The sequence below is a fragment of the Ceratotherium simum genome, chromosome 24 (genome assembly GCF_057802395.1).
Source record: "Ceratotherium simum simum isolate JZ-2026a chromosome 24, ASM5780239v1, whole genome shotgun sequence".
Lineage (NCBI taxonomy): Eukaryota > Metazoa > Chordata > Mammalia > Perissodactyla > Rhinocerotidae > Ceratotherium > Ceratotherium simum.
Window position 1 is genome coordinate 45844076 of NC_141923.1, and position 60948 is coordinate 45905023.

The following is a 60948-nucleotide window of genomic DNA, read 5'->3' on the forward strand; positions in this document are numbered from 1 at the left end:
CACATTTATGGATTGAAAGACTCAACAAAGTAAAGATGTTAATTCCACCCAGATTGATCTAGAGATTTAATACCATTACAAACAAAATACCAACAGGATTTTTTATAGAAAAGCTAATACTCAAATTTATATGGAAAGGCAAAGCAACTAGAATAGTCAAAACAACTGTTAAAAATGAGAATAAAGTTAGAAGAACCACACTACCTAAACTTAAGATTTACTAAAAGCTACAGTAATCAAGATAATATAGTATTATTGGTCAAAGAGTAGACACATAGATCAATGGAACAAAATAGATGGTCAATAAATAAATTCTTACAAATATAGTCAACTGATTTTTGACAAAGGTAAAAGCGATTCAATGGAGAAAGAATAGTCTTTTCAACAATGGGGTTGGAACAATTGGACATCCTTATGTAAAAATATGAATCTTAACCTAAACTTCATAACTTATTAAAAAATTATAATGGATCACAATTTTAAATGTAAAAATAAAACCCTCAAACTTTTAGGAGAAAACCTTTGTGACCTGGGGTTAGACAAAGAGTTATTAGACACAAACCAAAAGCACAACCCACAAAAGAAAAAATTAATAAATTAGACTTCACCAAAGTATCACCTTTTGGGGCTGGCCCAGTGGCACAGTGATTAAGTTCGTGCACTCCGCTTTGACAGCCGGGGGTTAGCGGGTTCGGCTCCCAAGTGCAGACCTACGCACTGCTCACCAAGCCATGCTGTGGCAGCATCCCACATACAAAAAAAAATAGAGGAAGATGAGCACAGATGTTAGCTCAGGGCCAATCTTCCTCAGCAAAAAAAAAACCTATCACCTTTTGCTCTGTGAAAGATACTATTTGAAAAATTAAAAGATAAGCCGCAGATTGGGAGAAAATATTTGCAAGTCACATATCCAGCAAAAGACTTATATTCTGAGTATATAAAGAACTCTCAAAATTCAACAGTAAGAAAATGAAACAATTTAAAAATGGGCAAAAGACTTGAATAGACACTTCACTTAAAAAGGATATACAGTTATCAAACGAATATATGTTCAACATCATTAGGCATCACAAAAACGCAAATTAATACTACAATTAGATATCTCTACACACACATTAGAGTGACTAAAATTAAAAATACTGACAATACTAAGTGCTGACAAGGATGTGGATCAATGAAAGCACTCACACATTTCTGTGAGAATGCAAAATGGTAGAGCTCTTCTAGAAAACATTTTGGCAGTTTCTTATAAAGTTATTTACCATATGATCCAGAAATCCCAGCCCTAGGTGTGCACTACAGTGAAATGAAAACTTATGTTCAGACAAAAACCTGTACACAAATGTTAATGTTTATTCTATTCATAATTGCTCAAAACCGGAAACAACCCAACCATCCCTCAGCAGGTGAAAAGATAAACTGTGATACATCTATCCAATAGCATACTACTCAGCAATAAGGAGGAACAAACTGCTGATGTGTACAACAAATTGGATGAATCTCAAAGGCATTATGCTAAGTGAAAGAAGCCAGTGTCACCAGGTTATGTTCTGTACAACTCCATTTAAATGACATTCTCAAAAAGACAGAACTATACTGATGGAGAACACATCAGAGGTTGTCAGGGCTGGGGTGAGGGAGGCTGTGACCAACAAGGAGGAGCACAGCAGAATGTTTTTGGGTGGTGCAACCAACTGTACCTTGACTGTGGTACATAAATTTTTACATGTATTAAAATCCATAGAACGATACACCCAAAAAAGTCGATTTTACTGTCTAGTAATCGAAGAAATAATTTTTTAAAAACAGAAGTAAGAACATTAAATTGGTAGCATCCTTTTGACCAAAACCCTTTGGGTGTGGTGACTGTATTACATGGCACTGCAGCGAGTGTCCAGAATCAACCCGCAGACGTGGATACAGCATGACAACGTGGACATAGATCTGACTGAGCTGTATGTACCGGGTAGGGTGAAAAACAGATCACAATCATTACTTGATACTTGATTACCTTAGAGAGTTTTATAGCAGAAGTCTAATTTATCATAAGTAAGATTGGCTATCTAGAGACATTTACAAGGCTATTCTTTGATGATATGACTGGCCCAATCAAATTGGATTTTATGATCAATATTCTTCATAATAAAGAGACTGAAGCCAGCTTGGCTAAAAGAGTCAGTCTTCTTCCATCTACTAAATTTTATTTGCTATGTCTTATTCTCCAAGAACTGCCCGTTTATTAATAGACATCTATAACACAAATGGTCAGAAACTCCCTGTCCGGATATCAACAACAGCCCACTGTCTCCATTAGTACTTTTACTATGCCAGTATTTAATTGTAATTGAGAGCTTATGTTTGCCAGTTTTTTCTAAATATGGTGCTTTCAAGCTTTATACAGAATATAATACTTGGACACTTAATACTTTGCTTTTTCTTCCTTGAAAATCAGTGACAGGTATGGGAAAAAAAATCTTTGATCAGGGTGAAAGCAAATGGATGTTGAAGAGGCTCTATAGTAGTATCATTTCCAGAGACATTCACTCATTCGTTTCTCATTCATTCATTCAACAAATATTCACAGAGTGCCACTGTGTGATAGGCACTATGCTGATGAACACAACACACAAGGCCCCTGCTCATAGAGCTTGCAATCCAATAAGGGGAGAAGGAGACAAAAATATCAAGTAAATAGCTAAATAAATAAGGTATTCACAGATTATGACAGGCAGTAGGAAGGAAAGTCCAGGCGAGGTGATAGAGAATAACTGAGAGAGCCCACCTAAGAGGGGATGGTCAGAAAAGACCCACTAGCATGGTAAGATTTGAGCCAAGACCTGAAGGGTGAGAATGAGGTGGCTGTGAGGAAGTGAAGGAATGGGATTCCTAACTGGTGAATGAGATGCCTGGAGGCAGGAGAGGGTTCAGAGCAACTGAGTACCAGAAAGGCCAGTGTGGCCAGGGGCAGTGAGTGAGAGGGAAGCAAGGTGTGGGAGGATGCCCGAAAAATGCAGTGGCCAAACCAGGCATAACCCTATAGATCAAGGTTAAGAGTTCAAAGTTTATTCTAAGAGAAATAGAAAGCTACTAACAAATTTTAAGCAGCAGGGCCAGCCTGATGGCGTAGTGGTTAAGTCTGCATGTCTGCCTTGGCAGCCCGGGGTTCACGGGTTCAGATCCCGGGCGTGGACATACGCCACTCATCAAGGCATTCTGTGGCAGCGTCCCATATAAAGTAGAGGAAGATGGGCACAGATGTTAGCCCAGGGCCAGTCTTCCTCAACAAAAACAGGAGGATGGGCAACAGATGTTAGCTCAGGTCTAATCCCCCTGACCGGGAAAAAAAAAAAAAAAAAAAAGAATTTTAAGTAAGAAAGTGACATATATGATTTATGGGTTTTTTTTTAAATCTCTCTAGTTGTTATCTAAAGAATGGGTTGAAAGGGAGGAAGAGTGGACCCAAAGACACCAGTTAGGAGGCAACTGTAGAAATTCAGATAAAAGATAATGATGACTTGGGCATAGGTGGTAATAATGCAGACAGGGAGAAGTGGAGAGACTTTAAACCTATTTTGGACATAGAATCAACAAGATTTGTTGATTGATTGGACATGGAGAGGGTTGAAGGAAAGGGGAAAATCCAGCATAACTCCTACACATTTGGCTTGAGCAGCTGAGAGTTTGGTGGTGCCATTTATTGAGAGGATGATACTGGAGGAAGATTAAGTTTGTGAGAGAACACAAACTATTTTGAACACATTAAGTCTGAGAGTTCAGTTAGATATTCAAATGGGAAGAAACGGTAGATAACTGGATATATGAGTAAGGAGTTCAGGAGATAGGTCTAAGTTAGACTTAGCCAGGAAATATATTAAAACCTTGGGGAAGAGTTCAGGACTGAACTCCAAGCTGTGCCAACATTTGGAAATTAGGTAGAGGAGGAGTAACCAGGAAACGAGGTTGAGAAAGAATGGCCAGTGATGTTGAAGGAAAACCAGGAGAGTTCAGTGCTTCAGAAGTCGAGAGATGGAAGTGTGGTAGATGGAGAGGATGGTCAACCAGCCAACAACTGGGATGGTTCATGCTGCTCAAAGGTCAAATCGGATGAGGGTAGAGAACAGCCCTTAAGACTGGCTACATGGAAGACACTGACACCCTCAAGGAGAGCAGTTTTAGTGGAGTGCTCAGGCAGAAACTGGACTAGAGTTAAAGTACAAATGAGAAGTAAAGGTACAGAGACAGTGTGTTCAGGTAATGCATTCAAAAAGTTCAGCTATTCAGGGGGCAGATAAGTGGGGTCAAGGGAAAGTTTTTCAATATGGCAGATCTTAGAAACTATTTATATGCTGATGAAAATTGTCAGCCAAGAGAAACTGGTGGCGTAGGAAAGGGTAGATGCAAAGGAAAGAGCAGAGTCGTGGAGAAAGAGGCAGGTGATCTCTGACAGGAGGGAAAGCAGAGATGGGTACCTGTGCCTAGTTAATCCTGGTAAGGTCATCATTAGGATACGGTGCCCGTAACTGGGCTCCCCAGATTAAAGATTGTGTGCAAGACCCAGCGCAGAGAGCCTTAGCTCTTCCACCGCAGGGCTCGCCGGCCACTGTGCGATCGTGAGGGCAGCTGGCCCAACAAGCCCAGCGTGCCTCCCCCACAGGGAACTGGGTGAGGAGAGAAGCCACATTCAGGAAAATCTGTAACTGTTGTTGTCCCACTGTGTTTCCTGTGTCAAGCAATGGATGAGTAAACTGATTTTATGTTATTAATCATGTAGTGCCGTCCAAGTTATTGTCTCTCGACCTAAAATTGTTCATGGAAACTTACAGGAGACCACAATTTAGCCTGTAAAAATATACGCCACCAATGAAATCTATCAGCAATACAAGAAGACTTATGAGAGTAAGAGTGCCCTATTTCAAATATGTTGGTAGTATATCACAGGCTGGCTTGGCTATGAGGTACGCTGAGACCACTGTGATGGACACACTGAAACTGGGACAGAAGTCTCCCAACACAGACAGAATAACCAGGAAAAGAGGCCACAGCTTCCTGGGCACCCGGTGCCCCGTAGATAACTAAAGGATTATCCCTTCAGGTAGCGGGTTAAACCCAGGCATCACTTTCTGGTGGGCATTCGCTCTGACAGACCGCAAAGTCAGCTCTCCTCGCCTATGCTCAACTCCAGGGCGGGACTACACACGCAGGGTGAAAGCCGCAGTGTCCTCAGCTGAGCAAGGGCACAGCAGGCAGGAGCTGACATAAGCTGAGAGCACAGGGGCCAGGATCCAGGGCTATAGGAACCAATCACTTCCACCAAATCCTGTGAGATCTGGGTAGTGAACACTGGCAATGAATGTAAGCTTGCTGGGCAATCCTGCTGACTCCAGAGACTTCTTTTTACTCTTCACCCTTCAGCCACAAGTAAGCTCTCATAAGAATGTGTGTTTGTTTTTTGTGTGTTTTTTGAGGAAGATCAGCCCTGAGCTAACATCCGATACCAATCTTCCTCTTTTTGCTGAGGAAGATCTGTCCTGGGCTAACATCTGTGCCCATCTTCCTCTACTTTACATGGGACGCTGCCACAGCATGGCCTGACAAGCGGTGTGTATGTCCGTGGCCAGGATCCGAACTTGTGAACCCCCAGCCGCAGAAGTGGAGCATGTGAACTTAACCGCTGCGCCACCAGGCAGCCCCAAGAATATGCTTTTACTACGTGAATTTGGAGGGGTTTTCTTTTTTTTTTTTTTTTTTGGAGACCTGGGTGGCCTTTTCTATCAAACTGCAAATAAGCGTTCTTACTTTACCATAAAAATTTATACACACACACACACTCAAACTGGCAAATGTCCTAAAACTAGGCCAGATTATTCTAATTTAGGGTGTAGGAATAGAGCAGGAAGCTATCATGTAATCATATCTTTTGACTCATAAACCTTACCAAATCTCTTAGAGAGAGTCATCAAGAAATTTCTGTAATCACACAAGGATGCCTCCAGAGGCACAGCCATGATGGCACGCACACAATTATGAATCACTTAGCAGAGTCAGCTCTCTATGAACACAAACATGAAACCCAAGATTAAACACTGTTCTGCATCCGGGAAATCCTAAATGCCGCTGGACATCTTCCACTAGCTTCAGAGCTGAAGCTACCACTGAACGCGTCCTCTAAGGCACCACACAGCTCACACTTGAACTTCTAAATGCTCTTGGGGACCTCAGTGTGACATCAAGCTCCATCCCTAACTGCGAGGAGCTAAGAACAACTCTCTCTCTTTGCAGAACCTGCTACAGATCTCACATTTTCCGTCTTGAGTGTTTTCTCAATTTCCCTTAGGGTTATTTTCATATTTCATTAGTGGGTGGTATATGGTTCTTTCTTGGTAAATCACTCATTTGGAATTGATGTCCCAAAAGCTTTTTTTCCTTCCTTGGCAATTTCTCAATGGCTATTCCTCTCCAAGAGTTCTTGTCAATTTCTCTCTCACGTAAACTGAAGACCTACTGAGAGATGAAGAACCATTTTCTCTTGGCTAAATCTTGAACTTATCACATGGGTTACATATGTGTCCTTAAACAAAGTTTGCTCAATTTCACCTGTCATTTTACTGTACTAGGGGTAACTTCTGTTCAACTTTCCTGGACTTTTGATGCAGGTGAAGGAAGATATGAAGATGAGATAAGAACGGGAGAGAAAACTTTGAGAAACAGTTTATCCACTGTTCATTTCCCCGAGGAAGGCAGAAACAATGACTGAGACCAGGAGCTGAAGACAGAGACTCACAGGTCATAGCAAAGCAATGATTAAATTCAAGGGGAGGAGTGGAAATCGGGACGTGTGCTGCTGACCATGGTCCTGAGAAATATTTGCCTAGTAGGGCCTTGTTGCTTCTTCTAATTCTGAGATACTGGTGACTCTTGTACAACTGTCTTCAGGACTTCTGAACAAGGTGAGGCAAGAAGTGGTGGTGGGAGAGAATGGAGGGAGGCAAGAGAAAAAGATTGAACAGAGGCTTTTGGAGAGGCATAGTTATTAACTGATTCCCAGGGAGAAAAAAAGACTCTCTGGACAATATTTTCAGTTAATTGTAATTACCAAGAAAGAAACCACCAACCACACTTAAAAATCAAACATTTGAGGGTGACTAAGAAATTTTGTACCAGAAGATGCAAAGCTGTGAAGGGAAGATATAAACAAATGAGAATGATCAGGAGATGAGCAGAACATCAGCAGGGTAGAATTGCAATGTCCTTGTGCATTGAGTTATACCAACATTCTCCTCTCATCCCTCTACGTTATCTCCTTGGGGGATCTTACCCATTCTCGTGGCTTCAATACCATCTAATGCTGATGACTCCAACTTTATATTTCCACCTGTGATCTCTCCTTTGAGCTCCAAAACTTAATATCTAACTTCCTATTTCCTATCTCTACTTGCATGATTCATAAGATTGAATCCCCCTATCAATGTGTCCATGGGGAGAGAGAAATTGGCAGTACAGAAAAAAAATGCTTCAATAGGATAAATACAGTATCAGACAGTGTAAACCACACACTAACATTCACAACAAAGGAAAAAATCTAACTGGGTAGGAAACTTGGAAATAAGCCCCCTAATAAACATGGGGGCTTATTAGGAGAAGATAGTGACTGAGGAGATGGAACCTCAAACAGAGGCATTTCCTGCTCATGGCAACTATAAATAGAAGCAACTCTTTTCTGAATACTCTGCAGAAAGAATCGTTGGCCAGGCATCTGTCTTCCCAGTGTTATCTGCACCCACGAGTAGGAACATTGTCAAACAATGATAATAAATAAGATTCTCAAATCCAGAAACTCCAAGACTGAAGGAAACCCACATTTACTTATAAATCTGGAAAAGTAATGATCATGGAGTCGTCAGGGTCCAGAGCCTCAGAATTCCAGAACCAAAGCTTGAAGGATGATATCTTAGAGGAAGGAAAAGTAAATATGACTTTACGCAGTGGGTAGTAAACTTATGAAATTCTTAGCTCTAGAGGGAACAGAGGCCAAAAACATAAATCAGATTGAGAGTTATTTGGATCCTTTCCTTGGTAGGGACACCATAGCATATTAGCAAGAGACTCTTATTTTAGGGGAATATAACTAGCTTTGTAAGCCTGAAGCCCTGGAAAGATATGTAAATACCATCTTGGTGTCACTTTCTGCCTAAAGTCACCTCCCAGAAAAGCCAGGACCTCCCAATCCTCAGATAAATGCAGAGGTAAGACAAGACTGCCCACAGGTTACAGAACATGGAGCTGATAGAGATCTGAATGTTAACATCTTAGACTAAAATTAGAACTGAGATAACCCAAATGCCACATATGCAATAACAGAATGGCATTTAGTGGCAAAATCAGAACAAGTAAGTTCAGAAAAGAAGAAGGAGGGGGAGACTGGGGAGATGTCTCAAGACACAAACATAGGAGTTTGTCTAGGGGCAAGGACTTGGCCATGGGTGAGGAGCAGGCTGTTATGGGCACAAAGCCATGGTATATTCCTTCAGAGACAGTACCTGCAAATGGACCAGTAACCTTTCCATGTACTTTTGGGACCTTGGAACATGAAATGCAACACACACACACACACACCTTATGACATCCTCTAGAAACATATTCTAGTATGAAGAGTGGAGTAGGGCATGAGAGGACACATACACACACACACATACACACACACACACACACACACACATACATTCCCATAAAGTTTTTATTAGGGCCAAAAGCCAAGAAAGGAGGAGGGAAAGGATCCTTTGAAGCAAGGGCTGAACAAAGTTTTTCACAATATGTCATGCACATGAGAATTTAATGAGTCACAAATTCCAGTGGGTACTTTTTCCCTCAATTTTCCAGTTTGTTCTATTTTGCAAATATTTGTACTCAAATGATAATCTGACTTTTGTTGTACAGCCACACTGACTGCCTCATGAAGAGCTTTGAGTCAGAAGACATCTGCTAAATTGAGATTTACAAAGAACTTAATAAATACAAACACAAATGGACGAGCTCTGAATATTATATTCTGAGCATTCTCTTGCTTATGTTCTTGCAAATTATACACCAGCATGCAAAACATCTCAAAAGAGCGATGCGTAAATCCCCTTAGAATCTCTTCCCTCTGAGCACCTTGGAGATGTTCTTTCATCCAGAGCCGTTAATTAGGGAGGTTCAACACTGCCTTCCTCATATGCAGGCTTTGTCTCTACAGGCTATTGATGCGGAATGTGGGGAAAGACTAAGCCAGTGCATTTGAGGGTTATGACAATTGATGACCAACATCAAAGAGCCATAATATATTCCAGACACGGACTTCAGTCAAGTCTAGCAGTGGACAGGATACACTACAGTACAAGCCAAAAACCTTGAGAACATCATATTCCTGGGGAGCAGGCTGTTCTATGATGTTCAGGCTCATAAGTGAATCAGATTTGGCCTCATTGCTTTGCTTTTGAAACCGTTACTTGGCACGGTCACAGTGACAAACCAATGGCCTGAAATGCAATTAGCTTTATGCATCCTTGTTAAGCAACAGCCTGCTGGCCCCTGGCGCCGCATGTGCGATGCAGTTAACAGGGCACGCCTAGCTGTCAAGCAGGTCCCGGCTCAGATGAGATAAGGTACTCACTTTAAATAAGGCATTGCTTTGCAGACTCCAAAAACTATATATACATATATATTTAAAAAACACATTTCCTGCCAAATTAAAGAGAAGTTTTATAACATGATACAAACACAGTGTTGAAGAGGTTATGGGCTTCCTCTGGAATTGTGTCATACTTTAATATTATTTATTATTTACCTCCTGCAATTAGAAAGGCAGAGAGGGTCAGAAAGGCATAGCCTGTAAATTGGTTTCTGTAGCCTTTGATAAAAAACTGTTTGCATTACATCATTTTAGTGGCTCTTGAATTCTGACTGAGGGCATTATTTGGCTCTCCAAAACTGACGGCATCTCCTTAGGGGATAAAGCCATAATATGGAAAACTTTGCACTCCCTGCCCTTCCCTTGTAAATTCAAGTCCTAGCAACAGGAGAGATGTCAGTCTTGCCATCTGTCTGCAAATGCATGACTGTAATAATGACAATGACCAATTCCTCAACAAGAGTGCTTTACTGATTCAGAGGAGCCAGGGTCCACTTATTTCAAATGAAATAAGTGTCCAGTGGTCCCACGCTCCGCCCTGAGTCCTACTTCTCCCAGCTGGCTCCCAGTCACCCACAGTGAAATCCTAGTAGTTTCCTGGATGTGCAGCAACGGCATATAAATTTCTTTCCACAATAAACTGGCCTCTGAGATAGTGGGTGCTGATCATTGTAGGGCTTTGGTTTTGCAGTGTGGGATATGCATGTTTGGGGCCTGTGGTAGATCAGTTGCGTTAATGGCCCCAATTAAAGGCCTCCCTATATCCACACTCTTTGTTTGTAACTTCCTTGGCCTGTCCACTGTTATTCTGGACTGGACCATCTGACTTCCTTTGGCCAGTGGGACAGTAGCAAACCTGACACTTACAGAGGCTTTATGAAGTGTTTGAGTATTTCTGCTTCCTCTCTTGTTTCTCTGCGATTGTCATGAGAACATGTGCAGGCTAGCCTGAGAACATGCCTGAGCTAGCCTGCCCAGGGGTACATGGGACATGTGCCCGTGACGGACCTGTGGAGGAGACCTCAGCAATCCCAGCTGCAGCCACCTAGACCAGGCAGTCTTCCTCTGACTCACCAGCTGAATGGATGCGTGAATGAGCCTGGCTAACCATAGACTCATGGGAAATAACAAACGGCTGTTGTTTTAAGCCAGCAAGTCTGGGATATCTTGTTACACAGTATTATGTTGGCCATGGGGAACTGACACAGGGCCAGAGCTGAATCTTTTAGGCAACAGAGGAGAATTTGAGTGCTACCGTCAGTCATCTCGCTTCTCTATTCTTCCCCATGCAGCCCCTCCTTCACATACGCATTGAACCAAACTTGAAGAGTCAGTTTGAAAGAGCACTGAATGATTAGTCTGTCAGGGGGACCCACCATTTTGGGAGGCATCACAGACAAGAGATGAAGTGAGAGCTTGGGAGCAGGGTGCTTATGAACAGGCCTAGGTGGCTGGGCACAAGGACAGAGGGGGCTCAAGAGCCCAAAATACAGACTAGTCATAAAGCTGGGCGCCCAACTGCTGGCTGGCCCTGGGGCTCAGCGAGCGTGACAGTGCAGGCTCCACCTCACCACCATCCTCCCTGAAGGAAACCTTAAAGAATCTCAGACGGCATCTCAAAGCTCATCTTGTCTAGGCACTCCTTCTGATATGCGATACATGGGAGTCGTCACCTGCCTAGTTTGTCATAAGCTGAACAAATGACTGTGTCTGGGAGTGATGTTAAACGACTGATGAGCACTGGGGATACTTAGACAGGCCTGAGAATTAGAAAAGGCCTCAGCAAGTTCAAGGTTCCTGCCTGGAACCCCCTCACTTTGCTCTGCTAGCAAGTCACAAAACCCAAGGCAGACCTTAGATTTCTCTAAAGCTTCAATCCACACGTTAAAGCCAGAATCTGAAGAAAACACAAACTGGATTTAATTAAACAGGACTTCACAAAGTCTCAAGTCAAATATCAACTAGGTGCTTGGTTTTATGCCCTCTGCTGGACGCTATGGTTTTACGAAATAAAAGGCACACAAGTCCTCCACCTTCAAAATTCTTATAATTTGGTAAAGATGAACATACTGGAAATACTAGCATATTAATAAGGAGCATACAATTGTGGTAATCATTTTTGTGTCCACAAGTGTCCAGATTCTCCTCCTTCCATACACAAGGAAGGACTGTACCCCCGGAAGGGAAGTGCAGCCATGTCACTTGTTTTGGGCAATGGAAAGTGATGTGTCATTTCTTCAGTGAAGGCATTTAATTACTGGTGCTTAACTCCAACCTCCCTTCCCTGTGGCATTCATCATGGAAGGACACGTCGGGATAGAGCCTCTGCCAGCCTGGATCCCTCAGTGACCGTGGCAGACAAAGTCTCCCTGTTAACCTACACAGGAGATTTAGCATGAATGAGAAAGACACTTTGTTATGCAAAACCACAGAGATTCAGAGGTTGTTTGTTACTCAAGTGTAACTTTGCCTATCCTGACTGATACAATAATCAACGTTTAAAATTTTGACACCTCAACTGTAAGCATAACAGAGACACAAAAGGGTAGAAATCAATGTAGACTAGAGTAGTCTGGAAAGCTAGTTATGTCATAAAGGGTAATGCAAGGGACAGAAAGGAGTGGGAAGAGAAGTAAAGACAGGGAAAAAAACTCAAAAGCATAAAAATAAGAATGTACCTATTTTTGTCTTTGTTATGGGACTTAATGTCATCACTGTGAACTTGTTGGGTTCCTTGAGGGGAAAGACCTGGGCTCCACGTCTTGGTGCCCTCAGAGCCTGGCAACAATGGGTTCCCAAGTAATGTTTGTTGAATGAATTAGCAGAGTGTGTTGAGGTCAATGGGATAACAAAGCCAAGTCAATCAGGAGGTGAAAGAAAATTAGATCTGACCAGCAAATAGCACCACTTTAAATACCAGGGACAATAAATGTAGCAGGAGGGTCAGTGTTGAGAAAATCATCTTGTAAAGACTTCAGTTTCCTCATCCATAAAATGGGGCAGATGACCCCAAAGGCTTGCTCCAGTCCTCACCGCCAGGATGTTATTGTTTGGGTCTTTTTGATCTAAGAGTTGGATTGCTTTCCCCTTTTAAACTTTAGTCATTTTAGTGGTCTCTCAGGCCACTGGACTTTTCATAACATTACTGTTCTTTTAAAAGCTTCAAGTCCCTATAAAATGTTACGCCAGCATTAAGCCAGGGGTTCTTTAAAATGGAATAACATGACGTTTTTGAAAAAAATATTCAGCATGTGGAAAGTTCAAACCAGGCCCAAATTGCTTCAATGCATGTGTAATGTACAAACAATTTCATTTTTGCTCATAAATTCTATTCTTAGTGAAGTTATTGGGCAGGCATGGGGGATGAGGAGTGAATGATGACCTCTATTTTGGCAGTGGATGCAAATAATTAGCTACATCTGTGGTGATTAAAATTTTTATAACTATGATGTATTCAAGCGTGTCTTTGGTAATTAAAAAAATTTAAAGAAAGAAAAAATATATTTCCTCAGAAATTTTCCAAAGATGTGCTTTGAAAATCCCTCTCCTATCATTTTTTTTCTTAAATATATTTATGTTTCACTGCTGATTTCTGGTTTGTTTCATTGTATAACCCTTTCCACACCTCACACCACTTTTTAAATACACATGAGGACTGAACTCAGGAGCACCCTGCCACTTACTTTTCAGACCACCCGAGGCAGGGGCCAGGGTCCTTGGGAGCACAGCCCTTGGGCCAAAAGCTAAGTGCTTTACAGGCAGGGCAGGCCCGGGGAGCTTGAGACACATGTCCCCTCAACATTCCATTCCCTGGAGTGTCATGCTGCTCTGGTGGCCAGCTCTGCCGACGGGAAAACTCAGACTAGGGTTTACTGTCTGCAGTGTCTTTGACTAGGCCTGGGACAGCCTTCATCCTAGGTAATATAATTAAGCTATAATTAAGCAATAACGATGGAGACTATGCTTATTAGGTACTTGTACACTCAGGATGGCATTAGCAGTAAGGCCCACCAAGAGGGCCTTCAGTCTCCCAGGAAGGAGATTAATTCACGATAAAAACACTCACTGGGACCTTCCTTGCTTTGGAAATTTTTTTAAAACAATAATCTTTATTATGAAGAAGATGATAAGATAGGGAGGGGGAGGAGGAATTTTGAACAACAATTTCAGATGTGATGCATTCAGATTAATGGGCTCTGCTAGACTGTTCCATGGCCAGTCAATGCCCCACTAATCTGACTATCTTTACAACAAAAACAGGAGATACTCAAGACAAGGTTCTCCTATTGTGGAAACGATCTAAATACATATCCCAAAAGCTAATCTTGGAGGGGCTCAATATGGGGATGAGGGAGGCAGGGAATTCATCTGGTCTAGCTACACGTGGTCAGGTTGAACGATCTCCCTGTTATTTGTACTTTCTTGAGAGCGCTCAGGGAAAACACGTCATAGATTCTTCCCCCTGGTTTCAACAAGCTTATTGACTCATCTGTCCAATTGCACAGACAGCGCATGCTGTCAGCCTGCTAGGGGACATGCGATGGGCGCGTGTGGGATGTGCTCACCCAGGTCTGATGGGTGTCTCTGATACCGCTGCTCCTCACTTCCAGAGAGGCCTCTCAGACACAATAAGGTGGTAGGAAAGCGACCAATACACAAGCTCCCAGATATTTTCTCCCACACGAAGCCCAAAATTCTCCACAAAGGCATCTCCACACAACTGCCACAGCCCCCCATATAGCATATTTTACTGTATGTGCGCGTATAAAATCAAGGAGTTTTAGGTACGTAAAGCAAGGAATTCAGCTGGAACACCCCAGGGAAGAATTCCTCCATTTCCCTCTTTATTTTAACACCACATTGGGGCTCCCGTGATGTGAGGGTTGGTTATTAGTCTTTTACAATTATCTCTAAATATCTCATGGATCCATCTGCTCCTTTCCACCTTTATAGCCACCAGCTTACTCTAAGCTATCATAACTTCTCACCTGGACTATTGCAATAGCCTGAAATCTGCCCTTCTAGCAGCCTCCACATTGCATTCAGAGCAATCTGGTTTTCTTTTTTACTGAGATGAAGTTCACATAACATAAAATTAACTATTTTAAAGTCTACAATACATTGGCATTTAGTTTATTCACAATGTTGTGTATGCACCACCTACATCGAGTTCCAAAACGTTTTCATCATCCCAACAGGAAATTCCATACCCATTAAGCAATCACTCCCCATCCCCCTTCCTTCCCCAACTCCTAACGATCACTAATCTGCTTTCTGTCTCTATGGATTTACCTATTCTGGACATTTCATATAGACAGAATCATGAAATATTTTTGTGTCTACAAAATTTCCTTTTGTGTCTATTTCTTTCACTTAGCATAATGTTTTCGATCTTCATCCATGTTGTAGCATGTATCAGTACCTCATTCCTGTTTATGGCTGAGTAAAATTCCATTGTGTGGAACAAAATTCCATGATTTGTTTATCCAGTCATCTGTTGATGAACTTTTGGTTGGTTTGTACTTTGGATTAGTGTGAATAGAGCTGCTATAAACACTCATGTACAAATCCGGAGTAATCTTACACACATACACATATGCACGTCTGATCATGACCTTACCACCTTAACAGAAGATGGGGAAAAAATTGTAAGGGCCAAAGGGACCTGAGGCTGAAACAACCTGTCAATTCTGGTGGTGGGCACAAGTCCATCAAAGCAGCTCGGTGGCATTAGGAAAAGAAACTTTTAGTTTTCTAAACAGTTCTGTGAAGCAGATAGAAGTGTGGCCAGCCTAGAGCTGTTGAGCCTCCACATTTCAAGGGGGAGGGAGGAGAGAAACTTAGCCCTCCCCAAACCAGGATCTTCCAGCCCAGACCATTAGGAGCTGCCACTTCGCAGACATGGGGGATTTCCCTTCTCACTCTTCAGGGCTCTCACCCATCAAATGAACACAAACCAACCAGTAGGACAGGGTCAGACATTCATCTTGACTCAGGTTCCAGTTCCTGCTTTCAGACCTGTCGTAATAGCTACAAGCGGTATAGAAACCAAAAGTGGAGAGAGGCCTCCGCTCCAGTGAATTTTTAGAGGCAAATTTGCCCAGCGTCCTAACTATATGCCAATGTGATGAACACTCTTATGCTAATATCAAGCCAGACCAGTTGCAGGCATTTTGTTAATTAGAAAGCCTCATTTTTCAACTCTTATCAGTATGTAAATTAGATTTTGACTCTCTGGCCACCTGTTCCAAAGGCACAAGGCCCCCCAAATTCAATTAACATAATTCTCATTCCAGTGTGACACTTCAGGTGGTGAGGGCTGAGCATCCAGCTGGGGTCCTCCACTCCTGGCAGAACCAGAAAATGCTAGGTATCCCTAAGGTAAAAGCCACCAGAAACCAAACCACAGGGATATGAACCAGAGGATGAAAGTATTTCCTTGCTGGAAGTTCTTTAGAAATCCCTAATGCCAACCCCCTTCTTTGACAAATCAGGAAACCGAAGCTCCAACTGCAGAGGCAGGAGGGTTCTGATGAGGATGTTCAGCATGGGCTATCTGAACAGCAGGTGAAAGCCTGGAGTCCATGTTGGAGGCAGCTTCTGACATAGGTCCAACTGTAAAATCAGAGAAATGATCTTTTTTCCACCCTTTTCCTCTCCCTGGCACCTCACCCCCCAGCTACCTGGAAATCTACACCATCGTGTCCCATCTCTACCTACTCTCTCAAATACTGCCTTAGAACCCAAATTTCTCTTTTCCTTCCTTTTCCCTCTTCTCTCTATGTTATTGATTTTTTACTTTGATGATCTGTTGAATGCAATGGACTCTCTCAGAAAAAAAAAAATGCGTGTATGCACACAATTTTGCATTAAATTTAAGAGAGTTTTCAGACCTCCAGAAGCCTGATCCACCTATCCCAATTTAAGAATTCTTGTTTTCCACCTTTCTCCCACTAAGCAATCATGGGGGGAAGCAGTCATAAAATTTACATTTTGCACTGAAAAGAATTGCCCAACCCAGTTCCCCCCAAGCAGAGCCTGACACCAAGACTTAAAAGCAAGAACTTGATTTGGAAGTGTGGTCCCAGGCAGACGGATGGGGGAGGCATGCAGAACGCATTATGGAGTCTGCCAGCCTGAAAGGGGTGGGGTATGAACTGCCCTGGACAGCACAACCTGCAAGCCTACCAGACAGCTGAGGGGCCCCAAGCTGAGGCATCAGTAAAGAAGCGCTGGGGCGGGTGCAGGAGGCGGGCCTGAGGTGAGGCCCTCATTGTACCTGCATGAAGCTGGTCTGAGCTCTCTCTGAGCTGTCCCCACGGCAGTGGCCAGAATAAGACGCGGGTGAGGCTAAGAGGATCTTAAGTGATGTTTACAAGGTATCTGCAATAAGGATCTTAGAGATTGTCTAAATCACCTTTCTCATTTATCTGGTAAACTAATGCACACTTATCTGTCAGTGACTGATAAGAATTCTGGTTTCGCAGAAAGTTCCTGAAACAATCTAAATATTCAAAACTACTAAATTGATTAAATATACTAAGGTAGTGGCCTTCAAAGTGTAGTCCCCTATTTGCAGCATCAGCATCACCTGGGAACTTGTTAGAAATGCATATTCTTAGGAAGTGCCTCAGGCCCACTCAATCAGAAACTCTGGGGTGGGTCCAGTAACATGCTTTAACAAGCCCTCCAGGTGATTCTGATGCAGGCTAAAATTTGAGAACCACTGTACTAAGGTATATCCATATATATTTCGCAGAATACTATGAAACCACTAAAACTGTTCTTGTAGATGAGCATTTAATGATAGGGAAAACTGTGCCCTATACATAGTGGGGGTTCTATAAGTATTGGTTAAATGAATAATAGCTAACACATATAATCCTTATTATCTGCCAGGCTCTATTTCACAGCCTTACATATATTAACTTATTTAATCCTCAGATCAATGCTATGAGGTGTAAACTAGTATTATTCCAATTTTATAGAGAAGGAAACTTCATGAAGAGGTTAAGGGACATGCTCAAGGTCATACAGCTATTAAGTAGTGGATGTGAAATTCAGAAGTCTGAGCTACAGTCTCTGCTCTTAATCATTATGGATGGATGGATGGATGGATGGATGGATGGATGGATGGATGGATGGTTGGATGGATGGATAGATGGGTGGGTGAATGGGTGAGTGAGTGAAAGGATGGATGGATGGCTAGATGGTGGGTGAATGGGTGAATGGGTGAAAGGATGGATGGATGGACGGATGTTGATTCTCCTTGGCAACTTATAGTTTTTTCTGTAAAACCACACTACAACTGGGCATTTTGTGCCACAGGTATTTCATAAATACACAAAACTCTACAATCACTAGGTTTTATCTTCAATCACAGAAGCAGCTCTTTGGAAGTCAATCATTACCTCCCATGTGAGGTGAATCTCATTTTCCAGCTACCAGTTAGTACTGATTTTTCCTGGTGCTCTAAGAGTCCCTTGTCTTTAAAAAATAGTGGCATTTTATTCCAAGAGAACAATGGCTTCTTTATGGCATAACCATGCTGTTAGCCAAGACTGAGGGGCAGTCTCAACCCTCGTTTTAAAAACGGAAATACATTTACGTGGTACACTAACTAGGGCAAACTCAGTCTGGGGCAGCCGTTTCTGTTTCTCATTCTTTTTCCCTTTCTTTCTGCATCATTGTTTCCTTCCTTCCCTCTTTCCTTCCGTCCTTCCTTTCTTCTTTCTCTCCCTTCTCTCTTCCTTCCTTCCTTCTGAGGTAATTCCTGAAAAAAAAATTAATTCAAGTTCAGATAATGTGTTTGGTTTTTTAATAACTTATTGCACTCAATACAAATGCCTTTTACTTTGGCAAAGTACTTTGTCCTTTTAAAGAATGACTTTCCTGTGTATTATCCCTTTTGAGCCTAGTAAAAACCCCATGACATAAAACCAAATATATCATTATTTTGCAGATTAGAAGACTGGAATTGCCAGTCCTCCTCCCAAAAAAGAATTCCACTGCCCTGTTCCTTTTCTCCAAAAAAAGAATTCCACTGCCCTGTTCCTTTTCTCCAAAAAGAGGAGAAACCCAGCCCCCAGATCTCTTTGAGTCCATTGGTTGGTTGTCTGTCCTTGGGCTGAAGTATCACGTTAACACACTAGGTAGCAGCACACTGCCCAGAGGAGACCTGTCCACTGAGCCAGGTAGGCAGGAGGGCAAAAGGCTGGCTGGCTGGCGGTGGAGTCTGTCCCCTTCAGCAGCTTCTTCCTCTGCTTGGTGGGGTTGTCCTGTGTTTATTTTTTCTGCAGAGGCTCAAGCAAATACACCAAGGTGGTGACCAAACAGCGGCTCACACAGAGGCAATGACAGTCATGAGGCTGGGAGAGATGTTGGAGATGCTGGCAAAGGTCAGGGGCCAGACGGGACAGGTGACTGTCAGAGAACTCATGGGGCAGGCAGATGTGCAGCACGTAGGCAGGCTGAGTGGAGCCAGAGATGGGGATGTTGACGATCTCTGTGGACTGCTTGGTCTGCAGACAGGTGATGAAGGCAGCCTTGAGGGACTTGGTCTGGCTCATGACACCCTCTTGGTCATGGCTACAGGGCAGAGCCAGTGACAGACAGTAATCTGTCTACACTGTCATTCCTTGGGCAACCCCTTCCAGCCATGAGGCCTCCAGCTACATCATCCAGGGACTCCCAGGGGGGCCTCCTTCAGAGAAGGGCAGAGGCCTATAGGCCAGGGCATTGTTGCCTCTCTACACCTTCTGCCAATTTATTTAGAGACAGGATTATTCTTTCATTCGATTCACTCAACAAATATTTATTCAACACCTACATGTGCCAGACACTATTCTAGATGCTTGGGATATATCCATGAACAAAACAGACAAAGATCTCTGAGGTGGAGCAGCCTGTATTCCAGAAGGGAAGACACACAACAGACATGATAAATAAGCAGGTGTGTAGTATGTTAGAAGATGACAAGGGACATGGAAAACGAAAGTGAAGCAGAGAGTAAGAAGGACAGGAGCGTTCGCAGGGATAAATGGGTAGTCACAAAAGGCCTCGTTGAGATGGAGAGTTTTGAGCAAAGACCGGAAGAGGAGGCGGGAAAGTGAGCCGTGCTGCTGTCTGAGGAGGAGTCCAGGCAGCCACAACAGCTTGCATGAGAACCTCCCCTCCTAACGTCTGGTTCAGAGCCTTCGGCACCTCACCACGTGGAATCCGACATGGGGAAGGGAAACGGAACAAATGGGCCTTTGACAGAAACTCTATTACGAGTAAAGCAGGCACTCTGTGGGAACACCTGATTCGCTGGTGAGGGTTTAACGACCATCACTCCAGAAAGGCCTGTGATGTGTGTCAGTTTCCATGGTGTAAATACTTTCACCATGGCTGATTTCAAGCTACCAAAATGGGGTCATGAACCCAGAGTTGGAGCAGGCTCCGACACACTGGTCCTCGCCCTCTTCTAGGGAAAAGGCCAAAAACTAAATTAGGCCCCGTGCTCCAGGACCGCTCATCACCCGTCCCTTCCCTAATATTTCTTTATTCAGACGTGAGACCTTCTTTCTCCTACCTTCACACTCAGCACCAAAACTCAAATCAAGAACATCTCTTTTCTTTTCTTTTCTGTTCTATAGGAAAATTTCTGGAGAAGGACCTAAATGGAGAAAGAAAAATCCACAGAGACAGAGATGCAAAACAAGGAGTCAAGAGGCAAATGCTGAGATGAGGGGCAAGGAAAACCGAGCCCCCAACACACAGCTCACGTGGGTGAAATATCAAGAACTTATCTGGAAGCCTGTGAGCTGCAGCATGAGAAGAAAAAAAAATAGAAGAAAAAATAAGAAAATACACTTGAGAGCAAATGTACTTTTTACTTGAGGAAATGATGTGACTCTATCCAAAATGGAAATGTGAGTACAGCTGTTCCTCCTGAGCTGGTTTTACCAAAAAAAAAAAAAAAAGGAAATCTTTAAAGGATTGGGGGTGAGGTTAGGAAAGGTAGGCCTGAGTTTAGAACCAGGTTTGCGAATTTGTTTTAATCACAGCCTTTCATAGTAACAAAGCCAACTACACTACATGAAGCCACCCGCTCCTCGTGCATTCTTCAGCAAAATCAACCAGGACAAAGGATGAGATTAAAGGTCTAATTAAAACAAGCAAGAGGATTTTGAGTCTGCCCCTGGCCCTGCCCCTGCCCCTGCCCCAGGAAGCTCTGAATATGAACAAAGGTTCTTGGGAGGGGAGGCTCAGACCTGCAGACAGGTGTGCTTTGCCATCTAACCCACAGGCAGGGGACTCTGGAATAGGCCCACATCCTTTAGTTAGATTGTCCCAATCCACTTAGTGAAATAATCCCTTTGAGATTCATTCAACTTTGTATCCACCGGGCAACACTGAATTGAATCTATCTTGGACGGCTATGGCAGGATATAGCTATTAAAAGTATTCTTAAGTCTTTGTCTCTGCAATTCCTTTCCAATTTGGTTCAAATAGAACCAACTCTGCCCAGTCTTCTGGATGCAATATTCAAGGTATTCTCTCTGTGCACTGGGAGGAGGGGAGAAACGAGAGAGACTCTGCAAATGTTTTAGAGGCTTTCTTCCCAAGGGGTGCTGATTTTCTTTATTTCCTGTATGAAACATTTCCTACCTGATGACTCCATTGAGTTCGTGTGAAGACGGAGCTTTAAGTAAAACTTAAAGCACTTTGAGCTTTGATCAAAGAAGTTTTGATAAGTGCATTATGATTAGTTGCTGTCTTAATGGACATCTACCGTTTTGTCTTCTGAGGAATGTACCTTTCACTGAAATCTAAACATGATTGAATGAGAGCAAATTGAATGAGTCACTGTCTAGAAATGGCACCTGACCCCAGTAAGAACAATCATGGCAGCACACCCCACCAGCCATATGGAAAGAGTATGTTTTGAGGCACCATATTGCATAAAGGTCTTTAGAAATAAAAGAAGTCTCCACTGCACAGGATGTTCTGTGTGGAACCAGCCAGGTTAGAGCTCTAGTCTGAATGCACAGAATACTTCTCGTACACAACCCCACATCTTCTCTGCCTCACCTCTTACTCATCCACAGCTGCTGCGACCAGTTCTGCTAGGTTCAAATAGCTCATGCAGGTACGACCTGACAGCAGCACCCTACACAAGCTTCTCACATCCTCCTCTGGGGCTTCTCTGACCAGGAAGCATGGGCTCGGACAAGAACAACCCAGAAGTGCAGGAGAATTAACACTCATGCCGCAGCACCTGACCCCAGGGGAGATAAGCCAGTGGACAGATGCTTCCTCCTTTCCTTCTCCAGGTAGATGGTCCTGTGAGACAGAGCACCCAGTCACCTCTGGCAGTGGCCATTCATAGCTCAGTGATCTGGGGGAAGTTACTGAACATCTCTAGGCCTCTATTATTCCTTCAAAAAATGGAGTGTTTACTATTAGTAAGTAATTACTATTAGTAAATAATTACCATTATAGTAAGTAGTTATTACTTACCTGGAAGGTCTACTTTAAAGCCACCTACCTGACACTTGGTGAGCCATTATGAATATCAGCTGTAACCCTTTATAACTTACTTGCCAACAAGAAGTAAATAGATCCTTCGATCCAAGTCTTCCTTATAATCAACTGGAATGCCTAAAAGCTCGTGCTCACTTTATGCTATTTCAGACTCTTAATGATGATCATGATCTCTCACACTTTGTCTTTCTCTTGTCTAAATAATTTCTGCTTCTGTCTTTCCTCAAAGCTCTCACTTTCCAACCTCTACGTGACGATGGTAAGCAAAACGTTTCCAAATTCCTCACGTTCTTCTACGAATGAGAGGCAGTGTTTAGCGGAAGAGCAGAAAAAGCTCTGGACGGAGAATCAGGAGTCCGGGGCTCTGGGCCTGACCTGCCCGTGTCAGCCTCAGTGACTGCGGCCGAGAGCCTGCACCTCTCAGTTCACTGCCCCCCCAAGTGTAAAGGAGGCGGCCAATGAGCCGTTTCCCACCTTCCTTCTTGTCCTAACTTATAGCAATGTCTGAGCTGGATAGCATAGGTTGGCGAGCTGGTCTCAGGTCAGTCATTTAAACCTTGGCACCACCATGTGCCTCTCATCCCCAGCTTGCCCACTCCTCATTTCTAAGCCGTGGGTGGCCACGCCAAAACAACATCTGACAGGCATTCACACGACTCCCATGAATGCATGCAAAATGGTGTGGAGGAAGACTGCTCAATAATATGAGACATGCATATCAAAATTTATACGGAGTACGATCTTATATAAAAGGAAAAGTGTATGTGTATAGGGGAGAGGTACATGTATAGAAAAATATTTTAAAGAGCATACACCATGGCAAGATTATGAGTGATATTTTTTTCCTTGTGATTGCTGAATTTTCTAAGTGTCCTACAATTAGCATGTATTAGTTTTGGGAATAAAATTTAAATAGGATTATGAATTGAACCTGCTCTGCCCATAGGCCAGACAGGCAGCCTCTGACAGTGTGGCCTGAACCCCAAGCATTTCTCTGAGCAGCAGCTCCCTTGTAGCCTTTCCCCCTCGGCCCCAATTCCTACCATTCATCTTACTCCCTCTGTATTGAACACAAACAAAGCAGTGTCTCGAGAAGGCCCCTGCTAAATGCCCACTTGTTCTTTTGAAGAAAGGCAGGAGTCCTGGGAGCCTCGTCTGGCCCTTCCCATTGGTACACAGGAGCTGGTTTCCTTCTCAATTAGTTCAACCTCACTTTGAATGGCAGTAACAGGTGACTCTTCAATGGCCTGAGGGTACCCTCCAGCAACAATGGGGGTCATGGACCATAGAGGGTAGGCCCTAGTGGTGGGCTGTCCACAACCAGCCTCTGGGTAAAGGGATAAGGAGGGGAGAGAAAAAGAGAAGTGAGAGACAGTGAGAAAGAGATGTGCTCCCAAAAAATCACTAGGAGGGAAAAACCGCCGCCAAATGAACTTAGAAAGGGATGAAAAACTACAACTTCTAGAGCTGGATCTAATCCACTTACTAGCTACTGTTCCTTAAGAAAAGTTACTCAATCTCTTCCAATCTTGGCTTACTTAACAGTAAAATGGGAAGAGAAAACCTGTTTTGCTAGGCTATTTTGAAGATTGAAGGAGAAAATGCCTCTGAAGGACCTTTACGACCGGGACATAAAGCCCCCAAACCCATAGAGGAAAAAATTGATAAATTTATCTCTATTAAAAATCAGCATTTTCTGCTGGGCAAAAGGAACATGAATAAAGCAAAAGTCAAACAGCAACATGGAAAAACATTTGCAACATATATGATAGACCATATCATATATGAGCCAGTAAGTAAAAGACCAACAACTTCATTTTTTAAGTGAATGAGAGATATGAAAAGAAAAATAAAAATTACCACTATGCATAAGAAAAACTGCTTAACTTCATTCATAATTTTAATCACTTCCACCTCAGATTGGTAAAAAAAATTAATAACAGCTCTATTGAGATAAAATTCACATACCATAAAATTCCCCCATTTAAAGTGGGTAATTCGGGGGTTTTTAGGATATTCACAGAGTTGTGCAGCCGTCATTGTACACCTTTCTGAGCCTCAGTAAGCCTGGGGGTGATTACGGTACTGTCCTCATGGAGTTGTAGGAGTAGAGTTAGGAATATTACTTGTAGAGGGCTTGGCATAGGCCTGACCAACAGGAAGCCCTCGGGCAGCAGAAGCAGTCGTGGCCACTACCTAGGGTCACACAGAGAAATCAGGGATGAAGCTGTTGGTGGCCTGAGACTCCCTGTGCCCAGTAGGGCTTTTCCCCCTCCCCTGGCCATATAGATACTTCCAGGCAGTGACTGAGGAGGTATCAGTGGGGAGAAGTAATGGCTGCAATTGTTTAAAGAGCCCTGAGATTGTTACTCAGCCCAACCACCCCCATCAGCTAAGCCAGTGATTCTCCAAGTTAAGACTGGACACCCACTGGCACTTTCAGGAATGTGACCCTACATATGTATTATCATCAATACGCAAAGATATGTCTAACATAACGTTAAAATGAAAATTTTGGCAGAGACAACAAGATTCAATTAGACATTGCTTTCCAAAATAGAATATTAAACAAGATAAAGCAATTTTCAAAGTAGGTGGCTGATAACCAGCTAATCAACTCATAAGCCCCTCATGCACATTAGGAATATAAAAGCAGTTTAAAACTGGAAGATTCTGTTGAATGATTTCAGGAAAGAGCTGTTGCTCTTTTGAGTCTCTTCTCCTACTAAGGGTTCGGATGGACACCACTTGTCCTTCATCTCAGAGGGCTCAATCCGTCCCCTCTGCAGCTAGGGGATACAGTGGGCAGGCTTCTGGCACAGCTCACCTCCTTACATAAACCCTAAGTCCACCATCCTATTCGGGGAGAGGATCTGCTGGGAAAACCTTCCTACGCAACTATGAGATGTGCCGAGAGGGAAAGACGGCCAAGATATAGTAACTGAAGAAAAAGGGAGATTCAAAAGTGTATTTAGAGCATAAGCATGTTTTCTAAAGGTTAACATATACACGCTTATTTGTGCACAGAAAGTTTGTAGAAGAGTGCATTAGAAGTTATTAATGATGGGGCCAGCCCCGTGGCTTAGCGGTTAAGTGCGTGCGCTCCGCTGCCGGCGGCCCGGGTTCAGATCCCGGGTGCGCACCGAGGCACCACTCCTCCAGCCATGCTGAGGCCGCGTCCCACATACAGCAACTAGAAGGATGTGCAGCTATGACAGACAACTATGTACTGGGGCTTTGGGGGAAAAATAAATAAATAAAATCTTTAAAAAAAAAAAAAAGAAGTTATTAATGATGTTTACAATTGGGAAATGAAAATGTAAAAGAGAAGTGGAGAGAGTGGAGAGGAAAGAGACTTTCAATTTACATCCTTCTATAGTGTTCGCATTTGTCAGCGTGAATACGTATTACATATTTTTTAGAGTTTTGTATAAAGTTTTTGATTCTAGCAATAAATACTTAATAAATCACATAAAAAGGTGATAAATTCTTCAATATAAAGAATTATTAAGCCACGATAGGAGAATGACTGTAAGATAGAAAGAGAACTCTGAAGGGCTGAGGGAGAGTACCAAGAAAGGACGATCTTGGAAGAGGCTGAGCTTCAGACCACAATGGAGGAGGTACAGCTGCAGTCTGTTGGATGGCAGAGGAGTTTGCTGGGTTGCCTTAAGAGAACAGGCAAGGTACCATGTGGATGGGAGGCCTAGAGGGCACAGTGTCCATGTTGGGAGGGCTGTGGGAAGGTGGTCACCAAAGTGGGCCAAGACACAAAATTGCCAAGGGACCCCGTGTTCTGGGCTCATGGTTGGAGCACCACACTAGATGTCCTCACACCCACCCCATGGTCAACTGTTCAGCAGCCCGAACCAGCCAGAAGAACCTTCCTTCTGCAGTGTCCCTCTAGTGTCCTCTAATGAGAAAGCTTAACTGTATGCTTACTGTAAGGAGAAATGAGTAAAGGAATTCCATCCATTATTGCAGAGCAGATATTGAAGGGTAAAGGGTGAACATGGGGTTGTTAGGCAATAAATTGAAACCTGGCATAATGACCTTCATGGTAGAGGCAAGTCAGATTGGAATAGATGGAGCAATGATTGGCATACAGATGCCTGCAAATAGCTCTGCTCAGCTCCCAGCTAAGCAGGCTGCCTGTATGATGAGGAAGTCTGAGAGAGGACTTCGAGATTCAAATCAGGAACAGCAGAGAACAGATTTCCTATAATGGCAGAGTGGCATGCAGAGCCAACTGTTTCCTGCCTCCTGGGCCTCTGTCAGTATTATTTCTGTGTATAGACTTTGATGGGCAACAAAATATAAGAATGGCAAGAAACTTGATCATGAGCTTTGCTATGATGCAGCCTCAGATGCAGCCAGACCTGCATAGTCATCATAGCTACCTCCTCCAATTCTCTCTCAACAATCTGCTCACTTCACTTGGGGGGTGTTTTTCTCTGACTGTCCTGAAATTCATACCATTCCATGTGAATTGTTTGCATATGGATCTTCAGTCATTTTGCCCTTAATTACACTCTTTCCAAACAGCTGATAGCCTATAATTCCTTTGAAAAGTATCCATTTACAGTCAGAGATTTATCTAATGTAGCATTTCTTCTACCTACATATTTCTCCCACTCATGGGTAGGGAGACCATGTAATTTATCATCCAAATGGGACACTTAGGAGAGTGAAGTTGGGAGCTAAAAATAATTAACAATCATTAATCGATCAACAAACATTAACCAGGACTATCTGGGAAAACCAAAATGTATGGTCACTCTACTCAAAAATCTGTAGAACTTCTTCCATGGGGCTATCTCAGGGTCCAAAAAGGAAAATTACTTTTAAAACTTGCCAAGTTCTTCATTTTCTGGCTGGCAAACACACAGAGGATAGATGTGGGTAAAAATCTGGAAAGACAAATACAGCCAAATTTAAATCATTATAATGTACATCTTCTCTAATCCCAATGTAGGCAAGGGGATTTGCATTTGAATCCATCTGCTTTTCCAATCAGTATAAGAAATCTTCCCTTCTCCAAGCACAAAAGCAGAAACACCTCTCACTGGTGTACTGTGATTATTACAATTCTGTAACGTCCTTTAAATTTTTTGACTAGTTCCAGATCCATATAGAACAAACAAAAATGAATATTTTTAGCAAAAAAACACCAGTGGTAGCTGCTATATTTTTGGTGATTTTCTGGGTCAGGATGCTTCCTGTTTGCATGAATCATAGAGTTGAATGAGCAAAATAAAATAACAAGCAAGTCTGTCCGAATTTAGAAAGGATAATCCACAGGACCTCACACGGGGGTGAGTTGGAGGCTTATCTCAGCTTCCCGCCCTCGGGGGCCTTGACAGCCTGCTCTTCTTCAGTTTTCCAGGTGCAGTAACTGTACTTACAGAGCATGTCTTCACGTTCCGCTCTGCGCTGGAGTCAAGGCTGGTCCCCAACAAACTACAGTGGAGCAGAGAGCTTGCGCCAATGAGGACAGGACCCACTTGGCAGCCCTTCAGGGCCACAGGGAGAGCTGTGGTCCGTGGGTCTGGCTAGAAGCTCTTTAGTCCTCTACAAACTTCTCTCAGTCCTGTAGAGACTCTAGTGAGGTACACGGAGAGAGGCAGAGGGACATACAACATCCTGACCTTATTTGTTTGTTTGTTTGTGGGGAGCACAGCCATTTCTCTTCATTTGGAAGACTCGTATCAAAGATATTGTCTAGATAGTTCCTTATTGCTAGAGATCCTAAAACGTGGGGGGTTTTCAGGATGAATTCCTTATTCTACTACCTCTTCCTGTTCTCTTTCTTGGAAGGTAGCACCAAAACTTCTCAGTGCCCAAGGCACCATTTTGGTTGTAGATACTTAAAGGATCCTGTCTATGGAAGATTAGAAGGATAAGTGGCTGTCAAACCACGGGCATCTATCCAAGGAGATGCCTTCCCATGTGCTAAAGGCTCTGTGCACCCTCAAATATTCCATCAGTGCTTGCAGAAAAGCATGCTGTTCCCTTCACCAAGGAGGCCATGACTCCACTGGAAAGTCAAGGCAAGTGACTGACATTTGTGCTAGACCCCCATGTGATAAAACAAACAATGACAAGTTCCCAGGGCAACCTTCTCCTGAATGGAAATCTAAGGAATGAAGCATCCATCATTTGAAACAGGGTTATAAGTGTTTACAGAACACTAGTCCTCCAAGAGGCTTCCACGGCCATATACATTCAGGAAATTCTGCTCGTCTCAACCGCCTCTGGGTGATTCATCGTGCAGGTCATATATTAAATGCACTGAGAAATCCTACAGTTAAAAGAAATCTGTCTATGTTTAACCTAGCATATCCCAAATTTATTTTACCACTGAACCCTGGTTTTACTTGTCACCTATCAATTTCCCAGAGGACATTTTAGGAAGCGTTGTAAGAAAAAAGGGGGGGAGGGGCGTGAATATGAGAAGCATTTTTCTTCATGACAAGGCCTCACATGATAATATTCTTCTGGGAATTAGAAACAGGTATCCTGCTAGAAGAACCAGTTTTAAAAATTTGGTCCTTCTTCAGGCTGATACAACTCTGCACCAGGGCAAATAGCTTTGCCAATGGCTGGATTTTGCACCCCCTTGGCCAAACATCTTTGTGCAGGGTACAATCTGCACCACCGTGCATGGAGGTCCTACTTGACCCTATACCAACCCACAACACGTTCCCTGTCCTTCCCATCACCAAAAACATGAGGACTAGGAGAGCCTACCCCACTGAAACCCTGACCCCTGTCCAGATTGCAGAACATTTGTAAGAACATCTTAAGACTTGAGCATAAGGGAAAATCCAGGCTTATACTGGGGCTGGTGTGAACATAACAGTTTTCTGGACCTACTTCTCAAGTACCTGAGGTAGGTGAGGTTTGGTTAATGTTCTTCATGTCCCCTCCACCCCCATGTATGTCCTTCACTTTTCTCAGGGCATTTGTTCTTCAAAGCAACTCACACCACTCTCTCTGTCTCTTCTGAGACAGCTGTTCCATCTGAACAACCTGGGATAACACTGGCTGAACGTGCCACGCATCTCCACCCTCACAGCACAGAATTCTGGCTCAGGATCTAGAGAGTGAGCTTTGCCTTGGCCATGCAATCTACACACGCCATCAGGAGTATCTTTCTTAATGTATGAAATGCGTTGTTTGTGGGTGGCTGCAAACTCCCATTCTGCACTGCTTGCCTCTCTGTGACCAGTACCACGGCAGTTCAGAAGGGTTGGTCCCATTAACCACAGGGAAGAGAAGAGTTAGAGAAGGAGAAGAAACAAGGCATGTGGCATGTGGGATTCATTCAGAGCCACCAAGATGCCTGCTAGTTATGGTTTGGGAGCGCTCTCTCTCGCCTACCTGCAGGATTAATTTGCCCTTCTGTTATTGTTATTATTTGTTCTGGGAGATTCTCCTTTTACTAGAACAGCTGGCACTATAGTTTCATACCCTGGGCTTTCCTGGAAACACTCTCAGGGAGGAGTCTGAACCTTCACTTCTGGAACTGGCCTGGGCCTGAAATGTGTGAGCTGTAATCTCGGCCCACACCACGTTCTCTCCCTTGTTTCCTTTGCAAAACATCATTGCAGTCAGCCCCACTGTTTTTCAGTGAGGCGCTGGCCCCAAGCCCAGAGGCGGCTGCACAGGCCTTGTTCTGCCAGGGAGTGGAGATAGTGCGGGCCTGATACAAAGCCCTCTCAGTACATCTCTGGGGGCTCCCTGCAGCACTGCCCAGCTTTCCAGATGAGGTCAGAGTGCACCGAGCAGGGAGCAGGCTGGGAGTGCACCAGCTCCCACCCTGGTCCTAGTCTCATTGTTACCCATTCGGCTGAGGTGATAAGGTGCAAAGGCCCCTTGGCCCCCTAATTCCTACAGGGCAGCCACAGGGCCCCTTTGAGTCTCGAAAGACCCTGATCCAACGATGAACGATAACTAGGAGGCTCTGGAAGGGGCCCTCCTGCCCCTCCCTTCTCTCATGGAGTCTCTCTCCTCTCCTTTCTGTTCTTGCCTCGGCTGTTTTATTCCTTTTGCTATTTGTCTGCAGAACTTCTTTTCTCCAACACCTTCGGAGTATGGCTCCTTGTCCTTCAGACTGCAGCTTAAATGTCACCTCCTCCAAGAAGCCTTCCCCAATCTCCCAGGTTCAAGTGGCCACCCAGGGGCTCCGCCATATCAGCCTCCGTTAACTCTCTGCCTGGCACAGATCACGATCTGAGAGTTGTTCCTAGATTTGCTTCTTGGGTTTCTACCTGACTCCACCTGCTGGGAGGGGGGCAGGGACGTCGCCTGCCTTGTTCACCCAGAACAAGCACCTGGCACATCTGGGGTGCTGAATAAATCTTTGTTGAAAGCATGGAGTGCGTGGATGAGCCCCACTCCTTACTAGTTGTGTGGAACTTGGGAAAGTTATTCAACCTCTCTGTGCCTTGGTTTCTTATCTTAAAAATAGAAATAATTATAGTGCCTAATTTCTGGGACTGGTAAAGGATTAGATGAGACAACCCTTGTACAGTCCTTAGCAGAGGGCCTGGCACAGAGTGAGCACCCCACAAACATGAGCTATTATCATTATCAACATGTTAACCCACTAGCTCTTGGTCACCTCCCAATAGGCACTAGTTTCCCAGCTTGGCCAGGCCCTGAAAGAATGGAGAGGAGTCCAGACCACAGAGAAGGACAGGTACAGGGGAGCCACCATGGGAAGGTGTACAGAAGGAAGAAATGTCACAGTAAAGTAACACCTTCTCTCTCAAATAAGAACTACTCCTTCCAGAAGGGTTCTTTCCTTCCTGCTTCCACTTCTCCTCTGTCCCTGCCGACCCTGACTGAGCCAGACCCTGTACCTGTCACCCAGCAGCAGGGGCCAGAGGGCAGAGCGACACTCTGTAGATAGGGCAGCATAGGGATCCACCCCGGCCGGCTCCACCCCCTTGCCAGAGGCTAGGGTACAAGCAATGATTTCCTCCTAGATGTGCCACCCGAAAACAAGGCAGGCAAATATGTGCAGTAAATCCTATTCTTTAATCTCAGCTATGACAAGAAGAGGAGAAAGGCAGTCTCCTGTTCACTGTGGGCTCAAGGCTATAACACCGTTAATATTCTACACACCAGGGACACAAAGCCGCTGTGCCCTGGAATCTGGCATTTCCTAGGAGATAGTTTATCTGGCTACCCAAAGGGAATGGGGACACTGATTTTCACAAGGAAAAGGGACCAGAGATGATCTCTGTCATACTCTCTCCCCACACCCCACCCCAGCAGAGAGGGCACTGCAAGCGCCTCACCTTCCCAAAGCCGCCAGCTGCTCTGAAGCTCCCACCAACACCCAGCAGTGCTCTTAGCTCTGATCGGCAGACACCATTTGGTATTTCAGTGAACGGTGTGGGGGCGTCCTGGTGGCCCCTGACGCCCAGCACTCGTCCTTTATTACTGCCAAGGCAAACGCTGTGTTTAGTAACGCCATAATTTCTCCAGGTCAATCTGATTTCCCCATCCAGTTGTGATTCTTACTTTGTTTACACTATGGCGCTGTCCTTTCCCACTCTGGGGAAGATAAACCCCCAGCTGGGCAAACATCCACCTACCTGCCAACAGAGGAGAGAGGAGGAGGCCGCTCACCTCAGCAAGTTCTCGCAGCTCAGCCACCATAACCAAAGTTATTATAGACCGCCATCTCCTCCACCTTCCAGACACTCTAGCTCTGGCAGGAAAAGACACAGACGTTTGTCAGGTCTTATTTAGGTTTCCTCATAAGCCTGAGACCAGGATTTGGATGCAAGGGTATATTTGGAAGTGACCAGAACGCGCAGTGACAGAGCTTAAAATTGAGACAGGGAAGGGAGGCAAGCAAGTTAAGGGGCATAAATTATAAGAAACTTACAGCTGCAGACACTGGGGCTCCATGCCCCTGGCACCTCTGAGAGACTACGTAGAACCCACCTCAGACTGATCACTGAGGGTGAGGAAGCTGGGGGATGTACCCACAACTCCTGTCTCTCATTGGCTGAGGGCTGGTCCTGGGGTGTTAACTCCCCAGCACTGACCCCAGGAAGCACAGCCAGAGAATGTTCTCAGGCAGAGAGCCCATTGGGCCTGCACAGGATCTGTCTGTGGGTGATGTTCAGGTTGGGCCAAGGGGATTTGAGCTGGGCTAGACAACTCTGCTACATCAAGCTTTCTAATGACTGGTAATGAGCTTCCTAGAATAATGCCCCATGGGTAGAGGCGTTTTAGAACATCTGTTTCAGATTTGTCTCAACTTCCTAGAAATCCTTTCAACAACCCTTAAATAGACATGGTTATATAAATCAGCCTTTCTATGATTTCTCTGAAAGAAAGGTTCAGGAACATGAAGCAAAGCCTTCCCCACTAGTGGCCTGAGTCCTGTCCTCCCTGGAATTGGAATCAGGGCCCACAGAGTTCTGAATAGACACTTTGCTTTGGACACTTTGGGAGGAGGTCAAATCTCACCAGTTTTCCATGGAGACCAAGCAGGAAAAGAGATAGAGTAGCCTGCTTTAGAAAGCTTTGAAGGTCAGATTAAAAGCACAGCAGGGAGACACACACCCTTCCCCCATTACAGGGTAGAGTGAGCTCAGGAACTGATGGAATACACTGGATCCTAATGAGAAAACAGAATCTCTCCTCCCAGGTGCCTCTCCACCCAGCCGTCTGGACATGCCCACTCTCATGAGCCCTGGGCAGGAGCAGGCTGACTGAACAACAGAACCATATCAGGGAAATTTTTCCTGGAATTCAGCCATGGAAAAATTCACCCAGCTACCCTTTGATACCTTGATCCATGGAGCTCCCACCCCCCTCAGGCGCTCCATAACCCCTATAGGGTCTTTGGATAATATTCTACTTCAACTGAATACCACATTGATCTTTGCCAACAAAGTAGAATTTTCCAGAGGCATTGCTGCCTCGGTTACATTCTCAAAAGTGTCAGGCAATTCGGCATGGAAGGGTCCAAGAATGAAGGAAAAGTCTCCTTACTCCTGGGCTGTAGCCCAAGTGGAGGATCAACCCTTTATCAAAGAGATGCAAGAATCTCAAGGATTTTTCTACAACTTACAGCCTAGAATAAAAATGCCTACAATCAGCTCACCCAGGTGATGGTGAGAAGGTCACAGGAGGGACAACCAAGAAGTTGGGCTGTTCTGTGTTCTGGTTGACTCTCTTCTAAGTAATTTTGTGGTCTCAGATGAATCATTTGACTCATCCAGACCTGGAAAACAATGGATCAGTCAAGGATAGCTAATAGTCAGCTCCTAGAACAGTGCCCCTGCACCCAGAATTGAGACTCGGTAACTAAAACAGTGTCCTTGCCCCTAGGACAGTGCCATGCACACAACGGGCACTCAGTATTGGTGGCTGAATGAATGGATGTGGTAAACGTGTCACTGCTCTTGACCTCGGCACTCCAGGCAGACATTACTAAGCAATTGTGATAGTTTTTCATACTCAGACTGGACACAAAATGCTTCTCATCATAACACTCCAGACAGGCACAACCAATCTGTTGGCGCTCACATGTGAAATGATACCTATTTGCCATATCTGCATAAACTCTAGGATTTTTCCACATTTAATTTTTGTAGTAAGGCAAATACTAAAAGGTAGACTATTTATCACTCAGAGAAGGTAAATCTAAACTTGACTGATTATTTTAATCTTGTCTGTGTAAGAATCTGGATTTTTATCATCCTGACTAGGGCAGGACATGCATTTGCTCAGTGAAGACTCCATAAGATCAGGCTACTTGGAGACTTTGCAGGCAAATACACATTTCTAGCCATCAAATTTCTCGCCCCAATCATGTAGAACAAATCCGGCTCTGAGGCATATTCCCACCCAAGCATTTAGACACCTCTGAGCAGTGCTAACTCTGGAAGTGTCCAGTGTCTGGGATCTGGTTTATCATCTGCATGTCATGCTCTCCCACCAACATCACACATGTGAAATATTGTATTAGACGGGGTACTTCAGAGAAACAGAGCCAAAAGGAGATTAGAGAGAGAGAGAGATTTGTTAGATGGAACTGGCTCACGTGACTGTGGAGCTGAGAAGCTCCGGGATATGCTGTCTGCAAGCTGGAGGCCCCGGAAAGCCAGCCGTGCAGTTTAAAAGCCTGAGATATAAAAAAGATTAAATCTTGCCATTTGCAACAACATGGATAAACCTTGAGGGTATTATGCTAAGTGAAATAAGTCAGATGGAGAAAGCCAAATACCACATGATTTCACTCACATGTGGAAGATAAACAAACACAACAACAAACACACACACAGATACAGAGGACAGACTGGTAGTTACCAGAGGGGAAGCAGGGTGGGGGAGGGCAAAAGGGGTAAAAGGGCACATTTATAGGGTGACAGATGGCAACTAGACTTTTGGTGGTAAACATGATGTAAACATCATGTTTTATATATACAGAAGTTGAAATATAATGATGTACACCTGAAATTTATATAATGTTATAAACCAATGTTACCTCAATAAAAAATTTTTAAAAAAAGAAAAATAAATAAATAAATAAATAAAAAAATAAAAGCCTGAGAGCTGGAGAGCCAATGGTGTAGATTCCAGTCAGACTCTGAAGGCCTGAGAACCAGGCAAACCGAGGGAAGGAAAAAGATTCACGTTCCAGCTCCACAGTCACGCAGAGGGAGAACAAGTCGTCCTTTCCTCCACGTTTTTGTTCTATTCAGGCCCTCAGTGGATGGGATGATGCCACCCACACTGGGGAGGATGATCTGCTTTACATGGTCTACCGATTCAAATGCTAACCTCTTCCAGAAAGACCTCACAGACACACCCAGAGATAATGTATAACCAGACATCCAGGCATCTTGTGATCTAATCAAGTCGACACATCAAATTAACAATCTCAAATATCTAGGACAGCAATGAAAGGAAAAAGAAGTCAGGGAAAGACAACAGAGAGTGAGATGGGGGAGTGGATTTTCAGTACAGGAAGCTTCAAAGTGTTTTGCCCCCTCTGCCTGAGCTGCCTGGAAATACTTGGTAACACTAATCTGTGATCCCTTTTGGGAAGCCTGAAAGATTTGTCTCAGGCACAGGGATTGAAACTCACCCAACGCCTTTCGGAACATCATCAAAAGAATCCCGAGGGTATGAACCTGCTGATCTTTCAACCCAGGGCTGCTGACCTTCTCGTGGGTAACTGAAGACTAGAATTCTTCTGCACGGACCATGACCCTTCTCAGTCACTGTGAGCTGCCACTGGCACTGCACCCGTGCCTGGTGACTCACCTGAAGTCTGCACTGATTGTCACGTGCTGAATTAACTGTTTTCCTGTAAATGAGAACAAATGCAGCGGGTCACTCCCCTACTGCACGTGCAAAGCATTGAGGCACACTGTTCCCTCTGGCGAAAAACTCAGTTTTGAATGTGTTCATCTACTGTTCCTTGTCTCTCAAGACTTGAACGTGGAGAAATAAATCTTCTAGAAATCTCTGAGCATCAAAAGGAATGGATGAGGTTTGAATTCTTAGCAAGTGGCTTTAGTTGTTGGGGCAGTAGTTACTTTATTTGCCCCAATAATTGCCAGGAGACCTCAACTGTTACTCCTGCTGGCTTCAGTTAAAATCCCCAGGACAGCAAATTAGTAAATTGGTGGATTTAACAAGACCCTAGGGATCTAAGAATCAGAGGAGCTGCTATGGAAGGAAGGGCAGGGGGCCTTCAGTTAATGGCTCCCTGGGTGCTGAAAGGTCACACCCTCAGGAACTGTCCCCTAGGGAAGCAAATGCGATTCTTGGTGCCCTACGGCTTAACATAGAGCCACGTTTTCTTGACTAAGCTAAGTCTCCTCTGGAAAGGAAACATATGAGACAAAACGCTACCTTGCCCAATCTGTTTAAGTGAAGATACTCTTAGCAAAAGAAAATTCTGTCAGCACCAATTTGACCAGCGAATTGCTCCTATCTGGCAGACAGAGCTTACTGCCCACCAAAGATTTTGCTCCCCTCCACAGTGTAAAGTTGTTTTGGGGAAGTAACTGCCCAGCCAGGGCTACTCAGGGATTTAAAAATCAAAGAACTTGTCATAAATGTAGAGAGTCTTCAATGAATGCTCACCCAGTTCAAGAAATTGTTCCTCTTGCAAAAGAGGGCCCATCAAGGAATGTGGATGGAACGCATGAGGTTAAAAAGCAGACGTGCCTTCTCTACTCCGCCATTTGCTGGCTGGATATTGATGGCAGGAAACACTGGGAGCCACGTATTGAAGATAGCAGAGCCTCTGTCAGCCTGGAACCCTGAATGTCTGCAGGAAGTAGAGCCACCCCACTTTCAGCCAACCAGAAGAAAGACCTATGAAGTAAAATTGTTGTATTAAATCACTGGAGTTTGTTTGTTATAGCAGCTGGGGTGTTCTAACTAACCCGCTGTCCTTGATTAGAAGAGAATGAGCCAGCCATCACTCTCACAGCAAACAGCACACTTCCTCTCAACATTCCACCCTGCAAGCTCCAAACAGCCCCAGAATTCAAGATTATTTTCACAATCACCTTGATCAATATTTGCTTTGGCTTCCAGGAACGTGCTCTATCTGCAACCTGCCACCCAAAATGAGATGGGTCAGCCCACCGAAGGAGAGGGAGCTTTATTAGTTTGGGTTTGCATAGCTTCTCTTTATAAGACTGCCAACTTGCCAGACACCTTTGCCTTTCGCCTTAGCATGCATCCTGTAATCCTTAGACATTAGTTATGTCAAATATGCATGCACTCAGCTCCATCAGGCTGCAGGCGATAGTGTCTGAGTTACCTGAGTGTGTAGGCAAAAAGTCCATCTCCAAACAGGCTTAGTTCAGACTCTTAACCACCCCTTCCCTCACTCTCCAATAAAGCCCCGTGTAGATTCCCAACCCTAGCTTCAAGCTCACAGCTTTGTGCCTTACACACTGACTTCTCAGGAGGCAGAAGGCTCAACAGAGGTGTCTTGCTGAGAAAATTCATGAGGGGAAACCCCTTCCTAACTATGCAGTCGCACCTAGAAGCTCTGCTGAGCAGTGATGGTGTGATTGCCCCACACAGGCAGTGACATGCAGGAGCCCATTTGCCCCTCTTGACAGAACTGATCGGGTGCATCTCTGCCCAACTCCATGTCCAGCGATGTCACAATGGTAGCTTGAAGTCAGCCCTGGGGAAAGTATTTACGCCACAGAAACTGGCACACACTACACATCAGAGCTTTTTGATGTCTCAGGAAACCAAGTGTTGAACACTCACCAGCACACCTGTGTGAAGGGGAAGGCTGCAGAACTGCCCAGCAATCAAGAACCAGTGGTGTGAGTTATGTCTGGCTACCTCTTTCCTTCTCTGAAAGGACAGGGACATGGCACCAATCTCCAGAGCAGTGACAAGGCCCCGTTGGCTATGGTCAGTGACATTTGTAAGGCCTTTGTTCTGGATTTGATGAGAGAGGAGACCAAGGGAGAGTGATCTTCCATGGCACCTCACGCACACAACCACGCTGAACCTCTACAGGCAAATGGGCTGCAGGAGGCAGACTCATCATTTCAGATGCCACAAGACGATCCTATCTCAGTAATCAGATTCTAATTACTTGCTCTGCCACTCACCTGGGCACTTTGCTGGTCTTCTAAGGTAGGAGGAGGAATTGAAGTGGGCTAAGCTCATTGTCAGGCTGTCAAGCCCGGTGCTGGGCATTTTACACAGGTTAATGCAATTGACCTTCACATAGTCCTGTGTCTTAGGTATTAGTATACCCACTTTTCAAGGGAAGGAAATAAGGCTCCAGGAGGTCAGAACAGTAACTTGCCTAAGGTCACGCAGTGGTAAGGAGTCTGGATACCAATCCGGGTGTGTCTGACTCCAATGTCCACGTTATTTGCCTTCTACCACATCGCCAACGAGCCTTGTTGTACTTATCTGTGGCACTGTAATAAAAGAAACAGGCACTCCTGCCTTATGGGAAATTAATGACAAATCTGTACTGTTTTAAATAACAGCTTTGTTGAGATAAATTCCCATACCATAGAATTCACCCTTTGAAGTATACAATTCAGTGGTTTTTAGTATCTTCACAGAATTGTGCAACTGTTACCACTAATTCCAGAACATTTTCATCACCCCAAAAAGAAACTCCACACCCATTAGCAGTCACTCCCTGTTCCTTCCTCCCTGCAGGTCCTGGAAACCACTAATCTACTTGCTGTCTCTATGGATTTGCCTAATCTGGACATTTCATATAAAAGGAATCACACAATATGTGGCCTTTTGTGTCTGGCTTCTTTCACTTAGCATAATATTGACAGATCTGCTTTCAAGTTCGTGGAGTTCTACAGGTGAATTCCACTAAGTTGAAAGGCAAGTTTTTATTTGAACACCAGCAAACAACAGAGGCAAGGCAACGCATGGGAAGTGCTGTCATCAGCGTGGTTTTCAGTCAATTCTACTACGTTTATTGAGTTCCTATTATATGCCAGACACGAAATAGACAAGATCCTTGTCATCATAGAGCTTACGTTATGATGGGGAGAAAGAGACCAAAAAGTAATAATAAAAATAAAACAATAATAGCATATTAGAGTACCTTAATTACAGTGTGTGAAAAAGATAGAGTAGATGTGGGGGATCATGGACGCTGGAGGAGGCCTTTGAGTAGCCTCCAGGATACATTTCTACATTAGGCATCTCTCTCTCCGTCTGTGTCTCTATCTCTCTGTCTCTCTTTGTCTCTGTGTCTCTCTATCTCCCTCTCTCTCTCTGTGTCTCTGTTTCTCTCTCCCTCTCTGTCTCACTCTCCCCTCCCCTCTCTCCTCTCCCTCGCCCCGTTTTTCCTCTCTCTCTCCCACCTTCTCTCTCCCTCCCTCCCTCCCTCTCTCTCTCTCTCTCTCCCCCTCTCTCTCTCTGTGTCTCCCTAAACGCCCAGCTGTGACCCAGGCACCGTCCTGACGCCTCCGTGTCTCAGATATCTGATGTCAGCTCCCCCAGAGCCTCCTGCCACTGCCCACCTCTGGAGGTTAGTGGGCATCTTTCCCACCACGAGTAATAGACCAGCAGGCAGCAACTCTGCTCACTCTGTGACAGGTCCATCTGCCCCCAGGTCAGGCTGTCTCCTTCCTCTCTGAAATCCTGAGCTCAGAAGAAGAGAAGGAAGAAGTTCCTCCTCCCCTCATCTCTTCCCGCCAGAGCAGCAGCAGAAACGCCATCACCCCGGGGCCGAGGGGAGAAGTGCCCTGCTCATCCTCGCATGCCCCCTCACCCTGCCCCACATTTCATGCATTTGTCAATGAGCTGCAGCATTTCTTGCTAAATACTTCAAGGCATAATATTTGCCTTGGTCTGAAGCTTCCTGGAGCCTGGTGAGGTTTCCCCTAGCCTCCACATCCCGCTGTTTCACAAGCAAATTATTGTCTACTCCGGCTCTCCTGCTGCTACTGCTGCTGTTTCTAAAACACTAAACTTTTTTTTAATCTTGCATTTATTCTTATAAATATAACTAGAAACATTCCAACTTTTCCTCCCAGTTAACTTCACCATCTCAAATACCAACAAGTGTTACTAGGCCATAAGAATCCACATCTACGAGTATGGACGGTACCTACAGAAATCCCAGTTTTCTTCCACCAAGAAATAGACTGCTTCTCCCACCAGCAGTACATACTGCTGTATATATAATTCATCATGATTTGTAAATAGCTTTTTCTTATTATGAAAGTTCTACATGTCATTAGAGAGAATATAGAAAATACAGACAGGAAAAGCAAAGTCACCCCTGTATGGGTGGTGTCTAGGATGGCCCCCAGTGACCTTTCCTTCTAGTATTCATTCCTTATGATATCCCCTCCCCTTGCCTGTGGGCTGGACCTAGTGACTCACTTCTAATGAACAGACACCAAATCTCGGAAGTGATACCCACAACTTTTTCTGGAAATTTGGATTTCTGGAGGAAAGGTTCCCACCGTTCCCTGATAAGAAGGGCTCACTTGCCTAAACTGTTTGTGCAAACAATATGGCTTACGCTGAATACCAGCCTTCCTTCTGGGAATCTGGAATTTTGATACCTGCTAGGCAGAGGGTGCCTACATGACCAGTCCCCAGTAAAAACCCTGAGTCTTCAATGAGGGTCCCTGCTCGACAACATTTCACACATGTTAGCACCACTTACTGCCGGGGGAATTCAGTGTGTCCTGCGTGCCTCCTAGAGGAGGACTCTTGGAGGCTGGTGCCTGGGTTCCCCCAGACTTCACCTCATGCACATTTTCCCTTTGCTGATTTTGCTTTGTATCCTTCCACAGTCATAAATAATAGCCTGTATGCTAGGATTATACAGAATACGACTATGTGCTGAGTCCTGTGAGCCCTCCCAGAGAATCATAAAACCTGGGAGTGGGTCTTGGGGACCTCTGACACATAAGGCTACCAAGACCATGACTTCTCTCGCGTGCACATCCTTCCCCAGTTGAGCCTTGAGAAGACGAAGGCCCAGCCACCACTTTGACTGAAGCTGCTGAGAGACCCTAAGTCGGAGGACACCTAACTAAGCTGCACGTGGATTCCTGACCCACAGAAATGGTGCGATAATAAACATCTGTTGCTCTAAGCTGCTAAGTTTTAGGGTAATTTGCTACACAGCAGGAGATAGATAACAAATATACCCTTCACCTGGAGATCATTATTGTTTATATTTTAGGGTATGCCTCTTCAAGGATTTTCCTACACCCACATATATGCAGAATAGTGTTCTAGTTGAAACTGAATTTTTCTTTTTTTTTGGAAACTCTATAAAAGGCAAATGCATAGGGCAGAGGCACAATATTTCCTTTTATTACTACAAGAAATTTTTGCATTCCGGAATGATAGCTCGTATTTCTTTTTGAGCCAAATTGTCCCTTTGTTCTGGGGAGTAGGCCATTTGGTCATGCAATCATCAGATCCCATTCTGAAGTGGGGAGGTTTCAGACACTAAGTTAAGTCACTCAGCATAATAATGTAAATGTTATTATCCTCAGGGGGGGTGGAACTAATTTCTACAAATTATGTTTCCTTTTAGGAAAGCAATTTTCCCCTCTCCAGAAGGATTGGCAGCGAGCACTCCTGTGAAGGGAGATAAGCTTGACACTCTTGAGAGGGAAGTAATAAGCTAGTCCTTGCAAGATGGCGACTAGCAGGCAGAGAAGGAGAGAAACAACCAACATCGGACACCTGGGTGAGTCTGAAGCAAGCATCAGTTTTCTGGGAGCAAGTATCTAGTCTCTAATGTGAAGTTTTCCTTTCTTGGTTTTGCCATTCCCATATATTACACCCAAGCACTCAGGACAGTTTCATTAAGCATCATGGCTCAGCCTCATCCGTGTTTGGAGAATTGAGGGAATCAGTTGTTGTCCATGTTTTTGCAAAGCTTCACAATGAAAGAGCCTGGAGAAGCTGGCTTCAAGAGGGCAAGAGGTGACCCACAAAGGAGCAAAGTGCCAGGCTAAGGTGACAAGAGGCAGGGAAGGAGAATCTTCTAGAAGCAAGAACCTCTTGCAATGAGGCTGGATGTGGGCTAGAGCCACAGGATATGAATAGTAAAGGCAAGTGTAGTCTCTGGAGGCTAGAGGAAGCTGGAAAGTCAAAGTTACACATTTATTTTTTATAACAAATTGCAATCAAACTGAACATACTGTCTATAGCCTGCTTAATTCCCTTAGCAATATATTGTGTCTCAAAAATTCTTCTATAGTGCAATTTGTACTGGCTGCTAAGCATTCCATTGTATGTGAAAAGCATAATTTATTTTACCAATTTCCTATTATTGGACATGTAGGTCATTTACAAATTTTCACTATTATAAACAATGCTTCAATGAACATCTTTGTACTAAATCTCTGTTCAAAACTATAATGATATCTTTAGAATACATTGCTAGTAATGGAATTGTTAGATCAAAGGATATACACATTTTATGAGTTTTTGATGCATTTTTCCAAATTGCTTTCCTGAAAAGTTATACTCAACTCCTGCCAACAGAGGCTGACAGTGTACTTTGTTCCACCACTTAGCCAAAACTGGATATTATCTTTTTATTATTTTTATATCACGATATACATGCATGTTCTTATACTTGCTTGAACACACTGTAAGAGAGATATGGTTGAAAACTACCCTTTTGCCTGGTTCTTATGTGCAGCTCAAGTACAAGCAATGAACATCATTCTAGGCAGCCCTCAGGACTACTGGAGCAGGCAAACAGGAAGGCCACCTCCTGGCAGCTCCTTGTCACATACTGCTCACCTCAGCAGCCGTCTCTGAGATGAGTACAAATGTAGGTTATATTGACTACAAAAGCTCTTTTCTTCTGCATCTAACATTTGCAACTTATCCATACCCAGGTTAAAAAAAGTTTTTCTTTTGCCAAGAAATAATGCTAAAAATAGATGAAACATATATAAGTCTTAGAGAACTGAAAAAAGGAAAGAAAATGCTTTTCTAGCTATGGGGAGTGACTACTGCTGTTGACAAGTAGAGAAACACTCTTTGTAAAACAAGGCTTTTGTAACCAAAGAACCAAAATGGAAATGTTCCATTTTTATCTCATTGTCCCATCTGAGATTGTGTCCTCTGCTCTTTTCCCATTCAACCACTATAAAGTCTTACCCAATTAGCAGTTTAATTTGAGAACCTTTAGATAACATATCAATTCTGCAAAATGTATTGAACAGATATTAAGTGCTCTGTGGGAATAGAGAAGGGGAGATCAGGGTGACAAAGAATGAGGAACAGTCACTGGCTCCATCCTCAGGAGTTCCCCACCTAGTGCAGAGTCAACACACACACACACACACACACACACACACAGCCAACAACAACCCCTGCCCACTTAGTGAACAAGCTGAACAGAAGTGTGAGAAACCTTGTGAGCGAGAGCAGAGGGGAACGATAGAGTGACTGAGAAGACAGACAGACCCAGGGAGGAGATGGACTGACCCCACCTGGGAGAGAAGAGAAGGGTTGCAGAAGGAGGAGAATGGACCATGACAAGGAGCTCTGAGAGCCAAAGGAAATAGCTAGAGCCAAGGAACTGAGTGTGTAAATGAATGCATGGGGCATAGAGGACAAGGCAGAGACAAGGTTGAAAAGAAGGTTAAAGGCTACATATTGCATGATTCCAACTACATAGCATTCTGGAAAAAGCAAAATCTGTGGGGGCAGGAGATATATGGGAAATCTCTGTACATTCCTGTCAACTTTGCTGTGAATCTAAACCTACTCTAAAAAAGTTAAATCTTTAAAAAAAAAATGTTGGGGGCTGAAACTTAAGGCCTTGCATGCAGTGCTAAGGAATGTGAACCGGACTCTATAGACCAGTGTTCTCCAAACTTTTGACCATACCCTCTATTCATTGGAAAAATCTCTGAGTATACACTCTAATGCAGGTATGCACATTTATTTACTTACAAATTATGTACCTGACCTGCTATGCTAGTGTGTCATACTATTTGTATATTATGAAAGATATAGGAAAATATAAACTAAAAAGGATGAGATTATCATATTTAAATATCTTGCTAATTGTGATGGCTTCTTACTAGCAGAAGCACATTCTCAAAGCACACTGTACATTTAGTTAACAAAAATTGTATGTAAAATTTACATTTCAAAAAGTCTTCTTGATAACTTTGAGTTTGTATAGCCAACTTCTTGCTGGAGCTCCTTAGAGGACTGGTAAAATAATGACCTCATTTTTTGACATGTTGAGTTGGAGACACCACTCTGTGGTGCATCCACAAGGAAACATCTAAAAGGAAAGTGGTAATATGGATCTAGAGCAGTGTACTGGGCTGAAGAGTGTCCCCTCAAAATTCTTATTCAACTGGAACCTCGAAATGTGCCCTTATTTGGAAATAGGGTCTTTGTAGATATAATTAGTCAAGTTAATGTGAGGTCCTACTGGATTAAGGTGGGCTCTAATACAATGACTGGTGTCCTTACAAAAAGAGAGAAATTTGGACACAGACATACAGAGAGGAGAAGTCCATGTGAAGAGAGAGGCAGAGACTGGAGTGATGCGTCTACAAACCAAAAACACCAAGGATTACTGGCAACCACCAGAAGCCAGAATAGGCGTGGAAGGATTTCTCCTGTAGAGCCTTCAGAGGGAGCATGGTTCTGCCAAAACAATGGGATTTCAGACTTCTGGTCCCTAGAACTGTTAAAGAATAAGTTTCTATTATTTTAAGCCACCCAGTTTGTGGTACTTGGTTACAGCAGCCCTAGGAAACCAATACAGGCAGATTCCTAATTAGGGATCAGTTTAAGAGCTGAAGTTGTAGGAGACAGTGCACCTTCAAGAAGATTCAGAGAGTGGGGGAAAGATCCAAACCAGAATGAGGGCAAAGAGAATGTGAGAAGCAAGTTGAGAAGCCAAAGTAAACACCGGACAAGGAATCAGGAAATGAGAAGGAACCTTTGGTTTGAAGAGGGAGATAGTCAGGGTTGCGGGTGGGACAGAGAGCAGTGTCATGAAGCCAAAGCAGGTAAATTTTGAAGAGGGTTCTGGTAGTCAGTGGAGACAGATGCCCCCAAAATATTTAACAAGATGAGAAATGGAACTCTTACAAGGCAAGTGATCAACGAACATTTTTAACCACCAAAATCCAAAGAAAAAAAACTTTGAATACCAAAGTTATTGATTCCAAGGTACATTAAGTGAAAAAATTAAGTTCCAAGACCGTATAGAGAATATCAGATAGAATATACACCAAACTATTAAAATGATGATCACTGGGGGGGACTTTCACATTCTGCATCACATATTCTGAACTATTTTCTTTTTTACCAACAAGGATTTATCAATTTTAATCAGAAAAAGATAAAGACTTAAAAAAAGAACGGAATACAAACCAACACGTGCAGTATCTCATCTTCATAAGATGACTTACCTCTCTGTGGGTATATGGATAAAAAGAGATCTTAAAAGCCAAAATGCTACAACCATTCGATCCCAGAAATTTTTACTTCCTTTTTTCTGCATATGTTGTCCTTTTCTCTTTTGTTTTACTCTTTTAAATTGAGCAAATATGATTTTCTCCAAAAATAAGGTCATTGGTATTAAAGTCTAAGACCTCCTCTTCTCTGGTTACTTTTTTCTCCACCTGAGTCAACAGCACCAAATGGACAAACAAGTTCACCTTTGATGCTCTTAATACTTTTCCTCTGTTAAAGCTCTTAATTTATTCCAAAAGGACCCAAGCAAGGCAAAAGAGATATCCATGTAATACAAGCACGTTCCGGATGTTGTCACTCTAGCAAAGGTCATCCTAAAATTACATGACCTCTAACTGTGCAAGGCAGGCAAAAAAAGTCCCGTCTCCTTCTCTCACTCGCAATTCCACTTGGCTTCCTCTCTCCCTAACACTATTTGGAAGTATTTCTCTCCTACCCCCTTGGAACATGAGGTAATTTTGTACCAATAACTATATTTTCTGCAGTTTGTTTAATTTTTTCCCTACTTGAAAATCTTGCACACACCGAAGCATAAATGTCTTTGTTTCTTCAGCTACATTCCATTCTTTTTATTACATCCAATTTTCTCCCTAAAGAAAACTGTGCTTAAATAAAGGCAGTAGCCACATTTTTATACTTTTTGGACCTGTTTTCACAAGAGATTCTACAAATCTTTCCCGAAGTCCTTCCCTCCCTAAGGGAAGTCCTCACACAGCAGGCGGACAAGCTTGAGGAAGGCAGCATGTGGAAGGAGACGCTGAGCCCTCAGGTTGAGAGAGGGTGCAGGACAGCAGAGCAGGTTCCCATGCAGCACCCGTTCAGGTTGGACCTCACCTCTCCTTTGTTATTGTGAAAAATTCCTTGTTAATTGTTAAAATTGGTATGTTTTCCTCTAAGGTGCTTTTCTGAGGGGAAGAAAAGCAAACTTTTAATCTTGTGCCACCTCCTATAATGCCCTGTGAAGAGAACGACATCATCTCTTGTGGTATTCTTGCCAAAAATGAAAAACTTGAATTCAGTCAGGAGGAGACTTCAGACAACTTCAAACTGGTGGACACGCTACAGAATAACTAGCCAGCACTCTTCAAAAGCATCAGTCACGAAAGACAAAGACAGACTGAGGAACCACTCCAGGCGCAAGGAGGCTAAGGAAACACGGTAACTAAATGTACTATGGGGTCCTGGACTGGATCCTAGACCAGAAAAAGGACATTAGTGAGACAATGGGAGACAGTTGAATGACTTAATTTGAAATTAAATTCTAATTTGCAGATTAATTACCAGTATCTTATCAGTGTTGGTCTCGGTTTTGATCACTGTACTGTGGTTGCACGCGTTCAATCTGTGAAGCAGCAGAGCAAAGGGTATAGGGGATCTTTGTACTATATTTGCAACTCCTTTTGTAAACCTGAAATTATTTCAAAGCAAAAAGTTAAAAAATATTAATAATGTAAACATTTATTAAGTGAGAGATGACTGTCTTCCTCCTCCATGCCCCTTCCTTCCTTCTTCAAGGTACCACGTCTCGCTGGCTATCCCCTGGCTTCTCAGGGCCACGTGCTGGTCTCCAAACAGGATTCCCTGGCTTGGAACCATCCTCACCCTCTTGCTCATCAAAAGGAATCTATGCCCAGTCCCCTTCCTTCAGGGACCTGTGAGGTTGACGGGAGCTGACCTGATGAACCCGTGTGAGCTGGGTGCTAACGGTTAATCGGGGCTCTCTGCACGCACCTGTGAAATCACTTGGCCCACCAGGCACAGGTGAGAGCCGCGCGCGCACGGTTTGCAGAACCAGAGGACTGACGTTTGAATGAGGGGTAGGTGGCACCCTGTTCAGACTAGACGAAAGGCCACCAAAATCATAAGTTTTACATCTAGCCCAAGGCAGAAGTGCTCACACTTGGCTGTGGAACAGAATTTCCCTGGGAGTTTACGAAACTTCTGACTCCTACACTCCACTCCAGGCTACTGAGGCAGAAGGGCCTCGAGAGGGCTCAGGAAACTGTGTTTTCACAATTCTTCTGAAGATTCTGATCAATAGGCCTCAAGAGAGAGGGCTACAATCACAGGAACAGGGCATCTTGGGGATTCCTCAGGACAGAATAGGGTAGAGAGAGGAAGCAAAAAAATGATGAAAGAAACAGATTCCACATCACGTTTTGAGTGTCCCATGTGAGCCAGGCCTGTGAGACACACCCCATGCTGGTCTCAGTGAAGCCTCACAAAATCTTGGGGGGAGGGGTAAGGATCTGTGCCCATTTTATAGATGGCAAAACTGAGGACTCAGTGGATTTCAGCAACTTGCTCAAAGTGTCTAAGTTAAAGGTTCTTGGTTTTTGGCTTTTATTTTTCCTGCCAAGTAACTCTTTTAAGAATGAACAAAGAAAACAAGCTTTAGGGGTACTTTTACTATCCCCCAAGAGCTGTGGAGAACAAGATAGTATGGGAGCTGCTCCCACCTTTTCCCAAGGACACTGTCCCTGTAAGTCTTACTGGAACCAGCAACTCCAGCGAGCCGTCTGTCTTCAGAACTCTCTGGGCCAGTGTGGGCGCCAGCCTTCACGTCCATGTTCCCTCACCTCCAGGGCACCCAGGTTGGCCTTCCTGAGAACTCTTCCATCATGCTGAATTTGGTGACAGCACAGGGTGAGCCCATGGTTGTGCAACTCGGCAAACCTCCAGCAGCTAGCTCCCTTCTCATGGGTCACCAGTCTTTGCACTTGACATCGAAGAAGGGAAAGCAACCCGTTCCCCAGGGGGAGACACCAGCTCCTCACCACACACGTGAACTGAGTGCTAGGAGGACCACCCCTCCTCTTGCTGCCTCCCAGTCCTCTTCCCACAAGGCCTGGGGCGGGGCCCACAGGAGGGCAGGGGGTGGTGGCAGGCCCCGTCCTGCAGCTGCTTGATAAGCCTGGCATGGAGTGTCTGGCCAAACCCTCAGGACTCGGTGCTGAGCTTCTAGTTTCAGACTTGGACCTCAGCCACCGTTTGAGACCACAGCACAGCTTCCAGCCTATAAATGAGCGAATGAGCTTTGGCATCAGACAAAACTGGGTTCAAACCCTGGCTCGTCCACTTACTATGTAAGTTGCTTCACTTTTCCAACCATAAATTGTTATCCCTTCTGTTTGGCTTCTAGGAAACCCTGAGGCAGATTGACGGCCACCTCTAATAACTCTCCTAGTGTGCTGAGTATTTCTGGGGGGCTTAGTACTCCTTCCAATCTTTACCTCCACTCCACTCCTCCGCATCAAGGTTTTATTGTTTTCCTCTCGAATCGTAAGCACTTCTGTTAACTATCTCAGATCTTTCAAAGAACAGCAGGGAGAGAAATAATCAACTTAGCTCATGGAGACTATGTTTCCTCATCTGGGAAGATGTTGATAAGAATTCCCACTTCACTGGATGGCAGGGAGGATAGATTAAGTCACCCTGCACAGTGCCCCAGCAGAGGGCCTGGAGTAGGGTGGGGAGGGGCTCGCAGGGGCTGGGTCCCTCTCCTACCAACCTTACCTCCTTCCATGCCAAGGCTGAGGACCTCAGGGACTCAGATGGCATTTCATGGAGAAACGTTTCTCAGTGATTGCTTTTTCCAAAACAGACCGTTAGGATGTGAGCTTGTTGGACAATATTGGGCCAATCACGCTTGAAAGATAGGTGCATGGTGGGAGAGAGGCGAGGGAGGGGAGGATAATGCTGGCACTATGGACCCAGGGTGAGCCCTGTGTGGGTGGACAACTGCCAAGTATATATCTCCCCATTTAATCATGCCACAAAAGCAGTCACAAATCTTACCTCCTCTTGTTTATTGATGAGGTCCCCCACCCTGTTTTCAATACTAGTTAACCTTTTTGCCATCAGCCTGTGGTCACAAGGCCCAAAATTCCTTCCACTGCATGTCACAAGGCCCGGGAAAGCAGGTTGCCCTGGAATTTTCAGAGCTGGCCCTCATATTCTTTCCAGAAGGTGCCCTGGTAATGATGGGGAGGGAGGTGATAGGGAAGAATTTTGGCTGGACTTTGCTTATAAGCAAATTGAGGCTGTGCTGATGGGGGTCGGGGGGCAGGAAGAAACGGGGAGACAGGTGCCACCTCTGGTCCTGTGCCCACGGCGTCGTTTGGGAGTCAGAAGGTTTCCTGTATTCCTTTCCTCATAAAGCTGCACAAGCCTTGGAATGAAAACCGCACCCCCCCCAGCTTTGAGCTGACAGGCATTGTCCAAAAACACGGTGGCCTGGATGTCACCCACGAGGCCTTTCCATCACATCCAACCACGTCAGTCAGCCCAGCTTCAGGAAAAGCCTGAATACACAGGTGGCGCAAGCTGCATGGGCACAGGAAGGCTTTATAGGTTTTTGTTTCTAACCCCTTAGGCAGGCTCAGGTGGGGAGGGGTAGGATAAGTGTTTCTTTCATCTGGAATAGAGCTAAGATTTTTTTCTTTTGTGACGTGATCTTCTGACTCTTGTGTGCTACAAGAACAAACTAGACAGGGACTCTGTGACGTGGGGAAGAAGAGGCCACCAAGGCCCCTAAAGATGCACTGCAGCTGGCAGTGGCTTTCCCATTTGTCATCAAGGCCAGTCTGGGCTTCGTGGTAGAAAAACATTCCGCCCATTTAAAGAATTATCACTTAATCATGTCAGCAGATTGGGGCTTTATACATGTGTAGGGTCACTTCTGGGTGATCCTAAACTGTCTGGACATGGAAAGGAAGCCAAAACACATGTTAGCACTAAGGACTGGCCATCCAGGGGACAGCCTTATAGGAGCACACTCGAGGTAACCGACAAGGAGAATTCTTAGGCAGATGTGGGCTGTAACACCAACGGGGTCCTGGTGACATTATAAAACTTAAGACAGGCTCCAATGGCTTGTGGAGCCAGCAGATGGGCCAAAGAGAATTATGGCATGTCATGCAAAGCCCAGCAGGGCAGCAGTTTGTTACTGCCCTTAGCCATGGGGAGCCCAACAGCTGAGGTTTTTAAAAATCACACTCACCTAGGCCTCGCATTTTGCACATAATTTTTTTAGCACTTGGCATTTATAAAACCATGAGGCAGCTTAACATTCCTATGGGCCCTGCTTTCAAGTGAGGAAAACTGAAATGCCAAAAAGAGCAAGCCACTTTGGTGGGCTTACCTCACAACCTCCCAATCCTGGTTCTGTGCCTGCATTATGGGAAGCTCTGAGTCCTTGGAAAATCTAAGAGCAATGAAGATAAGCAAAGGGCAAGCTTATGGGACAGGAAAGACAACCTGCAAAAGAGATATTGAATCATTACAGAAGCAAGATGAGACTAACTCATCCAGCGGATGTACAAGTGCTGCCGATGTGAGGAAGAATGCCCTTGTGGCAAGGCTGTTAGTCCCAAGCAGGTGGCCTAGAGAGTCAGAAAGTCCTTTGAGAAAGAGACAGGCAAACTCCACTTTCTGGAGCGGTTGAAGCTCAGAACCCCCGAGTATAGAAACTGTTCATGCCACCTTTTCAAGACTCTTATGAGTCCATGGTTAATGATTTTAGCTTAAGGTTCTCTGCCTAAAAAAGGCAGTAAACAAAGAAAACAGCCTTACAAAAAAAGTCATGGCAATAGCCAAAAGATGGAAACAACCCAAATGTTCATCAACAAATGAATGGATAAACAAATTGTGGTATATCCATACAATGGAATATTATTTGGCCATAAAAAGGAATAAAGTGCTGAAATATGCTACAATATGGATGAACCTTGAAAATAATTATGTTAAGTGTAAGAAACCAAACATGAAAGGCCACATATTGTATGATTCCATTTATATGAAATATCCAGATTTGGCAAGTCCATAGAGATAGAAACCAGCTTAGTGGTTGCCGGGGCCTAGGAGGTCAGGGGTGGAGAGGAGAATGGACAGTGACTGCGTAATGGGTGCAGGGTTTCTGTTGAGGGTAATGAAAATGTTTTGGAACTAGATGGAGGTAATGGTTGCACAACATTGTGAATGTATAAATGCCACTAAACTGTACAGTTTAAAATGGTTAATTGTGTTACGTGTTCATTTTCTGAAAACTTATAGCATCACTCAGATGGATGCTCTCCATGCTCTTGTGACTGCTAGAGCAGATGAGGGAGGTGTGAGGGAAGCAGGAGCAATTCATGTAACTGAAGACACGTAAATGCATCAGAGCGCAGGCTTTGGGGAAGAAGAGAGCTCAGTAAATACTTCCTAGGCTCTGCAGTCCAGAAGAGGGCCCTGGGAATATCCCATGAAAACACTTTTAGCAGGTCTGCCCTTGCTGGAGAAGGGAAACGTATTTTTACCAAAGTTCCAGACCCTTTCTTGGCGGCCCAGCCAAAGAAGGGATGGGCCTGGCTCTCAGTTCCCGAGCACCGCTTAGCTAGACAGAGACCTCATTTACAAACACCGCTGAAGAAGGAAAAGACCACAGTGGAGCAGAGCCCAGCAGCTTCAAATGCAGCTCCAGCCCCCTTCTCAAATTCCTGATGTGGGGAGCGCAGCACTGCCTGAATTGGGCCTCCCCCCGTTTACATAGCTGAGTTCAGCAGAGCCAGCCTCCTTCCAGCCCACCAAACGATTTCTCTTACTGGGTCAGGTGCAGTCCCTGCATTAGGCGCCTCCTTCCGCTGTCTGCCCCACAAGCCATGAGTGCCCATTGGAAAGTTCCAGCAAGCAGCGTTGGTGACTGAAAAATTATTACCTTAAGTTCAAAATAATCCTATCTTAGGGTGCTTTATGATCTTTATTTGATACCTTAATCACTTTTTTTAAGAAGACTTTATGTGGAAAATGTCGTGCTCTTGTCTTCTTAGAAGTGAGCTTTCCATTGAAACAAAAGTTGGAATAAACAGATTCTGTTTCTTTAAGAGAAGAATGTTGCATAACAGCATTTATAGCTCTAAAAAGTATTTTAAATACTTAAAAATTTTAACATATATGTTATTCCAAAATGTCTGAAATGAATAAACTGACTTTTCTATGTGTTCTCCGTGGCCGAGGCTGGGGAAAAAAATGTTTAAATGATGACTATAAACGTTTGAAAAATCAATTTTATGACTCCACTAGACTAAATTTCATAAATGATTAGAGTTACTTAATAATTCTCTTGAGTATGGAGTTTAGTGACTACACAGCGTTATTGCTTCTTAGATGTCTGTCTCAGGGCTTCCATATATCTGCCCATGGAGCAGCTGTGGTTTTCTACTGCTGTTACAGCAACGAAGGTGGTAGATGCATGAATGGATGGATGATGATGATGATGATGATGACAAGGATGATATTTTTAGTTTTTTATGTTCTTTAAAGTTTCTAGCTCTTGCCCTTTTCCAACTGCTTTTTTTTTTTATTCTCTAACATTTAAAGAACACAAGTTCTCTTTAGACTGAATTAAATGCTAAATGCACACAAGAAAGTAGGGTAGCTGAGGTTGTCATGGTCAGGTCAACCCAGCCACTTTACCTCATGTGGCAGACACCACTGACTCCTGTTAAGGGTTGAACTGTGTCCCCCAAAATTTACATGTTGAAGTCCTAGCCCTCAGTACATCAAAATGTAACCTTATTTGGGAATAGGGTCAGTGCAGATGTAATTGGTTAAAATGAGGCCGTACTGGAGCAGGGTGGGCCCCTAATCCACTGTGACTGGTGTCCTTATAACAGAGGGTAATTTGAACAAGGACATGCACACAGGGAGGGCGCCGTGTGAAGGTGAAGGCAGAGATCAGGGTGTTGCTCCTACATGCCAAGGAACACCAAAGATTGCTGGCAAACTACCAGAACCTGGGGGAGACGCCTGGAACAGATTCTTCCTCACAAACCTCAGAAGGAGCCGACCCTACCAACACTTTGATCTTGGACTTCTAGCCTCCAGAATTGCTAGACAATAAATTTTATTATTTAAGCTACACAGTTTGTAATATTTTGTTACAACAGCCCTAGAAACTTATTACAACTGCCTAGCCCACAGTCAGTCCTCTCTCCTTTCTTAGTTTGTTGCATTTTGAGATCATATATGCAGCTACAGGTTCAGAAAAGGGAGCCCTTCTCTAGACCCAGGCTCCCGGGAAAGGAGCCACGGTACGTCTAAACCAAGATGGCAACCCCACAGGCATTGGCTAGTGACCTGTTTGAGGTGAGCTCGTGACTTGGTTCTAGTCAAAAAGAGCTAAGGTAAATCTTCTCAGAAGGATTTTACTCCTAGATGAAAAAGGGAGAGAGGGAGAAAAAGAAAGGGAGAGAAGGAAGAGAGAGAGACGGCGCAGTGGGGAAGAGAGGGAGTTGGGGGAAGGAGAGAGAGGGAGGAAGGAGAGAGACAGAAGGCAGGGAGAGAGAGAGAACTTTCTCCTTCCTTCTTGGAGCACTGTTGGAACCTCAGAGCTGTGATGACCATCTTGTGATCTTGACAAAAAGGCCAAAAGAATTAAAGAATCACTAACTCAGAGGGTGGACCTGCTGAACAAACTCGGAGACAGCTGACCACCGATTCCTTGTTAAGAGCACATTTTCCTGCGCTTTAAGCTCCTCTTAGTCCAGTTGCCTGGGGATTTGCAGAGGAAGGCAGCCTACCGGATGCTCCTTGATGTCATGTGTTCCGCAGGCTTTGAAAGAGCATCCCATGGCTTCTCTTCATGCCACACTATCAAGTGCCCAAAGGAGCAACAGAATTAGAGCTGCAAAACGAGAGATTCTCAGTATCTTAGATTAGCTTAGATTTTAAAATATACTCTTCTGTATCTACGTTTGTACTGTTTTGCTACATTTGCTCCTACTCACTACTGCACACATTTGTGCTATTATAGAAAGTATAACTCATTTAGAGACCCAACAAAATCTGCCAGCTATGAAATGCCTTCTGTGCTCCTCAGTGGTGGGGAGGAGGCGAGGGGGGTGTGTTTAAGCATCCCCAGCCTTTGAGTGTGAAGCATTGTCCTCCCTGCAGAATCTTCTTAGGAGGCTTTTGTGCGTAGTTGCTTCGCTTTATCAACACCCCTCTCCATGGCAGGCATCAGCAGGTGCTAAAAACTGCCCACTTGATGCGTCCCTGTGCTTTTGCTCTTTCGTTACTTTATGACGATGTCAGTCTGATGTCTCACTTTCAGGTGAATGTCAGCTCTGGCTCCAGCCCTTGGAAAATCTGGCTTGGTTCAGGGACTCCCTGGAATGGGACAACGTCCTATCCCTCAAGGAGTTTATAATCCACGGAGAAAAAAACATCTACAACGTATGGAGTGTATGTTATATACCGTGAACTGTGCTGAGAAGTTTAAATACATCATCTCGTTTATGCACCTAAGCCCATGTAACTAACCTCATTCAAAGTCTTGTGTCAAACACACCGCACAGGTGCCTAGAAAGGTCACCTAAGCCAGACTAATAGGCACAAGGCACCCTGGCCACTTAGTAAATCTGTACACCTTGAGAGCAAGACCAAAGGGTATGGTCCGGTCATGCCTTTCTCAGGTGGCTCCAGAGGGACAGCAAGAATCTGACATGCAGCAAAGCGGCCTCCGCAATGGTGAGAAAGCAGAAGGCTAGGGAGTGGCACCCAGAGAGGTTGCCTGAGCAACCACGAGGGAGGGAGCCGTTATGGGTGTCCTCAGAGGAGGCCCGGGCCTGGACGGAAAGGGGAAGGAACCTAAGCTGCTTTGGAGAACTTTTCCTGTAAAGTTCTGAGATGCCATCTCCCCCAGAGCAGTTTCTTTCCCCAACGTGGAGGTCAAAGGGCACTGCATCCAACTCCATCAGGATATTTGTTGAAGTACAAATTCCTACACCCTTCCTCTGACCTACCAAGTCATAACTGGGGAGGCTGGAGCCTGGAATGACTCTATTAATGAATCATATTGGTGAACCTTACGAAGGCTAGATTGAGAACCACTGCCCTCACCAAGCTAAACATTTATTCATTCAACAAACATTTGTTGTATACCTCCATGTGCTAAGCCCAGTGCCGGGAGATGAGTAAGACAAACTACCCTCATTACCACAAGCTATAAGAAAGAGAATCAGGAATACATCTATTTCTGGAAGACTGTATTTCCAAGGTCACCAAAGTATCCAAGAAAAACTATTCTACTAATTATGGCTTAATCAACAGAATGAAGAACTGGGAACCTCATGGGCTCAGATTTGAACAGTGAAGAGGTCTGAATAAGTAGATCTGGAGGGCTATTCTTTTTTTTTTTTTTTTTAATTTTATTTATTTATTTTCCCCCCAAAGCCCCAGCAGATAGTTGTATGTCATAGTTGCACATCCTTCTAGTTGCTGTATGTGGGACGCGGCCTCAGCATGGCCGGAGAAGCGGTGCCTCGGTGCGCGCCTGGGATCCGAACCCAGGCTGCCAGCAGCGGAGCGCGTGCACTTAACCGCTAAGCCACGGGGCGGGCCCATGGAGGGCTATTCTAAGCTTCATTAAAAGATGCCCCTGCTGCAAACAGTTTTGTCTTTTTCTCTCCTATAAAAGTGTAAAAACAAAGAAATATCTAGGAAATGCAATTGGGAAAATAAGACTGTTTTAAAAAGTCATTTGCAGAAATGGACAAAAACAAAAGAAATTCTGTGACAGAATCTGTCCCTGTGTTCTAAATCCCTACCCATTTTCCCTCTGACTTCTTCCTCAAAGGTAATATTGCGAGGCCAGGACAGAGTCGGCCTCGCTGTCAGCGGTTCTGGCGTCAGCCCGGATCACACACTCCAGCAGACAAGCAGCGTCCAGGCAGGCACAAATGAGGCCCGTGAGGTGGCCTGCACAGTTGGGAATAAGTCTGGCTAATCCAGTAAAAAGAAATATCTAACCCAAAACATATGCGTTTAGATATAGCTCTACAAAGCCAACGCTAATTAATCCTCCTGCTCATATAAAACGCAAAGGAATTAACAATATTGCCAAGTCTCACGAAGTCTTTTAATTGCACTGCAGTTCTTTCCAAACCGCAGGCATCTGCCCCGTATGTGGCCACACACCCTCCCTACACCAGCGGGGATCTGCCCTGCATGCAAAGCACCTTGCCCGCAGCCTCACAACGGTGTGTTGTTGAAGCCTGGTACACGTCCCCCACAAACTGCTCGGAACCAGCAAGGTGAGTCCTGTTTACCTCTATAAAAGATCAACTACTGAACATTGACAGTACTCCAGGAACCCATCAGAGTCCCCTCTGGCGTTCACCTTCCCGGGAAGTTATTTTTGTTTGTTTTTCATGCTAGGAAAGGAATTGACTTGGATTAACACTGTGGGCTCTGGGCACCTTGCCGTCGATTCAGGAAAGGTCATTAAGTACGTTCTTGAGTTAGAATGAAGTAGGCTTTCCTTTTGGTTCAAAGGCTGAAAATGAAAAGAGAAAGTAGGGTTCCCTTTAGATACAAATTCTGGGATAGAATCCTGGACATACTGGATGGATGATGCTGGTGAGGCATGCAGACTGCTGCCACTGAGGGTGAAGAGGGGTCCTGGGAAGCCGCCAGCCCTGTCTGTCACCCCCGCTCAGGCAAGGGGCTTCGGGATCTCATCAGGACGTGAGTTCTGGGGGCATCCTGTTTCCAGCCCATCTTGACCCTGATGCTGGGGTCCATCTTCCCCAGCTGGGAGCCTCCACATGGTTCCCAGCTCCCAGAGACGGGATTGTCCTGCGAGAGGACAAGATGCCAAACCTTTCTGGGAGGCCCGAGGTGAAAAAGCTCTGACTCGTGATCACGTCCGCTCTGCGGATTGTCAGGTTGATGGATAGAATGAACAGTTATTGAGCACCTACATAAGTAAGGCAGTGCTGCTGTAGGGACCTTGAGAGGCATGAACGAAGCAAAGGTTCTGTTCTCAGGGAGCTTACATTTGGGGGATGAGGAGGAAGGAGGGCAAAGGGCATGTGAATAAATGCATATTGTCATTAGGTTGAGGGTGGGAGGGTGACACTGATGATACTTGAGCTTTCCAAGTTGCTCATTATATTTGGAAGCTTTGTCAACAGTATGACATTTCTGGACTTCTTTCCTGGAACAAGAGCTAGTTACGACCCCTTCAAGGCTTTGGGATTTCATATTCTGCAGTGAAGATTCTGTTTGGAAACATACAAAGTTAAAGTTCACGAGACTTGAACGTCCCGATGCTCCCCTCTCCAGACCACCACAATGTAGTTGAACTCGAGGGGTGATGGATTAGACTACACAGAGCCCGCTGTCTTCTTCAAATCTACCTCCCCTGCCGTTATTCCTCTGGTCCCACCCCTGCCCCCAACCCAGACTATTTCGTACGATAACTTAAAGGGGAAAACCACATTAATATGAAACCTTGTCTTGGTCAAAGCCACTGTGTACAATAGTGTTTAATTTAGTCGATATAAATGGTGACCTTGGAGCTGTGCAACTGTACACGCATCCCCCAAAATAGCCAGCTGGTTCTCATGCCATTCCAGGTTATGGTCTCCATACGTGGAGCTGTGCAGAGCTGGTGAGCTCCCCGCAGTTTAGAAATCCCTCAGCCTGAGGAAGTCAGATGAGAATAGCTCCAGGACACCTCAGATGTCCAGACCGGGGCGGCCCTCAGGGGCTGGAACTCAACTAGGCCTGTTGAAATTTTCTCAGATTACCTGAGTTAAATTCTTTGAATTACTCCATTCTTCTGAGAATTCTTCCTTGACTTTCCTGTCTAAAGTAGCTCCCTCTGTTTTTCACTAGTTTATACCACCCCTGTTTGGTTTCCTTTATACTTATCAACAACTCTAAATAATATATGTGACTATTTACCTGAGTGTTTTCCATCTGATGGTGCTCAGGGCAAGCTACCCCAGGAGGCACCACTCTGGAATGTGGATTATTTCAAGCTGAAGACCATAAGGACTCAGATAACTCAGGGAGAATATTTGAGTTTCCCCTCCCAAACTGCCTAAAGAATTTAAAACAAAAGATCTGTTTCAGGAAGGAGTTATTATCATGATGGCTGTGAAGATAATGTAGGATAGAGGTTACAACAGGAAAAGCACAAAGCCCCTTTTATCAAAAACTCTCTCTCTCCCTGACCACATTATCTGTAGATGACCCTGAGAAGAGTTGTCAGGCAAACATTTGCATTTCTATCTCCATGTGAGTTGTCTTCTTGCCCTCTGAGGTCCCAGACCACTACCCACCCCCAACACCTTCCTCGCCTTTAGCTACAATACTTAAGCGGGCAGCTTAGACAGAGGGACGAGTTGCTCATTTCTGAGTTTTTCCCATGTATACATGTTATTAAACTTGGTATTATTTTCTCCTGCTAACCTGTCTTGTAATTATTTGGCCAGCCATAAGAACCTTAAGGAAAAGGGCAGAGGGAGATTCTCCCTCTCTCCCGACACATCCTTTCCCTCCAGACCCAATGGCAAGCTCCACCTCTGTCTTGTTCACTGCTGTATTCTCAGCTGAGAACAGTTCCAGATGTGTGATAGGTATTCAATGAATATTTTTCTAATTAATAAATGACTGACAGGAAAGGACAAAGCATGTACACCATAAGGGTCTAGTTTCCCTTCATTCAAACATGGACCAGCAGAAATAGCAAATTATGAGGACGAATAGTCATATAGTATGCACAGAGAGGTTAAATAAGTCTTCAGATGTATACATAGTTTTGTATCTAGACTCTACTTAAGCCTTTTCCTCCTTTTCATCTAATTAAAGAATTGAACTGAATAGCCTCTGAGATCCCATTCAGCTCTAACATAGCATGACTAATGACATACTTTTGGAGAGACCAGTCCATTTCCCGTCTCTGATCTCTGTTCTCTAAACCAGAAGCAGGGCTAGTACTGCCATCAATCAAAAGGAGGAATGGTTTGTTTCTAAGATGACTGAAAACAGATCAACACGGGCGTTATTTTTGAGAAGCTTCTATTCCTTGGTGGGACTAGCTCTGACTTAGAGAAGCACATTATCATTTCTTTATAATGCCTAAAGGCAGGTTGTGGTTCAGCTTAAGTATGTGTCCCTGGAGATGTCTAACTATAAGTGAGCTCAGAATTGATTGTCTACATCATGTTCTCCCAATAATTGTCCTTGGATGGGTCATTGTTCACGGACAACAGATGCCTCGAAGCGCTTTTCTCTCTCCCTGTCCCCTGAGCATGCAACCTCTCTCCCTACTTGTAGTAACCTAGAGAATGGGAGAAAATATTTGCAAACCATATATCAGATAAGAGGTTAATATCCAAAGTATATAAAGAACTCATTGAAACAGAGAGTAGAATGGCAGTTACTCCAGGGGCTGGAGGTTGGGGAAACCGGGGAGATGTTTTTTAAGGGTGCATTTTCTGTTTGGGCCACTCAGCATACATTTCCTCTACCTCTTGGAAAGAGAAGTTTGATTTTCATTCAAATATCTACCTCCACCATATACATTGGGGAAAACTGACCCTACTCCCAGCTCCATGGATGAACCTTGACTGGCTTTAACCACAGACCTGTTGTGTGTGCTCAGAGTGGCTGGGGACATTCCTGTTTATATCATCCTACAGTTCCAGTAAGAGGAGGAGGTGTCTTCCCTGGTGAGTTACTGTAGCTCCATCCCTGACAGCCAGATCTCAGTTGTGAGTTCCTCCGGGAATTCTGCAGCATTCAAAACAAAGGTCTAGAGACCAGTCCTGGAACCCTTGGATGGTCAGTTTGGTAGCAACGTCTGGATCTGGTCTCCAGAGCTGTGGGCAAAAATCAGGCAGTGACAATTCCTAGAAGAGCACAAAAATAAAACAAAAACCAAAAAACACCCCTATCTTATACCACTCATAAAAATTAAATCAAAATGGATTCAAGACTTAAACATAAGACCTGATACCAAAAACTCCTAGAAGAAAACATAGGGAAGAAGCTCCTCGACACTGGTCTTGGCAATGACTTTTTGGATATGACACCACAAGCATAAGCAACAAAAGCAAAAATCAACAAGTGGGACGACATCAAACTAAAAAGCTTCTGCCCAGTGAAAGAAACAATCAACAAAATGAAAAGATAACCTAAAAAGTGGGAGAAAATATTTGCAAACCATATATCAGATAAGAGGTTAATATCCAAAATATATAAAGAATTCATACAACTCAATAACAAAAAACAAACAATCTAATTAAAAATGAGCAGAGGAACTGAATAGACATTTTTCCAAAGAAGACATCCAAATGACCAACAGGTATATGAAAAGATACTCAACATCACTAATCATTAGGGAAATGCAAATGAAAACCACAGTGAGCTATTACCTCGCATCTGTGGTGATGTCCATCATCAAGAAGACAAGAGATAACAAGTGTTGGCAAGGATGTGGAGAAAAGAGAACTCTTGTACACTGCCGATAGGAACATAAATTGGTGCAGCCACTATGGAAAACAATATGGAGGTTCCTCAAAAAATAAAACATAGAACTGCCATATGATCCAGCAATCCCACTTCTGGGTATATATCCAAAGGAAATGAATATAGGATATTGAAAAGTTATCTGTACTCTCATGTCATTGCAGCATTACCCACAATAGTCAAGATATGGAAACAACATAAATGTCCGCCAATGGATAAATGGATAAAGATGTGGTGTATACATACAGTGGAATATTATTCAGCCATGAGACAGAAGGAAATCTTGCCATTTGTGACAACATGGATGGAACTTGAGGACATTATGCTCAGTCAGAGAAAGACAAATATTGTATGATATGACTTATATGTGGAATCTAAAAAAAAATTGAATTCATTGAAACAGAGAATAGAATGGTAGTTACGAGGGGCTGGACGTTGAGGGG

The 60948-nt window shown here is 44.2% G+C and overlaps 1 long non-coding RNA gene across 1 annotated transcript; it reads right to left on the bottom strand.

Annotated features, from left to right (window-relative positions):
• Positions 1-14905: 14905 nt before the first annotated feature.
• Positions 14906-36553, bottom strand: LOC147913947 (uncharacterized). The gene is made up of 5 exons (XR_015556186.1): positions 36326-36553; positions 35319-35540; positions 31504-31919; positions 18079-18440; positions 14906-16282 (listed from the first exon to the last, which is right to left on the bottom strand). It is a non-coding gene; the product is annotated as an uncharacterized LOC147913947 (long non-coding RNA).
• Positions 36554-60948: the final 24395 nt, after the last annotated feature.